The following is a 71,740-nucleotide window of genomic DNA, read 5'->3' on the forward strand; positions in this document are numbered from 1 at the left end:
TATTATTAAATTTATAAAGAACTATATTCAGAAAAGTAATTATAAAATAAATAATTTTTATAATTTTATAACTATTATTTATTATAAATAGTTAATTAAATTTAAAAAGCAATTATAGAATATAACAAATAAAATAATAAAATGAATTATATTAATAAAAATAAAAATAAAAATAATAGTGAATTACGTATACTAACAATGCATAATATCTTTATTAATAGTTATAAATATACAGTATATTCTACTTAATACAAACTGAGATAGTTTGTTTAAATAAATAAAAAAGTATATTAAAATAAAATTCTTGGGATAAGTTGAACCCTGTATTTTTTAAGGTCACCCTTTGGTCTTTGTGTTCTGTCACTGAATTTGATTCCGTTCTCCAAACAATGAACAGACATCAACGGGGTTTCACGGCGGCGGAGAAGGGTCCTTCTCCGGCGACCGCCAGCCAAATAAATAAACGGCGCCAAACTCCGACCAACATACTGTCTCTGGACCCCGACATCGTGTGCACCATCTTCGCTTTCCTCGACATGTTCGACCTCGTTCGCTGCTCCCTCGTTTGCAAACTCTGGTACCTCACTCACTTCCACTCTCTTCCTTTTTTATGGCACGTGCTTTTCTGAAACTCGCGCGTGCGTATTTGTGAAGGAACGCCATCTTCGAGTCCCGGTCGCTGCGAGAGTTTTGTGAGAGGACCATGAAGAGTTCTTCGTCTGAATTTACCGAAAAGCCCTTGAGGGAGATTTTAGGAGAGGTGGCTATGAAGCAGCATAGATTGGCTCTTCAGTGTGGTCGCTTTTACGTTGATCAGTGGAAGGGTCATTCAACTACGTACCTAAATCTTCCCTTTACGCTTTAGTAATGTTTTCAATCTGTTTATTTTGCATAACAATTCATTCCGTGAACGTTAGCACGAAAATGTGAAGAGATGCAAGTAACACCTAATCGAAGTTGCCAAAGATCATATATCTCAAAGAATAATAAGAAAGGACTTTCATACAATAAACTGTTGTGTAGTTGCTTGATTTGAAAATATACTATGAGAGTATGTAAACTTTCTTTATGTATAGAGCTAAAAATTTTCTAACAGACATAGTTGTACAAGTTTACATTTACACATTGTTTACATAAAGTGAGCAAGTCGAGACATTATGATGTGTGTCATTTCAGCATTATGAAACTTTCTAGAATCTTCCATTGGGGTAATATTTGTAACATTGGGTTCAATATTCATTTGGGAGGCATTACTCTTTAAATGGTGCTTTTTCACTTGATAGTAAATGGTTGAATCGAATGTGGGTGATTTGGTATTTGGGAATTGGTGGTGTATCAGTGTGGATCTGTGTATTGTCCGAGTCCAAATGAGGCCCTAGTTTGTGGCCATAAGTGCCTGGCTTTCATTTAGTAATCCTTAAATAGAACATTAACATTCTGTTGACTATTATTCATGTTTTTGAAAATAGAAAACTTGAAGCACTTTTTGAAATTTTATTGAAGTGAATGTTAATGCTGGGATATTATTTGGCATGATTGTTCTGAGTTTCTTGGTAAGTAAAGAATTTTACTCCCATAGTTTTTGCTTACATTTATGTAGTAGCATTAGTTCCATGCTTTCAATACATCTGCTGCAACCATCATGGCTTCTCATAAAAATTGATGAATCTTTGGCCGTAATGTTGACTAATCCATATTCAGTGCATTCTTGCATGTTCTTTTGTGTGCATCTGTGTTATAAGTTCTCATCAAGTCAACATGCAAGATTTGTACTGATTTTCAATACTTACCTTTCAATTTAGGGTTGCTCAGTGCCGAATGAAAATGGGCCTGCTAGTTACTGGCGTGGGTGATAAGGTATGGGTCGTATTTTATCTCCTACTTTTCCAATTTCTGATTCTTAAAAAGGTTCCTTCCCTAAGCTGCTGGCATAGCACAAGTTGTTTACTGTCTGTTCAAGAGATTATCAACTTCTGAACGTAGATTATAATTTATAACTGTTTGTCTTCCCTTGAGACTTGCATGTCTCATACAAAGTACAAATTTACAATTATTAAGTTGATCACTTGGTTGTTATGAATAGCAGTACATCAATATACATCTCCACCTCTTTACAAGACAAATATATGAAGATCTCACATTGATTTAAGAACTTGTATTTTATTATATGTAGCAACAAATTGACAATGTTATAAAGGGATAGGGACTTGGTTATTTTGGGGTGCCTAAGTCTCACACTAAAAAGTATGGGATCCTCTGTAGAGTATTTAAGTGTTTGGTTCTTCCCCAAGGGCTTGGGTGCATATAAATTGGTATCAGAATTGGTTGTTAGGGTCTTTAAAAGGGCTACGTTACGGAGGGTTCTGACTATTGAGAAAGTTGAGTGAAGTGTTACCAAGTGAAGTGTTCTACAGTACGAGACATCAACTATTTGGGGTTGTGCTATGATAGGGACTTAGGTATTATAGGATTCTAAGTCCCACATTGAGTAGTATATGGGATTCTCAATGGAGTATGTAGGTTCCTGGTTCTTCTCCTTAATAGCTAGATTTTGAGGGTGACTTCTCTAAGTGCTTGGGTACATATCACAAGGCAATCAACTAGCAATTGTTCCTCAATTTGACATCATCATCTGATAATTTCTGAGGTAACAATTTAGTTCTGTTAAGCATCAAAAAAGAAAATACATGATTGGAATTTGAATTTATTTGCAGTATTGTAATTGTTTCTACTTATTATATTTGAGATATCATTATTCATAGTTAAAATGATAAAAATTCATTGTAGCACAGGAGTAAAAGACTATGGCTTCTTATTATTTGAAGCTTCATTGGGCAGTATTATGATCTCATGTGTCAAGCCCTAATGGTTTAGAATATGATGGAAGGTCAGGTAGCTGGAAGGAAGCTTCTTATTTACTGATGGTATCACTCTGGTTTAGGCTTTTTTTTCTTGTATCCAAATGGCTTCTTTCCTCCTTTATGATTATTATATGAATGATTGATCAATGTTGGAAGATCACTGGGAATTTACTCTGGTTGAGGTTTGGAGCAGCTAAGAGGGATCATTTCCCTTGGGTAGATAGACTAACTTCTATATTAGATTGGAAGGGGTGGCTGTCCTAGGAATTTGGGGCATAAAAACCTTTGCTTTGTTGGCCATTGCTTGTATTGTTTAATGTGGACCTTAAGATAATGCTTCTAAATCTGTTCTTGGTAGATGCTCATAATAAATAAGTTATTAACAAGGAGACGCCTGAAGATGGAATGTTAAGTAGTACTTTTATGGTTTGCATATCAAATTTACGTAGATTTTTTTACAGTTTTCAACCAATGGAAGTAGGATTAATCTGGCATTAATTAGGGTGCTGGAGAAAGATGGTTATTTAAAAAATGAAAAATTCGGTATACATACTATACTTCTTTCTTGATACAGACCACGGGTTCTGTTTATGGAAGTTGGATGATAACACACTAAACACCTTGTTCTCTCATTTTTTTTTTGGGTGGGGGCAGGGGAGGGTTATTGGTCTAAAAGAATTTAAAGGCTTAAATCTGACGGGATTATTCCAGTGATTTTGGTTAAACATTAGAAAACTCAAATGTTTCTAGGTGCAAAACCTCTTCGCCAAAACTTCCTTGAAGTTATTGTTTCTATTACCTATTCTTAGGAGGATGGAGAAAACTTTATCAATAGACTCGTTAAACTTCAAAAATGGTTTTTATTTTTTTTTCTGGAAGTTTATGCTTCTAATGCACTTGACTGTATTAATTGTTATAAAAAGGCATTTTTTTTCGTGAAAGCAGTGTAGATTCATGTCAGTTTTTATCTGCTTTTTCTTACTGTTTATTTTAGCAGATCTGTGAATTTTGGGTTATGTTATATTTGTTCCTTTCATCTTATCTTTTGGTTGGAAGTGCATAGCAGCAATAATCTGTAGAGGGCTAGCTCACAGAATGAATCTTTGTATTCTATAAATATAAGTGATTTTTCTGCTTAGTCCGAGTCCTTTTATAAATAGTGTGATATAGTTTCTGACTACATTACGCCTTGTACTAATGGTTTCCGTGGCATTATGATAGGTTATTCGTCTCTGGTCATTAGACAGCTACAAATGCATAGAAGAACACTCAATGCCAAATACATTCCCTTTAATCGACTTTGATTTTGATGAGAGCAAGGTGAATTAATTGAATGTATGCTTTATCGATTTAACTTTCCAGAGTGCACATATAAGAAATTGCATTGTATCAGTAAATCATATGACACCACCTGTTTAAAATATTGTTCTTTATTGGGAATGAAAATCGTTACTATGAAATTTAATAAACTCATTTCATTAGTTATCATACCCTTCATATGTAAGACTTCAGTGATGTACAAGGAGAAGGAAGAATAGGTGTGATGCACCTAATTAGAACTTGGGAGGAAAATAGGCAACTAACTGCCTAGCTGGCTGTGGAGTGTGGCATGGTGACACTTATGATCTAGTTGGGAGGAAGTGTAGACAATGAAGTTTGGTAGAGGAAGATAAGCAGAAATTGGCTTGAACTCTTGATCTGGGAGATGAGCACTTTCAAATTGCTCAGATTTGTTTTCCTTAAATAGAGTCCAATATGCATAGAGAAGGGGGAGAGAGTGACAAGATGAAGTTTCTTGTTTAACTAAATTTATACAAGAGAGATGAAGCTATTTATAGTACAGTAATACTTGCACTGCAAGCTACTAAGTCTAACTAACTTCTCACTCTGCAGGTAACAAACCAACAGAATCTCTAACTGAAGTAAATGTGTACTACTGAAACTATAACAGAGAAGTAACTATACCACAATAATTACTTCAGTACTCTATTATCTTTTATTTTTATTGATCTAAGCATTGTTTTAGGCTTTGTTAAGTATATATGAGTCTATAAACTTTATACAAATACAGATTTTCATAATTTCTTCAACTTTAATACCCTGATACCAATCATCTAATTCATAATAATCTTGAGAGAATTGCTCTACAAAAGCTTGCTATGTAGTGGGAGAGACCAGGTCCTTATAATCTCCACACCAAAGTCCTATACTTCCAACATGGGACTTCTTGCAAATGGATACTGACATCCCTGTACCCTGTATTTGTTTGAAATTTTGTATGTCATTTATTTGTGCTGCAAATCATCTGAAGGCCAGTGTTATTTATTTTGCTGCATCTTTTCATTTATACTGTCAATTTGTCTAAAAAGTGCTGGGTTCAATTCTATTTTCTTGAAGTTGCTGGCTTGCGTAAGATTTGTATCCTTTATGGTTTCTGAACTCCGAAAATTTATTTTCAGATTGTTGGTCTAGTTGGTAGTCATTTATGCATATGGAGGCGGAATGGGAAAAGAAGCATATTTCCTTCACTTGAAGGCAAATTTGTAAAAGGTTCATGCATGCGGTAAACTAATCAACACTCTTTTTCTCTTCCTATTTTGAGTTGCATAAGGACATGTAGATTGATGTAAAATGTCATGTGAAGATAAGAAGGATGACAATTCGAGGACAAGAATTCTTTGGCATTATCACTCCAAAATGTTTTAATTGTTTCCCAAACTAGTTCTTGATCTTATTGAAGAAAGACATAAAAATGGACAAAAGTTTAGATCTATATTTTATTAAGTATACCCAAGTACATTTGTGAATATTCTTCAATAAAAGAAACAAAATATTTGGAACTAAACCATGTAACATGACTTGGACTCCATATATTTGAATGAATGGTAGCAAAGGTTCATTTACATCTTTTTCAGTTTGTTTTGCAAAGACTTAATATATTTACCCAACTGACATGATTCACCATCTAACATTTCCAATTTCTGGAGACTTGGAAAAATTCTTAACTTTGACAAATTGGGGTGATCCAATCAATCATGGAAAAGTTTAGGAGGCAAAACAGCAACACAAGATACAAATGGTTGTGCTTCAAAATAATATACACCTTGAGATTCATGTCCTATGCTAATCATTTGACCTGTGGTGCTCACGTTCTTGAAAGACAGAAGAATTGAATCAAATGTCACATAACAATTTAAGGAGTTTGTTAATTGATTTTAGAGATTAGATTAAAAGGACAGTCAGGGATAATTAGAACAAAGTTTAAATTATGTGAATGAGAAAGAGAAACTTGATCAATTCCTTTGGAAGCAATTTGGGACCCATAAGCTGAAGTGATAAGGTTAGAAATTTTAAGGGGTGACGTGGAAGAAAATAAAGCAGCATTAGCAGTTGTGTGAAGTACCTGAGTCAATGATCCATGGATTTTGATTAGTAATTGATTAAGAAATATATGTTGTTGAATATTGGGAGTAGAATAAGATTGGACTTTCTCTAGGTGGTCATGGTATCCTTGACCAAGGAACCAAAGTTCCATAGAGGCAGATCATGATAAATGATTTTGACCACTGAGTTTCTTTGTGGTGATGGTGGGTGTCCTAGAAATAAAGAAAATAAGACCTAGAACATACCCAACACAACCAAGTGTGGCCATTTACAAAACCAGCAAGAAAGAAAGACAAGGGTTCAAAAGCAGCTTTATAAAAGTTGTACAACAGAAGATAATCAGTATTCAACAGAAGTAAGACAAAAAGCTATTTATATATGATATCTGAAAGTTTTTTTCTGTTCTGTGCTTTCAGATACTTTGATCCAGCAGCTGTGGTTGGATGTGATGATGGAGCTGTTCGTGTTTTTGACATGTACAGTAGGAGATGTTCTCAAATAATAAGGTATTTTGTAGATTTTCTTATGTTGATTTCTGTCCAAAAGTGGTCAGCTACATTTTAAGTTTACCAAGAAAATATTTTTGAACTATAATTGCATATTTGATATGTATCCATGCACTTGGGAAACTCACCCTCGAAAGGTAGCTATTAAAGGGGAGAATCACAAACTTAAATACTTCAGTGAGTATTTCATACTACTTGATGTGGAACTTCGGCACCGCTTAATACCCAAGTTCCTATCAACATTGGTTGAAAAGGAATGCTGCAGTAATATTTTGTGACTTGAAACAAATAATCCCATTAATAAACTAAATTAATAATCTCATTCTTGTAAGTTGGTTCTTATATATTTCTTGATTAATATCTTAAAGATGTCATGTAGCATTCATGATGTGCACAACTTGGTATCTGCAGAATGCACCATGTACCGATAACATGCTTATGTTTAAACGAAGATAAGTTTATAGTAAGTGGCTCCACTTCTGGGAGTATAACAATAGCAGATCCATCCTCTGTTCAGCAGGTAGCAACACTTAGATCAAGTGATGGCAGAGGTAACAATTTATCCCTTTCAATTGGAATTTCTTGGTTAATGTCGAGGGAAGAGAAAAACGAGAGACAATGGATGAGTTCTGTGTTTAAATTATACTAGTTGTTATATTCTCGGACTGGCAAATTCGGCCAGCTCGGCCTGTTTTGGCCTGGTCCACCAAAAATGGGGTAAGTTGGCCTGCCATAGTTATCTGGACTGAAAATCTTGGCCACCCCCTCATTTTTTTTTAAATTTTTAAATTTTAATGTATTTATGTGTGTGTGTGTGTGTGTGTGTGTATATATATATATATATATATATATATATATATTGAAAGCACATTTTATGTAAATATTTTCCAAGTCTTTATTTGGTTAATTAATGTCTCTAATGTGATAAATTAAAAGGATTATTACTTGTACATGTTAAATTATTCTATTATAATTAATAATTGGAACTTAATTTATAAGTGTTGATGATTTAAGTTATAATATTATTGTATATTGGTATCCTTCAAATAATATAATACTAAAAAGTTAAACTACTTTTTTATTTAAGTTTTAATTAAAAAAGGGTTGGCGAGGCTGGTCAAAGCAAGCTGATGGGCTAAAAATACCACAAATTGTGATGGGCCAGTGGACCAGCTCGCCAGGCCTTGCCCACTTTGCCACCTTATTATATAAACAAAAAGATAATAAATATACATGTTACAATTGCCAAAATTACTGTAGTTACATTATTTGTTAGCCCATATTCTCCAACACCCCACCTCAAGGTCGAGCAAATAGGTAATATACAGCATGTTTGTTGTATATCTAATTCATCTGAGGACCTTTGCCAAAGATTTGGTGAAAACATCTGCTAACTGGTTATTTGTTTTACTAGATAAGATCCCCCTAATGAAATGATAATCTATTTCGATGTGTTGGTCCCTTGCAAGGAGCTTGATTATCACACTTGAATGTCTTTTGTGATTCGTGTAATCTTCCCAAATTTGAGTTCTTTGAGCAACTGTTTGAACCAAATGATTTCACACATAGTCAATCCCATGGTGTTTTTTTTCTTCAGCATTTAATCTTGCAAAAAAACTTTTCCTTACTTTTTCAGGTGCATGGTTAGCACTTCTCCTCTAACATGGTTCTATTGGTACACTCCAGTACTTACGGACCTGTGGTACTTTAGTTGAAGTTTATATGTGCTCTTTTTTTGGTGGACCAGTTGTATTTGGTGAAATATTTTGTTGATCCTTATATGTTGAGGATATTATTTTTGTATGATATGGAGTGCCATGATTAGTTTTAACCAATATTTTAAAAGCACTACACATTTCTGGTGCAGAAAGTGAATCTGATTCAATTTTTGTCTCAGGCATAAGGACCATGTGTTTCAATCCCTCCTCTCAGCTACTGTTCGCAGGATCCGCTGTTGGATATGCATATTGTTGGGACCTTAGGTAAATGCCTCAATAGTGTAATGAAGGTTGCTCCTTAAGTGCATTCGTGCATTAAAGGTGTTACACACTGCTACATAGGCAATTGCTACAATAAAATAACACATTATTATTTCCTTTAATTTGATTTAGAATAGCTTTAATCTTCTTTATAGAGGGAATCATATGGACAGAAGTAATGACTTAATTAAAAAAAATCATCTGAAGCTGATATAATGTTTATGAACATCCTAAAAGTTAGGAAACTCCTAAACAAATCAAGTTTGCTGTAATGAAGCACGTTATATGCTCTCTGGCTAGTTTCATTCCCAGAAATTTGGAAATTGTCCTATTTCCATTACACTATTGTTTTTGTGCTGGAACCTTTATGTCTCTTAGACAAGGTAAGAACTGGAAAAATAAAACGTATCTTCCTGGGAAGTTAACCACAACACGAACATAGTTGAGGGCAGTGTGAGTAAGTCATTTTTTTATTTGGAACAGTAATGATCCGTTTTCTGTTTAATCACAACAAAATATTATCTATTTTGTTTTATCATTTGCTCAACCATGTTTGTTCATTTCATGCAGAACAAGGAAGCTGTTGTGGAGCCACCGAGTGAGTCCAAATGTTATATACTCCATACAGCACATGCAGAGTGACTCATCAACATTGGCCGTTGGTGGAATAGATGGTATCTTAAGATTTCTAAATCAAAACGATGGCAGAACTGTTTCTTGTGTTCTGGGGGAGAAATTGTTATCAACATTTCAAAGTCCTTCTGGTCTCATTCAAAGAAGAAAAGGGACGAGGTTGCCCGAAGATGACTTAATAAATATCTATGATCTGGTTGCTGTGACTGATCGACCATCTATTACATGCCTCGCTGTTGGAATGAAGAAGATTGTTACCACACACAATACCAATGATATCAGATTATGGAAATTCAAAAGCCACATTTCTTTGTAAAATTAAGTATTTAATTTTCTCTATACTGTTTGTGAACCTTGTTGAATAGCTAACTATTGTATAATCCATGAAGTTTATTCAGCTATAATGGCTTTCTGTACATCTATAAAGCACTGGGTCATGATTTCGGGTAGTTTCAGCCTCTGGTCTCAAAATAGAATTCTACCATACAAGAGTTTTATAAGAAAATCAATGAATTTTATTCTACTTTAAATGAGTTTCACCACCACATCTTTTTAAATAATTAACCTATATACTATATTTTTAGATGTTTTTTGGCAAATGCTCCCTGCACCCACAACACTTTTGAATTTGCACCACATAATTTCAAAAATTCCAAAAATACCCTTTATTCTGGAAATAAAAATCCGGAATTGAAAATAATGCATTCTAGAAAAATATAGAATAAATCTGGAAGAGATTTTTGTGTTTTGGATATAAAAATTCGAAAAAAAAAAAATCAAAATCTCATTCTGAATAAAAAAATCAAGAACTGAAAATAATACGTTTTGGAAAAAATTATCCAAAAGAGATTATTGTGTTGTGGAAAAGGAGGAAAAATTATTCAAAAGAGATTATTATGTTGTGAAAAAGGAGGGAAAATTATTCAAAAGAGATTATTGTGTTGTGAAAAAGGGGTCTGGAATGTAATTTTATATATACCCATTTTTTTAAGGGTATTTTCGATTTTTCTCCTGTAATTGGTGCAATGATATGGTGCAGGAAGCAATTGCCATGTTTTTTTAGTCTTTTTTTCTTCACAAATTAAGTTCCTACAATTTTAATTACATAATTATATAATTTTGATATATTATTATTAACTTGAAATTTATCATCATCTAATAAAAATACTGGCCCAATCGGATAATAAAGTGTTATTTCAGTTTTTTCATGAAAACTTAAATATCAAATTATTGAATAAAAAATCAAATTATTAAAACATTAATAGTTAAACAAACAAAATTACACAATAGAAAATAAAGAAAAACTAAATTTTAAAAATATCTCTCTCTCTCTCTCTCTATATATATATATATTTATATATATTGTTTTAGTACATACATTCATATGTTCTATTTTATCTATGTGGCTACTAATATTAGTTTTTTATCCTACACTGTAGTTATATTTTTTTAAATATATAAAAAATATATTATTTTGGTACATACAATTTGTATGTTTTATTTTTCTAGTGTATCTATAATTACAATTTTTCTTCCACACTTTTATTTATACATTTCAAATAACTAAATCCTATAATACCACAACAAATCATAAAACTTAATTATTTATCATGTAATTATCATTATATTTTTATTATTTTTTTAACAAAATTATAGAGTTAACAACACTAATAATATTATTTGAGAAACTTAGCTGAACAATATAATGCTTTAGAAGTATCAAGTAACAAGATAAAATAGAAAATAAAATAAATTTATACATAAGTAAAATATAAAATAAAATTGAAGGAAAAAAAAAGGAGAATTAATCGTTTTATTTATTGGGTGCAGTGAGGGGGAGTGAAAGAGAAGTGTTGGTTAGGGAAAGGGGAAAATGGTGTGCATAAGGAAGGCGACGGTGAAGGACCTTCTGGCGATGCAGGCGTGCAACCTCTTCTGCCTCCCTGAGAACTACCAGATGAAGTACTATTTCTATCACATCCTCTCATGGCCTCAGCTTCTCCATGTCGCCGAAGACTACAACGGTCGCATCGTCGGCTACGTCCTCGCCAAGATGGAGGAGGAGACCACCGACTGCCACGGCCACATCACCTCCCTCGCCGTCCTCCGCACCCACCGCAAACTCGGTCTCGCCACCAAACTCATGACCGCCTCCCAGAACGCCATGGAACAGGTCCGATAGATCAATTATATTGCCTCAGAAAAATTCAGGAACTGAAATTACTGATAATTGAAAATTGAGAGAATGAAATTGAGGATTTAGGGTTCGATTTGTGGATTTTCTTATAGAACCAAAATTAAATCAGGCCTGGTGTATTTATATATATATTTGTTTTCTCGGTCTTGTATTGGATTCTCCCACACAGGTTTTTGGTGCCGAGTACGTGTCCCTGCACGTGCGCAAGAGCAACCGCGCTGCCTACAATTTGTACACCGAGACCTTGGGGTACAAGATTCATGATGTGGAAGCTAAGTATTATGCGGACGGAGAGGATGCTTATGACATGAGGAAGCAGCTCAAGGGGAAGCAGCCGCAGCAACAGCAGCACCATCATCACCATCACCACCACCACCACCATCACGAACATGGAGGCATGTGTTGTTCCGGGGGGAATGCCAAAGCCACCTGATTGAATGGTTAACAGGTCGCGGAAAGAAATGAGACTTTTAGTTTCGAAATAGTAGGCTTTGGTTGAATTGTGTTGTGCAAACTTGTTGTAGATTTATTGGGCTGTGTTGCCTCATTTAGATATAAATTTTTGCTTTGCTGTCTTGGTTTCGGCTTCGCGATGCTTGAATGAATAACAGGATTGTTGCGTTTTGGTGTCTTTGTTGTTTTTTTGTCATGGGAATTTATTTTATTTTCACTTGAGGACTTGCTGTGAGCAGGGTTGTTAATTGCAGGCACTATAGATTGGTGTCGTGCTATGTGGAGCGGTATCGATCTTCTACTGGACTCCCTTTGTGTTGCACCATGGTGCCAGCATAGCTGTAGCTGTTGTGGCCACTACTGTCTATAGTTTTGCTGGGAAAAAAAGGTTTGTTGGTTGTTCTACTGCTTTCTTCATAGTAGCTGTTGTTACTTTATCTTTTATGCCACTGTAGCTGCATGTTTTGAATTGGCGATTCGTGCTACTGCTTGTAGTTAATCACTAGGGATGAGAGAAAATGAGGATGAATATTTGCGGTACCAAACTACCTATTAATGGACTTTGGATTAACTGAGATTGAGTTTTTTTCATTTCTGATGCAAATCGGGTGAAAGAATTTGGTGATTGTGGAGTCAGTATAACAAGGATCTTGACAAAGAAAGATACTTCTATTTTTTATTAGTGTGTATTAGCATCCTATACTCATTTTATTTTCGAGTATCACCAACACCTACAAAGAATGAGAATTTGCTGCTAGATCATTGATTTTTTGTACGGGAAGTATGAATGCAGTTGGTGCAATACTAATCATATGCAGTGTAGTAAATATTGAGGTTTCAGGGCAGATAATTTGCTGCATTATTACTTATTTCCTAATTTAGGTCAAGAGTTTGAATTTCTTCTTTGAAGATTGTACCTCTTATGGGCAAAAGTAGAACTGTGTAGACATCCAGTTTCTTCATAGTTTTTTTTTTTTTACTTTATTTTTCTGATTGGTTTGCATACATTTTGATTTCCAAATTTATAATTATACTTATATTAGCAGCTAATCTGCATCGTAATTTCAATTTTATGAAACATTCTTCGACCTGGGGCATACTTGTATTGTTGGACCAATATTAGTTAAGACCTTTGTTTTCAATGATTAAATATACAAAATAAACATGTTTTAAGGCATTGGACATGTGTTGAAATGTCAATGTCGTCTTCACAGGTTTAGTGAAGAAATCTAGGAAATGTTAAAACAGGATTTTGAATCAAGAACAAAGTACGTTCTAACAAGAAAGTGTATATTGTCTGTTATATTTCAATATGCTATACAAAGTTAGAGATGATCCATCGAATAAAGTTAGATAAGCAAATTATGTTATTTTATCAATGAAGTTTTGGTAAAATGTATTAAATATAATTTATATAGAATAGTGTTCTTTTTTATCCTTATCATATGTAAAGGATAATAAACAATATTACCTGAAGACACCCTTAGTGTCTTGCAACAACTTTGCTTTAAAAAATTTCAGAATATTGTGAAGACATGACAACAATCCATCTACGATTTCTAACTTTTCTAAAATTGTATTTCTCTCTTTGAATGTTTTGCTCAGTAACCTCAATTTAATCTTTACATTTCTCTATTTAATTTGCTTGGTGTGTAATACCTTTTTTTCATATTTATTTGAGGGAATATACAAAATTTGAAGAGGTTAAAAGAAGCTATTGTACATAGTCTTTAGAAGCTATTGTAAAAAAGTACTTTGAAAGTTGCTTCGAGAAATAAGTTAAAAGAATAATTGGGTAGAGGTTAGAAGTGGCTAAGAATATTACTTGTAATCTTTAGTGGCTAGGTGATTAAGAAGAACTAATATAAAATATACGTGATATATTGTGCTCGCTAAACAATCTAACAAATTAAAAATGAATTTTTGTCTTGTATGTTAAAGCGCATCTGAAGTGTTACATATTTGACAGATAAACTTTTTTATGTAGCATCGTTTGAAGCTTGTTTGAAGTGTACATTTTTTATGCTTGATAGTTTGATGACTACATGATAGTTGAATGATTTGTTCATTTATTATATCATTTGATGTGTCTTGGGTTTGAATGGATCTTCTTGACAAACAAAGGTAATATACATTCCCTATAACATTGAATAAGCATATAAATATTTGTGAAGTACAAGATTATATTAAAATTATGTTTGTATCGTTTAAGCATATCCATCTTTTATCAAACATAAAAGAAGATATCATTGTTATATTGTTTGACAGATGAAACACTTATGTACTCATCTTATCTTATGTACTTATGTCTTATATGATCTATTGTTCAATGAATACTATCATCTTCCAGGGCAAACATGATTACGCTTATAGATGTTAGACTAGAGCATAAAAATTGTCAGAGCATATGACAAAGCAATTTCAGTACAAGGTACTTAAACAAAATAAAGCCTATTGTTTTGCTCAAACAAATACAATAGACTTTATTTATTTTTATTTTTATTTTTTTTTATCAGCAATACATTAGACTTTATAACATAGTCTCTTACAACTTAGTATAAGAGTAGTACCAACAGCTCTAAAGACTGAAAGCTCCCCCTGAGCTTGTGAACTCTTCTATTCTTGTTCTTGCTTTTCTCATATCTTCTTTTCTCCCCTTTAGTGTGAGCTCTCATAATCTTCATATAATTGCTCTTCCTTAACTTATATCTCCCTTTTATAAAGTAATTCTCCTCCATAAGCTTTCTTTTCTATGCTAGTTCTTCATATAAACTTCTCCCTCTCTTTAAGTGACAACAATAAGGTTAGACCATACATCAATCATCATGTTCCTCATCTTCATCATTAGATGAAAGGACCATTAAAGTTGAAGAGGGTGTTGGTAATAGTTGTTTGGGTTTGAGTTATAGCAGAAATGTGGTCGTAGTTCTGCACTTGTCAACTTCCATAACAACTTAAGATATCCCTTCAAGATGAAGTATAAATCAACATCAAAATATCTTGAAACACAAGTTAATTGAGTTAATTCAATCAATGTAATAACTAATTATTTTGTCTTTAAAATTATTTTTTTAATAATTTTTTTTCGTAGTGTAATGATTATCTTCAATTTTATATTCTTAAAAACCAAAAGGTGTACAAATAATCAAATTATTTATAATACAAGTATAATAATAATTTATTTAAATTCAAATATTTAAGCAATCTCGAAGTATTAATTTAAGGGCACTTGAAACAAATAATCATAAATTATTGAAACTTTTATAATCGGGTTAAGAATTCCCTTTTCATTTTTTCCATTAATAATGTTCGATGTGGTAATTGGTTCTTCCCAGTTTTTTCCCTGCATATTTGTTTACTTTATTTACAATACATCTTAAATAATAAATAAGAGATTTAAAATATACTATTTTTTTTGTATACCTTTATAAATAATTAAAGAAACTAGTATTTTTTTACTGCTCTTATATAGATATATAAATATTTTTATTCTTATAAATATAATTAATTTTATTACTTAATGTAATAACACATAACAAATATTATAAAAATTAATAAAATATAACTAATTTATTTATATACTTTTTTTTATAATTTTACTTTTTTATTAATAGTTATTATAATTTTTAACTTTTTAAGTACATACTTTATTTTATCATGTGATTTTCATATTCATGAATGTCGGCACATTTCATGCTGCTTTTGTTATTATACTGCGCTTTGGAGCCAACATCATCATCAAGTAAAAAAATTATTTAAAAAATAAATTAAAATTAAACACATATTATCGTATCAAAATTCATCTTAATAATATTTTAAATTAATTGTATTATTTATTATTGAACCATCTATAAATATTTTCTTTAAATTAAAATAATTCAATTTGGTAATTTCTTATAATATTTTAATATACTAAATTCATGTTACTAATATACTATTAAATTGTCATTATTTTTAAACTATCAATTATGTCCTTGTTATGTTAAAAGCATGAATATATAGTTTTTTAAAACATTATATTTTATATTATTATTGATTTTAAGTTGTTAGTAACTAATAAATAGTTATTTATATTTTATATTATTATTGATTTTAAGTTGTTATTAACTAATAAATAGTTATTAGTAATTGATAAATACATTAAGGATATAGAGTTTTGTTGGATTTTATTTATTGTAACAAAGTAACAACTTATTTGAATTGTAGAAGTTAACAATGGTTATAGGTGCATAAAATTATTAAAATAATAAATAAATTAACTTTCTATATTTTAGAATGATATGTTTTAGAATCTTTGAAATAATCACTAAAACCATGAAATAAAATAGATAAATTTTCTACATAAAGTAAAATTGCTGTAACCATATTGCATCCTTAAATTCTTAATAATGGCCTTATAATAGACTATTACTATTATTAAATTTATGTAACAATATTTAATTCATATTCCATGTATGTATTTATATACTAGTTGACAAGTGACAGCTACTTGATGATTTATATAGTAGATGTCGTTTTGGGAATAGCAATCCTATTTTATAAAAAACCTTACAATTTTTTTTATAATAATTTATTAACTGAAAATTTAACATTTACCTTACTTACCTTAAAGAGAAAACATTACATTCTTAAAAAAAAAACAAAATACTAATGTCTCAAGCGAACCTAATTGCATTATTTTTTACCTTATCCTTTTCTTAGAAATTTTATTTATAAAATTTTAATTTTTAATAAATTTTATTTTTAAAAAGTGGAGTCATTCGGAGTCCATTGATATCATGATCATTTAAAATTTATAGATATTTTGTTGTATTTATCATGTTATCAAACATGTATAAATCTATCTATAATATATAATCTCACATACAAATTAACAATTTTGATATGATAAATGGGTTGGACATTTCACATTTCATAAAATAAAGATATTTTATAATATATAATTACATGAAACTTCATCTTATAAACCAATTTTATAATTTCAATTAAACTTAAATTTCAGATATTTACCCTAATTTTTATGTCAAACTAAAATTAAATTTAAATGAATTTTTTTTACAAAATAATAACTCTACAGAGACGTCAAATGTTGTGTCGTGTCATTGCTTGATTTGGGTCTATAAAAATGGTTAACTAAAAGCAGAAAAATCGTTAGAATCAGTGAACTGAAGAAGACCGTGCTGAGAGAGCGAGTTGATAATGGTGAAGAAGGAGGAGTTCCTGAGAGAAAATGAAATCAACGAAAACGCTTCTGTCTCGCGCAACGACTTTCCTCCTAACTTCGTCTTCGGAGTTGCCACTTCTGCATACCAGGTTCCTGCCACTGCGCATTCATTCCTCCATTTTCTTACGTCAATTTCAACAATAGCATTTCGTTGCCAAATGTGAATGTCTTCATTCTTCGTTTTACCTTTTTACTTCTATCAAATTTATCCTGTTCGTCTATGTTTTTAGCAAAAGAAGAAAGATGAAAGAGAAAACAATTGTGTTGTTGTTATTGAACTTTTTCCATCTAATGAATCTAAATCATGGTGTTCTAAGGAAGACTATACCAAGTATAAGGAAGAGTATACAAGACTGTTAGATCGTCGCTTAATATTAAATTTATTTAGACCGTCTACTCTTTATTATCTGATGATATTTTGTCTTCTCTGTTTTAGAGGTTTTTTTGTTATGTTGATGCGTATTTTGTGTATAGAACCTGATGTAGTTAAGTTGTTTCCTTTTATTCTTATTTTTGTGGTTTCTCTTGTGATTCTTCAGAACCCAACAACTCTTATTATTATTTAAATTGTTTGCTTCAATATCTCTGTTTTGGCTTTCTTTGGATAAGTGTTGGTGTTTGTTGCAGTTTATTTTGTTTGATTATACTTTTTTTTATTGTTTTTCTTTTCTATAGATCTAGCTCTAAGGTTTCAGTGCTTGGACACAATTTTTGGTGGAGAATACTTGGATTTGTGTACTGTCAGTGTTTAACTTTGATGTGTTTTAACAAAAAATTTACATAGCATCACTTAATTTGGATTTGCAACATTGACTGCGCCTCATCTAATTCTTTTTGTCATTTGAACTTAGAAATTCGGTTGCGGATACACTGCAGTGTTTAGTTTGTTCAATCTCTTTTACTCCTTTTTCTTAAACATAGGCTTCCTCTAATTTGCGATAGGCATATCCTAATTTGGCTTTGATCAAGTGGAATTTCATGATAGCTATAGAGCCAAACTAGGTAACCATATTTATTCAAATAGCTTGTAATGTGTAATTAATTATCATGAAAGACAAGGTAATTAAGATATAAAAATTCTATGATAGGGAGATCTTGGATCAATGTCTTTTGGCCAATTACTAGGAGAATGGAGTATATTAAGATAAGTAATTTCATATTTATAACTGATGGAAAAGTTGTTCAATTATACATTAAACTAGTTATTAATTTCTAGATAGAAGGTGGTTGCAAGGAGGGTGGTAGAGGTCCTAGCATATGGGATGCCTTTTCACACACTGACGGTATGAGAACTTTTTCCTTAATCTTAATAGATTGTAAAACTCTTCATTGTCATTTTAGTTAATGGCACTCCTTCATGCTTTCTTACTTGTTTGTCTTTATTGTTTTATTAGGAAAAATTCTTGACAAAAGCAATGGCGATGTTGCAGTTGATCATTATAATCGGTACATGGTCAGTAACATAATTTTTTTAATGTTTGACATTCATTTATTTCTGTTTATATATTACTGTTGTCGATTTATTTTTGGCTGAACTTCATTGCGCAAGCAATGTTTCTTCCTTGGAGACTGGCTTTTTCTCATATGAATGCATCTGTTTTTCTTTGTACCACTTCATTAATAATTTTGCACCTGTTTTCTCTTCGAAGCTAAATACTTTTAGATGGAAAATCGTTGACTCTATTTTTGCTTGAGTATGGAGGATATATGAAATTTTGATTTAGGATATCTTATAATTACTTCTATGAAGTATTATCTGCTGGCTCGCCTTATGCACAAATTTTCAAATCTTAACATTCTGAATGTAATAATCGTAACAGGAAGATATTGATCTAATAGCCAAGTTGGGATTTGAAGCTTATAGATTTTCAATTTCGTGGTCTCGTATTTTCCCTGGTATGTTTTACTACTTATGAATTTTAAACGTGCTTTCTATATGGTTAGTGGTTTCATAAATCATTTTCCATGTCCCTGACATCATGAATCCTGAAAGTTTATATGCTTAAATTTTACATAGTCAGTAGGTGATATATTCTTTTTTACTCCAAATATATGTTCATTGTTCACAAATGGTGACCAAAGGATTATTTACAGATTGAGAGGGAAAGGACTGGTTAGGAAAGATAATGTTATGTGTGCCCTTTCATAAGACCGAGTCACAGGTCAAGGAACTAAAGGCTCCTTGCGATCTATAGTGGAAGCAAAGAGCAAACTTTTCCTTGATTGAAACCCTCCTAAACTAACACAAACAACATTTTATGAGGAAAAGGAAATAATATTTTATGATTATTATTCCAGTGTGCCTTTTAAAAGCTACTATATCAATTAAAGATCCTAACTTAAAAAACTAACTTCACATGATGAGTATGTTCAGTCCATGTTTTGCTGTATTAGATGTCATCAAAAGCATAAATGAACTCATGAAAGTGCGGGTAGAAGACATCATTCATCTGACTTTGGGCATTGGTGACCCCATATGGCATGACAAGAAGTCCAGAGTCTCCATGGTTAGTTCAAAATGCACTTTTTCTCTATGTCTGGTGCTTCACTTAGTCACTCAAGACTATGAGTTTCTTCATCTCCAAGACCAAAGGATTTGTGGGAAAACTCATCTATTTATCCCACACTAGACTATAGTTTGCTTATGCTGTGACTGTGTTTAGTTAATTTATGCATGATCCATGAGAGAGACATTGTATACAGTGAATCAAATTCTTCAGTATCTGAAGGAAAGTTATATAATTATAGAAATAAGGAATGATCCTGTATAATCCAGAATATATAAATTATATATGTATTATTACGAACGTTTTTAATTTATTCCTGTATCATATCTTTGTTAATAGAGGATATCAAATCTCTTCTCTTTATTGTATTGATTCATTTTTCTCAGAGTAAATAAAACATTATTGTTGTCTTAGAAACACATGGTTTTAGCTCAATGTTACTCTTTCTTTCTTAGAGTTTAACAACAAGTATGGGATGAGGATTGTTATTTAGAAGAAAAGGTATTATCCATAGAAGTGTCTACAAATCTAGACTATGCAAGGTCATTTGTTGATAGAAGGTCCACCCAGGGTATTGCATGGTTTTGGGAGAAAATTGGGTGATACAGAGAAGTCAAAAAATTGAGAAGGAACTGATTTTACTAAATGGGTCAGAAGAATTTTATTTTCTAAAAATCCTCTTCTATTACAGGAACAACTATCCTTAAACAAGGAAACTGTGAAGTACAGTTAAAAGGAAAAAAAATATTAAAGAAAATGTCAACTAAGATTATCTTTTCAACCCATAAACTTCAAATATTTCTGTTATTTACAATACTCCTGCTCAAGTTGGGAAATGAATATCAATCATTTCATACTTGCCTATAAACTCTTGTAATCTATTAATAAGAAGTCCAATAGTGAAGACCTTAGCCACTTAGAATCTTGTAGAAACATGAGCAGCAACTATAAGGTCACACTGTCCTGCTTTTCTTTGATGAGATGCTTCTCATTCTAAAAATGATATTTGACTTGTCTTTTTAGTGCACATAGAAGCTAAGGATTCTTTGGATTTATCATTTTATTCTATTGTGATGATTATTTTGGTGTAGATGGCTTAGGAACCAAAATCAATGACGAAGGGATAACTTTTTACAACAACATTATAAATGCTCTTCTTGAAAGAGGTATAATCTGCGTGCAGCTACTTTACCTTATCTTTTTAACTTTTAAGAAAATTATATTAAGTTACTATTTTCCAACAGGTATACAACCTTATGCAACATTGTACCATTGGGATCTTCCTCTGCATCTTCATGAGTCAATGGGAGGATGGTTAAATAAACAAATCATGTAGGCTTCATGTAACTGATTTTTTATTTTACAGTTTGTTTCTTTTCAAATAATCATAAAATTGATTTGTTTTGTGGTTGAAATTAGTGAATTTTATGAGATAGTAACCTATTTACGCAATTTACGTAGATCTGGAATGATTATGGTGATTGTATATATTTTATGACTATAAAATGATGATAAGAATGAAAATGGATGCACTGGCGAGCATGCCAGATGAAACTTTTGTGATTTGTTCTCACTTAAGCTAAAAATGCAAAATCAAGTAGTCTCTATCTAGAAGTGGTGATGGAGTGGTGATGGAGAATGCAAAATCAATTGAATGTCAATAGGATGCAAAATCAATTGAATGTCAATAGGATGCAAAATCAATTGATAGAGACTAAGAGGATGCAAAATCAATTGAATGCCAGTAGGCTTAGCTGAAGTGGTGATGGAATCTAGTGGTGATGAAGGAAGATTGATAGATATAGGAAAATGACTGCATATGTCTTGATTAGGAGGAACATATGCAAAATATGAAACAAACTAAAAAAAAAGTGACATTAGCAAAAACAAAATATCAGTTAAGATTAGGAGAGAAGCCACGATATCTAATTTGAGAGCATGATATCCCATGAAAACATTTGGAAAACCAAGGAGAAAGATTGTCTCAACAATAAAGTTATGTACAAAACATGTAGAACTAAATACATGTGGGGTAAGGCTGTATAGAGGGGAATGAGGAAAAAACACAACGTGAGTTACCTAATCATTAGGGAAGGATGATGACATTTGATTAATGAAATAACATGTTGTTAGAACAACATCCTAAAAGGTGATGCAGAACATGACTGTGAAGAAGAAAGCAGTAGGAGTAATAGTACAAGAAAGACCCCAAATAATGTTGTGAACTTAGGAGAAAGGATATGAAACTTGTTTATTAATTTTATTAGAAAAAGACTAAAAAATGTTTTTACCTAATTGACACAACTACTCACAATTCAAATTAGATAGTTGTTTAAAACTTGACATTGTCTTCTGCAATTTGGTCAACAAAGATGTTCTAATTGTGCATGAATCACCATTAAATAAATAGCAGACGCACAAACATGTTTTGATAGTGAGAGATAGTAGAGACCATACAACTTACATATGATGCCAATTGTCCGCTGTAATATCTGATCCTGCAAGGTAATAGTGTTTTTAGTGAAAGTGAAGATAATGTCATGGGATTTGGTGAGGCAAGGTGATAAATAGTAAATTAAATGGGAAGTTAGGTACATAAAGAACACAATAGTAAGATATGAAAGGGAATGGGTAGTGCCAATGTCGTAAGCTTGTGTTTAGAGAACAAATTTTTAGTATTAAGGGAAGAGAAAAGAGAATGATTACCAGATATATAATTGATTGGACCAGAGTCAATGACCTAAGACCTAAGGTAGGAGATTGAATGTGATGATTGACTCTAAATTATTACATTACCAAGCCTTAACTTCAAGAACCCGGTTAGAGTAAACTAGTTTACACTCGGTGGGATATATTTATTCTAGTGGCCTTGAACACCTAATGCTGTTTTTGACCCATTATGCTCTCATAACGCCCAGCTTTTCTCATCTCTTTGCGTGGTCCTAGGTGCTCCCTTTTAAAAAAAATTCCTCGTACCTTTATTGAGAATAGTGTATAAAATCATCTTAAGGATTGATTTTCAATATTCTATTATTGAATGGTGTGGTTCTGATGTGGCTTTTGCCAGAGAGTACTTTGCTGTTTATGCAGACACTTGCTTTGCAAGTTTTGGTGATAGAGTGAAGAACTGGATGACTATTAACGAGCCACTTCAAACTGCGATCAATGGGTATGATACTGCAATTTTTGCTCCAGGAAATAGTGAAAATGCTCGTATAGAGCCATATTTGGCAGCACATCATCAGATTTTAGCCCATGCAACAGCTGTTTCCATATACCGAAACAAGTACAAGGTGCAGGGCTGTACTCATTTATTTCTACTCAAAATTGTATTTGACAAGTTGGATTACTTTTATTTTGATGCTTTCCCCACTCCTCCCGTCTATTTTGTTGATTTCCATTTATTTGCTTATCTTTCTAGTTTGCCAAATTGATTTTCGGGTATTTAAATTATCTGTATATGGCCTGATCTAATAAAGCATTAGTAGAAACCATAGAAAAAATGGACTGAAAAGGTGGATTTTGATGCTGATTCTGGAGTTGATTGATCTATATATCCAAATTATCCGTGAATTTTGTTCATCAATATTTTCTCATGCTCTGACCATATTAAAAAAATGTTTCGAAGGTAAAATTTTACTCTTTCTAATGTCCCGATGATCTAGGAGAAACAAGGGGGACAAGTGGGCTTCGTGGTAGACTGTGAATGGGCAGAGGCTAATTCTGATAAGATTGAAGATAAATCTGCTGCTGCAAGGCGCCTGGAATTTCAGATTGGCTGGTAGTTCCTTGTGCATTTGTTTCCATATTATTATATGGTTTAATTACGTTTTAGTTCCTTAAATTTAGGTTGAATCCGATTTTGATCCCTCAAATTAAAAAATTTCAGTTTAGTCCCTTATATTTGAAAATAAAAAGTGATTTTAGTTCCTGAATACTAAATTTGAAGTGTTAAATCATATCTAACCTTGGTATGAGATGCATGCTTTGCTAAAATATGATTTTAACCCAGGTTCTTGGATCCACTATACTTCGGAGACTATCCTGAGTCTATGCGTGAACGACTTGGAGACCAGCTTCCCAAGTTCTCTGAGGAGGATAAGAAAATTCTCTTGAATAAATTGGACTTTATTGGTCTAAATCATTATACGTCAAGGTTTATTTCTCACGTGACAGAATCCACTGAAGTAAACTACTACTACATGGTGCAGGGGACAACGAGGAGTGGTAATAATTGGAACATTTTCTCATTTTCTAAAATATCTTCCAAAATGAATTCTCCTTGACATGTGTGCTTCCTGTCATTAGTGGAATGGGAAGCTGGCGAGGCAATAGGTGAAAAGGTGCGTGTATTCTCCCTCATTCAATGTGCTTGTTGTAAGACTAAAATAGATAACATCCAATAACAAAATAATGTATATGAATTTAAAACACTGATAAATACTAACTTGTTGAACACACAATCAACATCGATGAAAATTTTTGAGTTTTTAAAACACTGAAGATACTAACTTTTTGAAGATGTAATCAACATCGATGAAAATTAGTTTTCAATTGGCAATGAATGTGTGACGGGGAGGGGGTCTGGCCTCGCTATTTATTAACCTGAGACACCCCTCGTTAGGGGCCTATTGGTTAGGCTCAGACTCTTTCTCCAACTAATAAGAACTAGATGTCTAAAACTTGTGAACAATTAATCACATTGTTGGTGGGCTTAATTATCATCAAATGGATAATACTATTAGCCTGTATTTAGCAAAACAAAATATTGCAATTAATTGTTGCCCACAAAAGTAGAGTTGACAACACGATTAGGTAAGCGTGTGCTTGATTTCATTCATGGTGGATAACAGTATGAAATTTGTATTTTATATGAGAATAGAAACTGGGTGGATATATACATACTCCCATTAACAATGGAACAGGTTTGAACAATACCACATATGCAAGTTTTTTTTGCCACTTCATAGGAAAATTCTAACTCTTGTATACACATGACATGAGTATATAAGCCCAAACATGCAAGCTTTTTACTGTGTGTGAATGTAACAGGCAGCATCAGAGTGGCTTTATGTTGTTCCCTGGGGTCTTCGGAAAGTTCTCAATTACGTATCACAAAAGTATGCTACTCCGATATTTGTCACAGAGAACGGTACGTAACTAAACTTATCCTTCCTATAAATTTGGCAAGAAAATAGGTATATAAACAAAAAACTAATGAAAAAATGCCAAGAAGGAATCAGATGTGAATTGAAAGGCATCAATGGCCTTGTTTGGCTAAATTCCTGTACTGAATCTTTGACTGCACAGCGGCAATTAAGAATTGTTTGAAGCACACAAATATACATGTGTGCGAGTACATTATGAAATGGCTCTCTTGTATCTGAGGCAGGATTTGTCTTTGGCAGGTATGGATGACGAAGAAAGTGATAACTTGCCGCTACATGAGATGCTAGATGACAAACTTAGAGTCCGCTATTTCAAGGGATATCTTGCATCAGTTGCTCAGGCTATAAAGTGAGTTTGCCACTTTCTACATACAGACCATACTTATATCCTAAAGTTTAGGATGTAGAGAGAATGAGATTTTGAGTTGAGTGTAAGTTTTGTGTGTGATTTGAATGGACAGGGATGGAGTAGATGTGAGGGGCTACTTTGCATGGTCTTTATTGGACAACTTTGAATGGGCTCAAGGTTATACAAAACGGTTTGGATTGGTGTATGTTGACTATAAAAATGGACTCAGCAGACACCCCAAGTCATCTGCATATTGGTTTTCACGTTTTCTCAAAGCTGCTGAAAACAAGAATGGTAAGGAAGACTAGTTCATCACTTTCTTCACTGCCTCTTACTCTACTACCTCTAAATAAGGAATTGAAGCTTTCTGTGTGCTCTGTAATGTCATTTCTCTGCATTTTCATTGTCTCTCACTATCCAACTTCATTCTCAACTGTGTCACAACATTCTTATTTTCATATTTAATTCTCTTGCTTTTAATGTGACTGTCGCAAATAGAGATCTTATCATAAAACTGAACTAAATTTTAAAAGTAAACTGAGAAAATTGAATTGTATAAGAATTAAACTGAAGTACTTTAAATTGTTTGAGTTATTACTCAGATATTTTATTTTAAAATGTAGTTTACAATCTCATATATTGTTACTCCTCTCACAAATTTATAATCAACCGTGGTAGACATATTAGGTTTTCCTCTCGCATATAACTCATAAGCAATACAATAATATGGATCAATTTTGAAGTGTGAAACCGCAATCAAAAGAATCCAACAGTCTTTAATTTTAATTGATTATCAATTTTTTAGATCGATTTTTTTTTATTTTTCTTTGTATCGATTTAATTCTTAACACCCCTAGATTAAACCTTTAAATTATAATTTCAATTCAGCATTATTATACATATTAAATTTTATCAAATGTAACATTGTGGAACTCATAATTATTATTCATATAATATTTAAATATAAGTTATATTAATCATCATTTTTTCCACATAAAACTCATTTGTTTTAATGTCCACTCTATATTTCAACCATTATCCCTATAATCAAGTTCATTAATAATACTAAACTTAAGCAAGAAAATAACATGTTGATTAACATGAAAGCTTTTTTAATAAAAAAATGAAAATAAATGAAAGCTTTTATAAAAAAAATAAAAAAAATAAAATTTCATGTGAATAGGATGTCTCAAATATATATATATATATATATATATATATATATATATATATATATATATATATATATATATACTCATTTGTGTTCCAATACCCGATTTGAAAAATTGGATACTACCTATATTTATACGTGTCAAAAGTTAATGTTGAGAGTTTATGTTAAAATCGAAATGAGTTAGAACAATACCTACAAGTACATATTTATTTTTCATTTTTAATAAAAAATTTAAAAGTAATAAAATGAATTGAAAAAACATTATAAAATGCAACAAAGTAAAAATTAAAATTTAATTAAATAATCTTGAAGAAATATCTAAATATTTTACGATATTAATCACCCAAAATAATTAAGAAGTAAAACCCTTGCATTTTTTCTTTTCTCCCTTTATTGTAATATCCGAATTAACTAATATTTTTATTCTCTTTTCTTCATCCTTTTTTTTCTAACAAAAGAAACCATATTTAGATTTTTCAAAAAAAAAAAATCTCCTTTAATGTAACACTTAATTTAGAGTGTTTTTCTCTCTCTCTTTTCCCCAAACAATTGTATTTTCAATGCTATTAAAGTATATATATATATATATATATATATATATATATGATTACATATTTTGATGGACATTTATACTTACAATTTTTTAAGTCTTTCCTAGAAGAAGAAAAAATATATTATTAAGGTGTTTTGTTATCCGGCTTCGAGACGACTGAAAATGAAGGAGAGAAGATATTGAGAAAAGATAGTTGTTTGAGTTGAATACACTAACAAGAGAGAGTCAAAAGTTTGAACAAAAATTATTCAAAATAATCAATTTTATTCAAAATAATACATTAGAAGGAGAATATAAATATGAGATTACTAAATAGGGTGTTATTGAGTATTGAAATTTTTTTTGAAAAAAAGGATAATTAGTTTAGACAATTAAAATTAAGATTTTATACTCAAATAATTAAGCATAAGTTAATTTATATGTGAGCAAGGTTACAATTTTCGATAAGATACCCGAGATTTTACTTAATTATAAAGTTAGAAGAATTAAATATTTAACCAAAAAGTTGCAGCTTGTGTGGAAAGCGCTTGGATCATGGAAAATTATACCTCTTTGGCAAGGGCTTTTATGAGTTTGAGTTTTCTTCTTTAGAAGACATGAGGTGGGTTTTTGGGGTTGACTCCTAAGAGTTATCTTCTGGTTTCTTGAGATTGTTTGCATGGAAAAAGAATTTTGTTCCATCTACTATGAAAAACACTAAAATCCTGACCTAGGTTAGAATTTACCATTTGCCTTTAGAATATTGGAGATCACAGGCTATATTTTCTATTACTAGAGGTATGGGTACTCGTTTTTCTTTGGATGATCATACTATGAAGAAACTTAGGGTTTTTTGTTGGGTGCTTGTGGATATTGATCTTTTGTTCCCTCTTCCTAATCAACTATTGGTTGAACATTCATGTGGAATATGAGTGGCTCCCTCCATTTATAGTGGAGGTTTGCATATATGTTTTATGTGTACGTTCTGTGAAAAGTAGGAGGAATCTATTCACCATTTATTTTTTAAATGTCCTAATGCTATGCATATTTGGAGTTAGTTCGAAAATTTTTCCTTACTTCTCATTTCTCTAATGTGGATGATCTCCTTTATTTTATTAAGAGTGATGGTAGTCCTTTGGTTAATTTGATTAAACTTTTTATGATAACTTTTTCTATTTGAATGATATGACGTTTGGGAATTATGCTAGATTTCAGGTTAAAATTGATGTTTTTAGGGTCATTTCGATCATTAAAGATCTCACTTGTCTAGTGGGTAATTCATCTGAAAACTTTATGCGAAATAATATGTTTGATTTCAACGTGCTTAAGTTTTTTGGTATTAATACTTGTCGTGGTAAAGTTCTATCTCCTTTTCGTGTTCAATTGGAGTTTTCTTCTCCAAGTTGGGTTAAAATAAACACTGATGGTGCTGTTATGGGTTCTCCTGTCTTGCTACCTGTGGTAGTATTTGCTGTGGGAGTATGGAAGAATTTATTGGGGGTTTCTTTACTTTCCTTGATGTTCAGACTGCTTTGGTTGTTGAGTTATGGAGTTATACGTGCTATTGAACAAACTCAAAAGATGGATCTTACTAGTTTATGGCTTGAATGTGATTATGTCTTGGTTTGTGTTGCATTTACTGTTGGGAAAAACGGGTAATTTTCCCACTAAAACAAAACCCTAACAGAGCTACCCGACAAATAATATTGAATAAATAAAGCGGAAAAATAAAAGAGATAAAGAGGAAAAACACACCCGAAAATTGTTAACGGAGTTCGGCCTGTTTAGCCTAATCTCCGAGCACAACAAAAACAACTCCCTTTTATTATTATGAGAGAAGATATTACAAATTGGGATATATAACAGTGAAGGAGGAGAGTTTAATTTATAATCCTCAAACCCCATTCCCAAACAATGAACCCATCGATGTGGGACTTGGGATTAAGCCAAAATCAACAAATCTCCACCTTGGCTTAATTTCAAGTCCCACCTAAAACAAATCTTCTCAAAACATAACAAAAACAAATTTTATAGTGCTTCAAATTTGCGCCTCCGGGCGCCAACTTCAAATGTGCAAAATATTAACCAAGTCTAAACAATGTTCAAACTTGGCCCTTGTAACCACCTTGCCTTGTAGCGAACATCTTCTTTATTAGAAAATTCTTCTTTCTTTGCAAATACCCATTTGCACCCAATTGCCTTCTTACCTTTTGGTAATTGTGCCAACTTCCACGTCTTGTTCTTCTTCAAAGACTGCATCTCCTCTCCCATCGCACCCGCCCAATTACCACTCTCTGAACTCATAATGGCTTATGGGTAAGTGGATGGAATGTCATCAACAACTGGAAGTGCATAGGCAACCATATCCATGAAACGAGCAGGCTTCTGAATATCTCGTCTCTGTCTTCTAACTGCAATTGGCGCTGATTGTTGTTGAGATTCTTGGGTAGGAACCTCTTCCTCATCTGACTCTTCTTCTGCCATAGGAGAGTCACTTGTGGTATTTCGTGTTGGGATCACCACTGTCGGCTCAAACTCCACCTGCTTCCGGGCACACTCCACCTGTTGCGGAGTACTATCAGCTCCTTCTGGATTTACCTTCTTTAACATGGTAGATTCATCAAAGGTAACATCCCTGCTGATAATCGTCTTCTTTGCCTCTAGACACCACAAACGGTATCCCTTCACTCCAAGACTAAAGCCCATGAAAAGAGCCTTCTTTGCCCGTGGATCCAACTTTGATTCAATCACATGATAATATGCAATAGAACCAAAAACATGCAAAGAATCATAATCAGTTGCAGGTTTTCCAGACCATACCTCTAACGGGGTTTTGCCATCTATAGCAGATGATGGCAAACGATTAATGAGATGTTGAGCGTATGTCACAGCCTCAGCCCAAAACTCTCTGCGTAACTCAGCATTAGACAACATACAACGAACTTTCTCCACAAGTGTCTTGTTCATACGCTCCAAAACCCCATTCTGCTGTGGTGTTTTTCTAACAGTGAAGTGCCGAACTATGCCACAATCTTGGCATACCTTCAGGAACGGATCACTCTTGTATTCTCCTCCATTGTCTGTTCGGAGAACCTTAATCTTCCTTCCTGTCTAGTTTTCAACTTCAGCTTTCCACTTAAGGAAAATTTCAAGCACATCATTTTTGTTCTTCATAGTAAACACCCAAACTCTCCTGGAAAAATCATCAACAAAAGTGACAAAATAATGCCTACCTCCGATTGACGGAGTCTTGGCAGGTCCCCACACATCTGAATGCACATAATCCAGAATACCCTTGGTATTGTGAATTGCAGTGCCAAACTTCACTCTTCGTTGTTTTCCCATAACACAATGCTCACAAAATTCAAGTTTGCAAGCCTTCGTACCTTTCAACAATCCCTGCTTGGTAAGAATTTGCAAGGATTTCTCTCCAGCATGTCCCAACCTCATATGCCACAACTTCGTTGCCTCAGCATCCTTCTTAGAGCTAGAAGTTGTTGCCGCTACTGCCCCCACCACTGTACTACCTTGGTAGTAATACAAATTGTTCTTCCTCACGCCTTTCAACATCACCAGTGCTCCTGAAGTTGCTTTAAGAATTCCATCTCGCATCGTCACAACTAGGCCTTTAGATTCTAAACCCCCCAATGAGATGAGATTCTTCTTCAACTTTGGCACGTACTGTACATCCCGCAAAATTCTGGTGGATCCATCATGATTCCGCAACTTGATTGAACCTATCCCAGTTGTCTTACATGGATTATCATTACCCATGTAAACAACCCCGCCATCGAGTTCTTGAAATTCAAAGAACCATTCCCGAATGGGACACATATGATAGGTACAACTTGAATCCAATATCCACTCATCTGGATACGATGATGCTGAAAGCGAGACAATTAAAGAGATATCTGATTCCACATCACTTTTGCATTCTGCAACATTTGCATCTTGCGGAACCTTCCCTTTCTTCTGCAGTTTTGGACAGTCTTTCTTCCAGTGTCCTTTCTCATGACAGAAAGCACACTCATCTTTGGCAACGGCTCGACCTTTAGACTTAGACATCCCTCTTCTCTCCTTTGTTTGGCTTTGTTGACGACCTCTTGCCACCAATGCTTATTCTGATGTCGTTGATTTGGTTTTCATCTTATCCTGCTTTCTCAATTCATGACTATATAAAGCAGAACAAACAACATCTAACGACACATTCTCCTTCCCGTGAAGGAGCGTAGTCTCCAAATGTTCAAATTCATCAGGAAGAGATGATAACAACATCAAAGCCAAATCCTCATCCTCAAACTTCACATCTAAATTCAACAGGTCTGCTACTAATTGATTAAACATAGTGATGTGTGCATTCATAGTAGTACCTTGTTGGTAGTCAAATCGGAACAACCTTTTCTTCATTAGGAGCTTGTTCTGACCACTCTTCTTCAGAAACTTGTCCTCCAATGCCTTCCACAGTTTGTGTGCAGAAGTCTCGTTTTTTACAGCGTACTTCTGCTCTCTGGACAGGCAGGATCGAATAGTTCCGCATGCCAACCGGTTGATGATGCTCCAATCTTTCTCCTCTACCTCTTTTGGTTTCTCTCCTTCAATAGCAATATCAAGACCTTGCTAAAAAAAAGAGTCCAAGACCTCTCCTTGCCACATGCCAAAATGTCCAGTGCCATCAAATATTTCCACCGCCAATTTCAAGGTGGACACCGGGAACCTCGACCATGATGAAGAGGAGCCCGACACTCTGGATACATCCTTGGCTTCTTCTTCTTGATTTGCCATTACAAACTCAAAATATAATATTCAATATTACAAATAATTTCAAACAACCCAAGGCGAACCTTCGGCTCTTGATACCACTTGTTGGAAAAAACGGGCAATTTTCCCACTAAAACAAAACCCTAACAGAGCTACCCGACAAATAATATTGAATAAATAAAGCGGAATAATAAAAGAGATAAAGAGGAAAAACACACCCGAAAATTGTTAACGGAGTTCGGCCTGTTTAGCCTAATCTCCGAGCACAGCAAAAACAACTCCCTTTTATTATTATGAGAGAAGATATTACAAATTGGGATATATAACAGTGAAGGAGGAGAGTTTAATTTATAACCCTCAAACCCCATTCCCAAACAATAAACCCATCGATGTGGGACTTGGGATTAAGCCAAAATCAACATTTACTACTAGGACTATTGTTCCTTGGACGCTTTGTAATAGGTGAGATACTTGTTTTAACTATTGTGGAAAAATCAGATTTAGGATTTCTCTCATTTTTTCGTGAGAGAATACATATGTATAAACTTGCTAACTTAGACTTTATTCATAGAGAATATTTTCATTGATATCATAGGTTTTAATCTAATTTTTTCTTAAAATTTTTATAAATAGATATAAATTACCTATGTATAATTTCCGTTAATATATGAGTTTTGATATAATCTTTCATATTTTCCTTATTTTTTTTAATAATATTTTTTATGTTGTAGTAGATGAATGTTGTTCCTTAAAATATAAGTCTATTTGAGATATAAAGTATCCTAATAATGCTAATACGAGTGTTTCATAAAAAAAAACCTATAAAATAAAAATAAGTAAAACTAATTTTATTTAATTATAGAATTTTGACGGTGAAAAATATTAGATTATGATGTGACAGTGATGATGATAAAAATAGTATAATAATGGTAGTTTAATAATGAGATGACAAAATGATAACAATTAAGATATATAATATAATATACAAATAATTATGATAATAACTATACATAATAATAACTGTTAAAACAACAACAATAGTGCATATTTGCTATAATAAAAAGAAAGAGACAATATACACGATAATATTATTAAAAAAGACAACAATAAAATTTTAAAGATACATGTATATTTTCCTTCGTCTACATAAACTTGTAATAATATATCTTTTTTAAGACTCATTTTTCAATTTAAATTGATGTAAAGTAAAAAATGTGAACTTTATTTTCTTTCATTACCCAATAACATTAAAATGAGAATGGTTGGTTACACTACATTTTTATTTATTTTATTTTAGTTTTTCAATAAAAATATGAATAGTTTGGTTTGGATTCTTTTTACAAAATTAGTTCTGCAAGAAAACATAAAAAGAGTAATGGAATTGGATTTTTAAAGAAAAAAACATTTTTTTTCAGCCATGCCAAATTATAATTAATCAATTCACAAACCATTTTTATCTATTTAAACCAAAATTAGTGTCAGAACATTCTAGATTGAAGTTGCACACGCGAAACAGCTTGACCCGGAAATTAGTAACCGGGCGTAAGTAAATGGTTCGGGTCAGATTGACCCGGAAATCCATTGAAACAGGTTTTGATATTTTTTAACGGCCGAAAAAAATTAAAATCACACTCTCCACCACCGCGTGATCTGAAACCCTACCACCGCATCATCAGAAACCCTAGATGGATCTTCTGAAGCAAGAGCTTCTCAAGAAGCGTCAATCTCTGGTGCAAGCCACCGGCGGCAAGAAATTCTTCAAGCGCTCCGAGATCCAACAAAAGGAAATCCAGAAACTCCGCGAGCAAGAGAAGCGCGAATTGGAAGCCAAGTCGCAAAAGCGCCAGGCAACGTCCTCCGACGCTGCCACCGCCGCCCCCACCTCCTCGACTACCGCCTCCGCCTCATCCTCCTCCGCCGTCGCCGCCGCCTCCACCTCCCTCACCAACGAACAAAACATCGACAATCTCGTCCTCCCGAAACCCGAGGTCATCCGTCGCCTCCGCTTCCTCAAGCAGCCGGTCACGCTCTTCGGGGAGGACGACGATGCCAGGCTGGACCGCCTGAAGCACGTTCTGAAAGCTGGCGCGTTTGAGGTGGACAGCGACATGACCGAGGGGCAGACCAACGACTTCCTGCGCGACATCGCTGAGCTCCGGAAGCGCCAGAAGACCGGGATCATTGGCGAGAGGAAGCGCCAGAAGCCCGACGACGGCGCCGCCGAGGACCGCGAGGGTGGAGGTGGCGACGACGACTTGAGCGAGGGAGGCTCCAGTGGCGCCGATGCCGATAAAGATTTGAAGCGTATGAAGGCGAATTTTGAAGATCTGTGCGACGAGGATAAGATTCTGGTGTTTTTTAAGAAACTCTTGAACGAGTGGAAGCAGGAGTTGCACGAGAAGGCTGAGTCGGAGAAGCGCACGGCTAAGGGGAAGTCCATGGTTGCTACCTTTAAGCAGTGCGCGCGGTACTTGAATCCGCTGTTCAAGTTTTGTAGGAAGAAGGTTCTTCCTGATGACATTCGACAGGCGCTGTTGGTGGTGGTTGAATGCTGTATGAAGCGAGATTATCTGGCTGCAATGGACCAGTATATCAAGATGGCCATCGGGAATGCACCCTGGCCTATTGGAGTCACTATGGTTGGTATTCATGAAAGATCTGCCCGTGAAAAGATCTACACTAACAGTGTTGCTCACATCATGAATGACGAAACCACTCGCAAGTACTTGCAATCCATTAAGAGGTTAATGACATTTTGCCAACGGCGTTATCCGACATTGCCGTCTAAAGCAGTCGAGTTTAACAGTTTGGCAAATGGCAGTGATTTACAGTCACTTCTTGCAGAAGAGAGATTTAGTGGGGTCAACCAGACAACATCTGAGGAGAGGTTTAGGATAATGCCTGCTCCAAGAGACAGCTAGTTCGTCCATCTTTGCTGAAACGATGTCATCATATGATGTATACTATCTATGTCAAATTGCTACTATCCTTCCTAAGATCGGTTTGTTATGGCGAAAACATGTAAAATATTCTGATGTTGTTTTAATGTTTTCTTAATTCAGCGTCCATGGTTTTTTTACTGTAGAAGTGTTTACAAATCTAGACTATGCAAAGTCATTTGTTGATAGAAGGTCCACCCAGGGTATTGCATGGTTTTGTGAGTAAATTGAGTGATACAGAGAAGTCAAAAAGTTGAAAAGGAACTGATTTTACTAAATGAGTCCGAAGAATTGTATTTTCTAACAATCCTCTTCTATTACAGGGGAACAACTATCCTTAAACAAGGAAACTGTGCGCAGTACAGATAAAAGAAAAAAATTATGAAAGAAAAGATCCATTAAGATTATCTTTATAACCCATCAACTTAAAATATTTCTGTTATTTACAATACTCCTGCTCAAGTTGGTAATGAGTATCAATCATTCCATACTTGCCTATAAATTCTTGGAATCTATTAGTAAGAAGCTCAATAGTGAAGACATTAGCCACTTGGAATCTTGTAGGAACTTGAGCAGCAACTATAAGGTCACTGTCCTGCTTTTCTTTGATGAGATGCTTCTCATTCTAAAAATGATATTTGACTTCTTTTTAGTGCATATAGAAGCTAAGGATTCTTTGGATTTATCATTTTATTCTATTGTAATGATTGTTTTGGTGTAGATGGCTTAGAAACCAAAATCAATGACGAAGGGATAACATTTTACAACAACATTATAAATGCTCTTCTTGAAAGAGGTATAATCTGCGTGCAGCTACTTTACCTTATTTTTTATCTTTTAAGAAAATTATATTAAGTTACTATTTTCCAACAGGTAATACAACCTTATGCAACATTGTACCATTGGGATCTTCCTCTGCATCTTCATGAGTCAATGGGAGGATGGTTAAATAAACAAATCATGTAGGTTTCATCTAACTGATTTTTTATTTTACAGTTTGTTTCTTTTCAAATAGTCATAAAATTGATTTGTATTGTGCTTGAAATTAGTGAATTTTATGAGATAGTAACCTATTTACGTAGATCTGGAATGATTATGGTGATTGTATATATTTTATGACTATAAAGTGAGAAGAATGAAAATGGATGCACTGGCGAGCGTGCCAGATGAAACTTTTGTGATTTGTTCTCACTTAAGATAAAAATGCAAAATCAAGTAGTCTCTATCTAGAACTTTTTTGTTGACTCCTTTGGGCAATAAATCTAAGAGGATGCAAACTCAATTGATTGTCAATAGGCTTAGCTGAAGAGGTGATGGAGAAGTATGTCGAGGCATGACAGTCATCTAGTGGTGATGAAGGAAGATTGATAGAGATAAGAAAATGACTGCATATGTCTTGATTAGGAGGAACATATGCAAAATATGAAACAAACTAAAAAAAGTGACATTAGCAAAAACAAAATATCAGTTAAGATTATGAGAGAAGCCATGATATCTAATTTGCAAAATATGAAACAAACTAAAAAAAGTGACATTAGCAAAAAAAAAATATCAGTTAAGATTAGGAGAGAAGCCATGATATCTAATTTGAGAGCAATGATATCCCATGAAAACATTTGGAAAACCAAGGAGAAAGATTCTCTCAACAAGGTGTGAAGTTATGTACAAAACATGTAGAACTAAATACATGTGGGTGGGGGAAGACTGTATAGAGGGGTATGAGGGAAAAACACAATGTGAGGTACCTAATCATTAGGGAAGGATGATGACATTTGATTAATGAAATAACATGTCAGACCAACATCCTAAAAGGTGATAGGAACATGACCATGAAGAAGAAACCAGTAGGAGTAATAGTACAAGAAAGTCCCCAAATATTGTTGTGAACTTAGGAGAAAGGATACGAAACTTGTTTATTAATTTTATTAGAAAAAGACTAAAAAAATGTTTTTACCTAATTGACACAAACTACTCACAATTCAAATTAGATAGTTGTTTAAAACTTGCCATTGTCTTCTGCAATTTGGTCAACAAAGATGTTCTAATTGTGCATGAATCACCATTAAATAAATAGCAGACGCACAAACATGTTTTGATAGGGAGAGATAGTAGAGGTCATACAACTTACATCTGATGCCAATTGTCCGCTATGATATCTGATCCTGCAAGGTAATAGTATTTTTAGTGAAAGTGAAGATAATGTCCTGGGATTTGGTCAGACAAGGTGATAGATAGTAATTTAAATGGGAAGTTAGGTACATAAAGAACACAATCGACAGTAAGATATGAAAGGGAATGGGTAGTTCCAATGTCCATATATCTTTGAGAAGTTAATGATTGATAGAAAGGTTAGCACACAAAAGTACATAATATCTAGAAGTAGTTTTCTTGTATATTACCATACTTATATCCTAAAGTTGAGGTTGTAGAGAGAAAGAGATATTGAGTTGAGTGTAAGTTTTGTGTATGATTTGAATGGACAGGGATGGAGTAGATGTGATGTGAGGGGCTACTTTGCATGGTCTTTATTGGACAACTTTGAATGGGCTCAAGGTTATACAAAACGGTTTGGATTGGTGTATGTTGACTATAAAAATGGTCTCAGCAGACACCCCAAGTCATCTGCCTATTGGTTTTCACGCTTTCTCAGAGCTGCCGAAAACAAGAATGGTAAGGAAGACTAGTTCATCACTTTCTTCACTGCCTCTTTCTGTGCTCTGTAATGTCATTTCTCTGCATTTTCATTTTCATATTTATTTCTCTTGCTTTATGCCAAAAAATTCCATTATTGTATGACCAACTTTAGTTAAACCCATTGTGCGACTCCCAAAAATAAAATAAATATTTATTATTAAATTGAGCTAGACACGTAAGAAAAAACCTCACTCCTATCTTAGACATATTATAATATATTATGCTACTCCTCTAACAAATTTATAATCATCAACCGTGGTTAACATATTAGGTTTCCTCTAGTTTGAAGTGTGAAACCGCAATCAAAAGGATCCAAAAGTCTTTAATTTTAATTGATTATCAATTTTTTAGATTGATTTTTTATTTTTCTTTGGATCGATTTAATTCTTAACACCCCTAGATTAAACCTTCAAATTATAATTTCAATTCATCATTATTATCCATATCAACTTTTATTAAAGGTAACATTGTGGAACGTTATGTTAATCATCATTTTTCCCCCATAAAGCTCATTTGTTTTTAATGTCCACTCTATATTTCAACCATTATTGCCTAGAATGAAGTGCATTAATCATACTAAACGTAAATAAGAAAATTACATGTGATTAAGGATGTGATACATATGTATATACTCATTTGTGTCCGAATACCCAATTTAGAAAATTGGATACTATCTACATATACATATTGACACTCATGTACATATTCATACTCACGCTCATGTCAAGTTAATATTGAGTTTATGTTAAAATCGAAATGAGTTAGAATAATGCCACAATATCTACATATACATATTTATTTGTCATTTTATTTGTCATTCTTAGTAAAAAAAATTGAGTAATAAAATTAATTAAAAAAACATTAGAAAATGCAACAAAGTAAACATTAAAATTTAATTAAATAATCTTGAAGAAACATCTAAATGTTTTACAATACTAATCACTCAAAAATAATTAAGAAGTAACACCCTTGCATTTTTTCTTTTCACCCTTTATTCTAATATCCGGATTAACTAATATTTTTATTCTCTTTTCTTCATCATTATTTAGATTTTTCAAAATAAAATCTCCTTTCCTGTAACACTTAATTTAGGGTATTTTCTCTCTCTTTTTTTTCCGAAACAATTGAATTAAAATACAATGCTATTAAAGTATATATATACATGATTACTTTGATGCACATTTATACTTAAATTTTTTAGAGTCTTTTTCTGGAAGATAAAAAAAAGATATTATTAAGGTGTTTTGTTATCCGGCATAATAGGAGTTTATTCGTTTTGGATTTTCCTATGTGGGTCTTTGGACCGTTTTCTCTCTTAACCCAATTATTGGGCTTGTATTCTTATTTAAGTGTTTTGTTTCATAACTGTAAAGACACTTTGAATAATACGTAAAATTCTGTTTTTCAGAATATCACCGCTTTCAGTTTTTCTCAGTACTTCAATCTCTTTGCTTTCATTCTTTTCTTCTTAGTCAATTCAATCCCCATGGTTTCATTATGGTATTAGAGCGGGACTTGCTCTGCTTCATCGCACTCTGATCTTCTTTCTTTTCCTTGTATTTTTTTTTTCTACATCTTGTTTTCGGTTTCTTTTTTATCAATGGATTTGTCTTCGAATCCATCAAGTGCATACTATCTGCATATGGGAGAAAACCCAGGAACGATGCTCATCAAAATGCAACTTGACGGAAACAATTATCACACTTGGACTAGGACCATGAAGAGAGCTCTCCTCTCCATGAAGAAATTAAAGTTTGTGAATGGAGATCTCTTTGAACCAACACAAGATGATGAGTTGCATGAAGCAAGGGAACGCTGTAATGTCATGGTCATATCGTGGATTATGCGAACCTTGAGTGCTCAAATCGCTCAAGCACCGTCTACATAGATAATGCCAAATGTCTACATAGATAATGCCAAAGATCTATGGGAAGAATTGATAGAAAGATTCTCCAAGAGTAACCATTTTTCATATCCCATCTTCTACCGGAAGTGAATTCAATCAAACAGGTCTTGTGGGAAGAACTAGATTCTTTGTGGCTCATACCTGTTTGCACATGCAATAACAAATATTTTTTCAAACTTTCCAGAGTCATTCTTGAATGGAGAGAATTAGAAAGAGTCATGTGTTTTCTGAAGGATCTTGGTGAAGTGTATAACAATGTAAAGACACATATTCTTCTTCTTGATAGATGGACAAGTTTGCAATGCCATACATCAACTTGAACAGGTTCTTGGTCTGCATGGATAGAACAAAATTTTCCTTTGTTGCACATTGAATCTCGTACAAACCATTATGAATCTTAGCTTGTCCAATCATCCTGAATGTACTCATTTCTTGTATATCACATGTATCACGAGAGAAAGTGAGCTTGTAGTTTAAAGAAGATGCAAGACTATGTACATAAAGAATGTTTAGAGTAAATTCTAGTATATACAAAACATTGTGTATCATGAATTCTCTTGACAAAAAGAAAATTCTTGCACATCTTCCTATAACATAAGTATTATTAGGTAATCGTATTCTTATTGACTTTATCTTATGTTGACTTGGGAAAAGAGTAAGATCACATGAAACATGGTTTGTGGCACTAGTGTCCAATCCAAAATTTTGTGCATACTTTACCTTTCTCATAAGTTTGAACAAATGATTCATTACCTTTCTCAAAAGTTTGAATAGAGGATTCACCATTTGATTTTTCTTTGTCGTTGAGAATTGAAAAATATCAACTATTTTCTGCAATTGTTTAGTGCTCAACAAATTCACAGTTTGATCATTAGTATACTTATCTTGAGGTGATTTCTTTTTAGCAACTTCTTCCACCCTTCCCACTACATTGGCGGCATAATTGTTCCTCTGTTGTTTCATCCACGGGAGATAATCCATGCTTGGAATATCATTCATCTGTTGTATGATTCATTTTATTGCATTATGAACATTGCTTACCATAGTTTTTACCTCTTTCTCTTCCATAATTCTTTCATCCAGTATTACCACCATTTCGATGTTTGGACTTTTGTGTTTGTTGGCTTGCGTTATTGATCAAAACCTTTGTTTCTAAAACCGATGCTTCATGGAACTGTTTCTCTTGTCTTTCTTGCTGTAAAATTAAAGAGAAAAGTCTATCATTGCTCTTTTTATTTATGTTGACAATATTGTTTTAGTTGGAACAACATTAATGACATTATCACTGTAAATGAATCTTTAAATGCAACTTTTTGTATTAAAGACCTAGGAAAGTTGAAGTATTTTCTAGGACTAGAGATTGCTCGTTCACAGAAAGGAATCCATATTTGTCAAAGGAAATATGCTTTCAACATTTTGAAAGATACTGACATGCTTGGAGCTAAACCAATCGTGACACCCATGCAAAAACAAAGTTATAGGTTGTTCAACCAAGAAGATGAAATACATGATATCACTACCTATAGAAAGACAATTGGACGCTTGTTATATCTAGTTAACACGCAAGCAGATATATATGCTTTACCGTGCAGTTCCTCAGTTAGTATGTTCAGAGGCCATCTACGTATCATCATCAAGCCATGCAACGAGTTCTTCGATACATCAAAACATCTCTTGCTCAGGGTATCTTTTATCCCAAGTCTTCTACTTTACATTTTGAAGGCTTTCAATGACTCAGACTGACCCTCATGCTCCATGACTAGATGATCCACGACTAGGTTCTGCATATTTTTGGGAGAATCGTTGATCTCTTGAAAAACCAAAAAATAAGACACTCTCTAAATCTTCTTCAAAGGCAGAGTATTGTGCTCTTGCTTCTACATTATGTGAAATACAATGGATTTCCTATTTGCTAGAAGATTTTGAAATCACCACCACAAGTGTTGCTAACCTATCCTGTGATAACCAGTCAACAACACATTGCACACAATATCAGTTTTTACGATCGAATGAAACACATTGATATTGAATGCCACATGGTTCGTGAAAGATTGCAACAAGGTCTCTTCCATCTTCTACCCATTAGATCTTTTGAGCATACTGCAAATCTGTTTACCAAGGCTCTCGACAAAGAAGTTTTTAACTTGAGGGAGGATTTTGGATTTTCTTTTGTGGACCTTTAGGTCGTTTTCTCTCTTGACTCAATTATTGGATATGTATTCTTATTTAAGTGTTATGTTTCATAACTGTAAAGGCACTTTAAATAATACATAAAATTCTGTTTTCCAGAATATCACACCGCTTCATATGTATTAATTATTTTTTTCTTAATCAATCCAATCCCATTGATTCATTAATTCAAGACGATCGAAAATAAAGAAGAAAAGATTTTGAGAAAAGCTAGTTGTTTGAGTTGAATGCACTCATAACAAGAGTGAGTCAAAAGTTTGAAAAAAACTATTAAAAAAAAATCAATTTTATTCAAAAGAATACATTAGAAGAATATAAATAATATGATATTACAAAATAGGGTGTTAGTGAATATTGAAAAACTTCTTTTTGAAAACGTTTTTCCGAAGATAATCAGTTTAGACAATTAAAATTAAGATTTTATACTCAAACAATTGAACATAAGTTAATTTATATATGAGCAACAAAGTTAAAATTTTCGATAAGGAAGAAATTTGTGAATCCATCCTTTCAAGATTTTACTCAATTAGAGATTAAAGTTATAAGAATTAAACAAATAAAATTAAAAAATATTAAAAATCTGATAGATAAGTGAAAAAATAACATTTAAATATCTGGATTAATAATAGTGAGACGGATATAAATATTGTAGAAATTAAAACATGATTTCTTGATATGTTCAAAATTGTTACATATAAAAATAACAATAAATATACATTAAACTTCATATATACTTTTACCGTCTGTTATCAGCTGGATGATTAAATCTTTCCCATCTGTTTTCCATCCTCTTTATGTACAAAATTCTTCAACTTTCAAGTGAATATTCAATATTTAATTGTGATTAATATAATAATAAAGATATACATTATTTTCATATAACATGTTTATTTATAAATTTTATAATAAATTTTATTATTAATACACCGTATTTAATATATATCATAATAAAAATATATTAACCGATTAGACGAAATCTATTACTTAATATTAGTTGAAAATAAAAAATGATTTAACTAAAAGAAAATATGAAATACAGGGATGAAGTAATTACTTCTAGGATTTATTGATGTCTTATTTTATTTATTAAAAATACACTTTACGGCCATTCAGTAAATTTAAAATTATGGGGGGATCTCTAAGATTACGAGTCGTGTCACTAAAAATATATAATAAAATCTTATATCATTGGTTTGAATATAAAAACAACTTTTTTATATGGGGGCATGAAACAGCATGCAATAACTTGGTTTTATTTTTTGTAGTGAAAAGCTTGCAAGAATAATTAAATAAATAAAAAAGTAAGTTGCTTCTACGCACATCATACACTAAAATAACTTCACCAAACGAATATCCTAAAAGTATATATACACATGAGTACAGAGATGGGGCCACAAATCACTTTCTGTAGTGCCAAGTTGATAACTTTTCAATAATGACTCAACCCCTTTAAGCCAACCAGATCATTCTCACCAAAAACCATCACCAAGGTTTGGTATTTCACTCCAATTTCAACCCTTTTGAACAACATGGTCTCATGAACCATGTCTGAAAAATGAATGAAAATAGAGAAGCAAATTTACCACTTTGATTAGGTCCTTGTATACCTCCTGAATCCCCTTGGTGTTGGAACCACATCACGCCCAGTTTTTAACAAGTCTTGGCGATCCTTAATTGTTTTATCAAACAATCTTTTGTCAGAAGCCTCAGCATAGCATACATAGTAACAGCTCACACAGGCATGAGGCACTGCCATGGCAATCCTTGTCTGCAGAGTCAAAAAGTTGAATATGTTAATTAATAACACCACTTTCTCACATGTTAATTATTCATTTGTGAACACTACTACCAATAATCATATAATAATAAGAGTAATAGGAAAGTGGTAAGATAAGGGGTACCAACCAAAAGGTATCCAATGAAGAATGTGAGGAGGGATAAGGTAGCTGTGAAAGTTTGGTGTACTTTATGGGTCCAAGCAGCTACAACAATGACACAAATAGAGCCGCTGCAAACTCCTGTGAGGAAGCAAATTGAGCTGGTTATATCAGAGTCTACAATTGCCACCATGTCTTCCTTCTCAAAGAGGGCCCAAGTGTCTCTGGATGCCCTCACAAACCCTTTTCCATATGCTGCTATCTGTTAAGATTAATTAAAATAAGTTAAACCACTTTGTTAAATATCTGGTCTTGAACTATGCATTAATCCTGCTGATTGTACAGTCAAATAAAGTTGGAGCAAGGACCACTCTGAGAAGCAGAAGCAGTCAGATGGTGATTGCTCAGTAATAACTTCAGAACAAGAGAAGTGGGCACTATACAAATTTTAAACTTGGTAGGGACCATATGATGATAAAAGAATCCAAAGGGTATCAGACAAACACATAAAAGTTATCAAGCTTACAGATAAATCTTACTTTGAAACAACTAACCAATAAAATATAATAAAGGCCTATTTGTTAGAGAGCCTGAAAGAGAGAAAAATAAGAAAAAGAAATGAAATGAGTTTTCTATTGTAGAAGTTCTTATTGAGAAGCATGTCCAAGCAAATCCTTGACTTTTAACCATAAAAACATGTTGATTGAAGGCTAAATAGGGAAAACTCAATTTTAACAAAACTAGAAGACTGAATTTCATAAGATGCAGTTGCAATGTTACCTGTACATATGCCCAGCTATTGCCATTTCTGAAAATGGAGTCCATGACTCTTAAACAACAACGAGCACAGCAGAACATGAATTCATCTTCTCCCTCGAGCAGATTCAGTCCCCGAGCAACAATTCGCAGGGCTTCAATTGCAGGCACAAAGAGAGACCCCAAACAAGCACTTCCAAGATTCCGTGTCAGAGCTCTCAGAAAACAAAATTGGGTGCTAGATTGCATTCCTCTGAGGTAATACAAGGCAATAACCCTACTAACAGTGATGTTAACCACATTCCTCATGACCTCAGTAGTCCAAGCCAAACTCAGCACCAATGCAATGATGGTTAAAGGAGGAAAATAGAAGTTCAATGCTCCAATCACTGCTAAAATCCAGAGAGAGATCCACAAGAATCCAACCCCAAGCACATGATACGTGGGTTTGTTCAGATCAGGGAATTTGGACACAGGTTGAAGAGACAGACTCAAGACCTTGCAACAAAACTTAATTCTGTGACTAACCCAACAAGCATATAAGCCATTGCCAATTGCAAAAGCAATGAAACACACTCCAACACCATCCGTGGCAGGCTTTTGGAAGCAAATGAGGAGAACCCCAGCAGCCAGAGAGATCACAAAAGTAAACCAAAGAATGAAATGAAGCATCAAAGTGGGCCATTTCCTGATCGACCCTTGCCAAATAAATGCAAGGATTATGCTCATAAAAGCTGAAGCCTCCACTTGGGGAAGAAAATACTTCAACACGTCTTTCTCTTTCCTCCTGGTAGATTCCGATTCTTGGATAAGCCCTTGAACTCCCCTGAACACAAGAAAACACACCAGCGCAACGGCTAAAAACATGTGGAGAACAAAGAGAAACAAGGATATTCTGTTGGTATATTTTCTCGAATTCAGACTCGCTGCTGGTTGGGGTTGCTGTTAAAAAAGGTAATAGAATAATACCCATTAAGATTGTAACATTCAAAACTTCACAGAAATAACAACAAACACAAGACATACAAAATACTGCAAATTCAAGGAACCCATCACAATCTTTAGCAAAAAAACTGCAAATTGACTTGAACAAGGCATTCCATTCCTCTACACAGAAAGAAAAAGAAAAGTACCTGTAGTGGGGTTGGAGTGGAGCGCGTGTGAGTGTGAGGATGTTGAGATTGAGCAGGAGAAGGAGTTGCAACTCTGGTGGCACTATTGATCACAATTCTCAAAGGGTTAGTGGGGTTCAACCTGTGGAAACCTGAGAGATGAGATTCCTCATGATCATCCACAACATCATTGCTCTGAACCTTTCTCTCTTCTTCAACACCCACTTCCCCTTTCTCCAAGTCTTCCTCCTTCTTTGCTCCACCTATAGTTTCATTCTCTTTCTCAACCACCACCTACCACGCCAAAAACAAAAGAAAGATCAAAACTTGACACAAAAATAGCAACCCCTTTGAACACATAGAGCTGAAACCATCAACTTACAGGGTCTCCGGCACCCATTGGTGGCGGCGGCGACGGCGGTGTTCCGGTGTCTCTGCTGAGTTCAGAAACGAATGTTGGTAGAGAGATGACGTTAGTGGCTTGAACTGTTATATTTTATTTTGATTTGGACTTTTTTTACCATGCCTTTGCCTTCCTTAGAAAGTATCTTTGATGTTGGAACCACGACTTGCCTTGCGAACTCACTCAAACATGCGACAACAGCGCGTGGCGCTCACGCCGCCGTCACGTGTCAGAAGAAAACACAGCACGTGGAAATGGGTTCCTGAAACTCGAATATTTTATCAGACATGAAAGGAAAATGTAAATCTTTGTGTATCATCATGCTTCTTCCTCAATAGTATATTGGTCCATCAACATTTTTTTTAAACCATAGTTTTCTTAATATTTTTTCTTTTGTCACTAAAAAATAATTTTAAATCTATTTTAATTTTATAAAATTAACTTATAAATTAAATTTTATATATTATAAAATATTTTTATCTATAATTAAATTATGTGAATCTTTAATACATATTTTCACATTAAATTATTTCAAAAAATAGATTTTAAAATTTTATAATGAATCAGAAAATTCTTAAATTTAAGTTGAATAATTCGTATTTGAAATTATATATTTATAAATATGATATAATAAAATATACTTCAAATTTAATTTAATTTATAAAATAAAATTTACATCAATAATATCCTATAATATCTTATAACACATCTGAAACATTTGTAACTCCGTTTTTCTCGTGCTTGACACATTTTTATATCAAAGCACGTGGGCCTTTCTCGTGCACAATAAAATTAAACTAAAAGTGAAAAAAAAAATGTTATTCTCCAATGATGGTATTATTGTTCTTGTTGGAAAATATCAGTAACCTTATATTTATTTTAGTCGTAAGAAAAATAAAATAAAAATAATAAAGAAAGAATCATTGGTAGAATGATATAGAAAAATGTTTCATATCTAATGAGAGAGAATTAGTAAGAAAAAAAATATTATTTATATTCTGTGGGTGTTGGGATGCATCGTTTTCTAAGTATCTATGTTACATATATTTACTTTTAACTTGTTCAGCATTAATGAACTTCGAAGGGTTAACTCTTTTAGAATATAACTTTAATTGTCTCATTATGTATAACATATAATAATAAATAATTTATAGTTATTAAAGAAAAATATATTTTTTTTAAAAATTTCTTACTTTTTTTCTCTTGGTATTTTGGGTTTGGGGTTTCAAAGGATAAGTAGACAATATATTCTCAAAGTTTTTAATCTTGTTTTGTATTTTACAATTCTTTAAAAATATAAATTCCTAGACCTTGGTATTTTAATCTTGTAGTGAAAAAAAATTCCTAGCATTTTAAAAATATTTCAAACCCTCATTTAATATGTCCTAATTGACCAACTCTATACCTTTGTCCATTGGGACTACCTAACAAAAGGCCTCCCCAAATTTCTTTTTCAACCGCACCTCAAAAACCAAGTCTTAGTTTACCATCCCCTCTTTTCCCCTTACATTTATCTAAACACAACCTATGATTGTTCCTCTTTTACTATCTCTAGACCTTAGTTTACTCTCCCCTCTCTTCTCATCATATTGATCCAAACACAACCTTTTAGTGTTATCTAAACATGATTGCTCCTCTTCGATTATCTCTAGACCTTAGTCTTGAAAAATTCATTCTCGAAGAACATCACATAATGTTAGTCCTAACCAGATAATTTATCACCAACCTGCCTATTGATTGACGTTATATCTTTGATGGACAACACTTCATGAGGACAATGACCAACATTGAAGAAACGATTTATTAGTAGCCAGGAGTATATTCCTTAACTCTAATGGAGTTTAATCATCTAACACAAAATATGTGGCATTTCTTGAAAATTGGAATTTATTTTTGAGTTGAGATTGGGCATATAATGGATGATAATTTCATTGTTTTAATGGAATCTAAAGTTTTGATAGTAAAATTTTCATTGTTTTGATAGAACCTAATATTTTGGTTGAGCTATTTAAAATTACAATGTGATCCAATCAAAACCCAACACAAATAATAAGACAAAATCAAGTAAACTATGCAATACAATATATTGATTTTACCAATTTATTAGTTAAAATGTGTAATAAAAGAAAAATGAAATTTGAATTAAGTTATATTTCATAAATAAATATTCAAAATTTTAAAAGTTTATTATAAATACAATATCATGTTATACAGAATGTTTTTAATTAGATTGTTAATGATACCATACATCCTTTATTACGTAACCATCTTCTCTTTTGTATAAATATCTTTTTTGTATGATATAATATTCACATAATAAAGATATATCTCTTTCTTTAGTTTCTCTCTTGCCCTTTCTCTCTCTATCCACTCATATCTCTCACATAGTATCACGAGTTTGTGAAAATTTTCTTTCACAATGTCTTTTTCTTCCTCCTTTGCCTCTGCCCAAACCACCTCTTCTTCATCCACTTTCAACTCTTCCACACAACCCCACACTTTCTCTACTCCTTTGACTTTCAAACTTAATTGTGAGAACTTTCTTCTGTGGCACCAACAAATTCTTGTCCAAGTTAAAGGCCTTGATCTTCTTCGGTTCTTGGAATCCTCTTCTACGCCTCCACAATATCTCTCCACTAACTCTGCCACTATCAATCCTGCATATTTTATGCACAAGCAACAAATAATCCTTTTGTTGCTTGGCTTCTTGTGTCAATGTATAACTCTATGCTCACCTAGATGGTCGACCTGCACACTACACATCTCATATGGGATAAGTTGAACTTTTACTATGCCTCACACACTTGTGCCAAAGTTCGTCAATTCAAGCTTCATCTTAAATCCCATAAATGTGATCGTTCAATCTTAACATACATTCTAGACATCAAAAGAGTGGTAGATTCTCTTGCTGCAACTAGTTCTCCAATCTCCTCTGAAGATCATATTGACGCCATCCTCGATGGTTTTTCGGAGGAATACGACAACTTCATCACCTCTATCACTTTGCAGCTCGATCCATATACCGTTGAAGATATTGAGTCTCTTCTTTTGGTTCAAGAAGATCGTTCAAAAAACATGTTTCTTGATCCTTCTCCTGCACAAACCAATCTTGCCTCTACCAATTGGTTTCATTCATCGTCATAAAAAATGTATTACATGCAAAAGACAAAATTTCTCTCGCCCTTCCAATAACAATTCTTGGAGTGCTTTTGTCTCTTCTTCATCTCAACAATCATGTGTTTAGTGTCAATTGTGCTTCAAGTTTGGACATACTGCGTTAACCTACTGGCCAAGGTCTGATCTTGGACTTTCTTCTACTAACACTTCATTTTTTTAGCCCACTCCTAATGACCCTGAACCATCCATTTTGGGCATTCCTTCCACGGTTAGCGATCCTCTTGGGTACCCGGATACTGGCGTTACTCATCACATAACACACAATTTTGTTGTTTTCTCTAAGAAACGAAATTACAGTGGTACTGATAATGTCCAACTTGGTAATGACTAAGGTATGTCTATTCACAATGTTGGTTATGGTTCTCTTTGCAATATTTCTTCCAATCATTTCTTCATTCTTAATAATCTTTTACATGTTTCATCAATTAACAAAAATCTTTTGAGTGTTTCTCAGTTTGCTCGCGACAATGAGGTTTTCTTTGAATTCTTCCCTAACCATGGCTATGTAAAAAATCAGGTTACAAAGGAGATCATACTCCAAGGATGAATACATGATGGTCTTTATGTGTTTTCCCACTTTAGAACGTACTTTATATCTGTATGTTTATACTATTGTAAATACTTATGAACTTTGAAATATACGCCTTGAACATGCGTTTAAATTGTGTCTTTTATAATTCAAATTATTCTTTTTGTGATTCTTGTGTTATAGTTAAGGTTCATTAACTTCCTTTTACACACTCACACACTGATTATTTTGCTCCGCTACAATTGGTATTTGTTGATATTTGTAGTATTTCCCATGTTGCATCCACACATCTTTGTAATATGTTGCCTTTGTTGACGCTTTTTCTAGGTATACGTGGTTATATGTCATCTCGCACAAATCGCAAGCTACCTCTATATTCTTACAATTCAAAACGCTTGCAGAAAACCAAACATGCCATTTGTTCAAAACTCTTCAAAGTAATAATGCAAAAGATTTTTTGTCTTTGTCCGAAGTTTTAAACACGTAAGATATTTCTCATAGACTCACTTGTCCACACACTCACAAGTAGAATGACTCCATTGAACACAAACATCACCACATTGTAGACACTAGTTTGGCCTTTCTCACTACCTTTTCTTTTCCTCTTAAGTTTAGGGGTGAACCTTTTTCTTGTGCAATTTATATTATCAACATCTTACCTACTCCATTTTTAAAAAATCTTAGTCCCTATGAAAAGCTATTCTCTCATAAACCTGATTGTAATTTTATAAAGATTTTCTATGTGGTTGTTATCCTTTTCTTCACCCATATAATCAACATAAGTTTGATTTTAGATCTTCAATATGCTTGTTTCTTGGTTATGATCCTCATCGCAAAGGTTATCTTTGTTTAACTGCTTCTGGTAAGAGTGTTTTCTCTCGTCATGTTATTTGTAATGAGTTTATTTTTCCTTACTCTATGCCTAACAATCCTTTCAAGTTTTCTGATAATACAGATATTGTGCCTAACCTTTCATCATCACCCCTTATTATTGTCTCCTTTTCTCTTGCATCATTTTCTTATGACAACTCTACTAAGTCATTGCTCTTATTTCCAACTGCATCACCACCCTCTACTTCAACAATAATAGAAACTCAAGATCTTAATATTGATCCTACGATAACCCTCACTAAGGACAAAAATTATAAACCCAAAGTTTTTCACTCTTTTTTTTACCAACAACACTTTTGAACCCTCCACTTACAGGCAAACTATGGCTCATCCTCATTGGCTTCATGCAATGCAAGTTGAGTATGACGCACTTATGCACAACAATACCTGAACTTTAAGTTCACTGCCTTTTGACGCTAATGTTGTAGGGTGTACATGGGTCTTCAAATAGAAGTATAATGCAAATGGCTTGCTTTAAAGATACAAGCCAAAATTTGTAGCTAAAGGGTTTCATCAATGTGAGGGACATGATTTTACATATACTTTCAGTCATGTTATCAAACCAACTACCATTCGCTTAGTGCTCACCATTGTTTTGTCTTCTCGCTGGCTTATCCATCAGATAGACATCAACAACACATTCCTTCATGGTGATCTGGATTCACCTATCTATATGCAACAACCTTCAGGGTTTACAAACTCTGATACCTCTCTTATTTGTCATCTAAACAAAGCAATACATGTCTTCAAGCAAGTTCCTCGCTCCTGGTTTCATAAATTCTTCAACACTCTTCTTCAAATGGGATTCTCCTATTCTAAAAGTGATATCTCTTTGTTTACTCGATTCACTGCTACTAACACTCTTTTTAACTTAAATTTATATTGATGATATTTTAGTCACTAGTAGCTCACAAAGTTTAGTGTAAGGTTTTCTCAAACATCTAAGAACTATTTTTTTTTCCTGAAGGATCTCAAACAATTACATTATTTTTTAGGAGTTAAAGTTATTTGGCTTAACAATAACTCTCTTCATCTTATGCAATTCAAATATATTCAAGATCTTTTCCAATGTACAAACATGTTTGATTCTAAGCCTCAGCCAACTCCCATGGTTTCCTCGCTACGTTTCACTATTGATGACTTTGTTTCGATTGATGATCTTACTCTTTATTGCTCCATCGTTGGAGCTTTATAATAAGTTACTCTCATTCGGCTTGAATTCTCCTTCTCCATCAATAAAGTATGCCAATACATGCATAAACCACATGTGACTCATTAGAAGACTGTTAAGAGAATTCTTCGCTATCTTGCAGGCATCTCGACACAAGGTTTACGTCTTTACTCTTCTCCAAGCTACTTGATTATTGGTTTCAGTGATTCAGACTAGGCCATCTGACTTGGACGATCGAAAATCAATCTCGGGTTACTGCATCTTTTAATGTAATTTGATTTTAGGATTTCACATTTTTATGGGTTACTGTTTTGTTTATGATTTTTGGATTAGCAATTATAGTGATAAGCTCAAAGAAAATTGTCATTGGACATGAACTTAACCAAGTTGTTAAGTAAGTGTGAATGTTCTCTTCTAGAGAGCAAAAAAGAAAATACAATATAAGGTGATAATGATATGAGGGTGGAATTAAAGAACATGGAAGATAGAATGAAGCAAGATGAAACTGAAATAAAGGAATAGATAAAGAACACCAATGAACATAGAATAATGGATAGGTGTAATTGAAGAAAAGGAAAAGATGAAGAGAAAGGAAAACTTATGGAAATGGAGCAAGGAATCACGCCACTTGGAATAGTGGGAGGTTCCAAGATGAGTGGTGAGGAGCCACCACTTGAGGTGCACTACTCTCAAGGTAAGACCCAAGAACAATTTAGGAGACAAAGCTTACTAATCACTCAAACGGGGTTTATCTTCTTAATTTAAATTCAAGTTTTAAATACATGAGGCAAAACACTTTATTTATAGGAAGAGCAAGATAGAGGGATAGAGATGTCATTTGTGAGAAACCTTCTAGAAGGTAAGTCAAAGTGGAGTACCTCCCAAGACAGCCTACATCTTCTAGAAACTTTTAAAGGGCGATTTTTTAAATGGTTTCTATAAACTAGGTTTTTTTTTGGTGGGTTTGGCACAAACCCAATATTATACTAAGTACACCCTAATTTAGTTTATTATTTTATTCGGCACCCCTAAGGTGAGCCCAATTTATTTTACATAAACTTGTCTTGTGAAAAGACTAGAAGGAAGAACAACTAATATTCTGGTCCATGTTTGGTTCTTCTTCTGCCGAGGCTTTTATGAGGTCTGGTGGGGTCTGGTCTTGTATGCTGAGATGACTAACCTAGTTGTGTCCTTAGTTATGTACTTGTTAAATTTGGTTGTATCGTCTTTGTTGGTCAAAATCTAGTTTAATGGTCCTCTGAGAACCAAAAGGTTGTCTCCCACAACAATACATAAATAAAAGGTTGTTGTTGCCCCTGCTGATATTATTTGGATCACTTCTCTGATGAATGAGCTTCCCATTCCCACTTCAACACCACGGCTTTATTCAGACAACATGGGGTTGTTCAACTTGTTGCCAATCCCATCATGCATTCACGTTCAAATCATTTCGAGCTTGACTTACATTTTGTTTGGACTATGTGCATGATAAACACCTCACGCTTCTGCACTTACTAGCTCAATTTCAAGTAGCAAATATATTAACAAAACATGTATCTGATTATTTATTTCACAATTTTAAACATAAACTTAGGGTGTTTGATTCACCTATCCTAAGTTTAAGAGAGGTTGGTAATGATACCCATGCATCATTTATTACGCAATCATCTTCTTTTCTGTATAAATACCTTCTCTGAATGATATAATATTCACATAATAAAGATATATCTCTTTCTTTTGTTTCTCTCTTACCCTTTCTCTCTCTACCCACTCACATCTCTCACATAAATACAAACTATATGAAAAATAGTACAAAGCCTTATATTTAAAAAAAATCAGGTTGTAACATCCAAAGCACAACCTGAACCTATCTAAATAAAATTAAAATTCATCTAAACTAACTCTGGATCAGAATTAGCATATTGGATACCTTGTTAACTTTCTCCATCATATGACATTGTCTTTGACTTTTGAGTTAGCTACAAACACTGTGACGCCTCACCTCCACGCAACCTATAGAGAATCCTTTTACGGTAAGTTATCTTTGTTTTCTTGTACACCCCTCCATGTTTCTCCTCCACACACTCACATCTTCCTTATTCCTTCTTACTATTAAAAACAAAATTGTTTTATTGGTTGGCATAGTACCATTACTATTTTGGTCTAACATCTGCAAAATCTATCCTTCACATCAAATTATCTCATCCATAAATATTATCTATAGTTTACAAAATCTTTTTATAGTTACAATGTGATCAAATGAGATAAACACATGAATATGGTAAAACCCAAAGAATAAAAACAAGTAAAAATTAATCTTATTTAATGATAGAATTTTGACTGAAAAAGATTAGATTATGATATGTGACCGTGATGATGATAAAAATAGTAATTTTAATAATGAGATGGCAAAATGATAACAATTAAGATATATAATATAATATAATATACAAATAATTATGGTAATAACTATAACATAATAATAATTTTTAAAACAACAATAATAATAGTATTGTATATTTGCTATAATAAAAGAACTAGACAATATATATTATTAAAAAACAATAAACTCATTTTAAAGATACATATATATTTTCCTTCGTCTACATAAAGTTGTAATAATATATCTTTTTAAGAGTCATTTTTCAATTTAAATTGATGTAAAGTAAAAATGTGAACTATATTTTCTTTATTTACCCGATAACATTACATTTTTATTTATTTTATTTTAGTTTTTTAATAAAAATATGAATAGTTTGGTTTGAATTCTTTTTACAAAATTAGTTCTGCAAGAAAACATGAAAAGGGTTTATGGAATTGGATTTTTAAACAAAAAATATATTTTTTCAGCCATGCCAAATTATAATTAAAATCAATTCAGAAACCAGTTTTATCTATTTAAACCAAAACTAGTGTCACATTGTACTATTTGGACACGTGGCTGGCGGATGGTTTACTGGGTAGGCAGAACATTCTGGATTGAAGTTGAAACGTACAAAACAAACCAGTAACCGGGCGTAAGTAAGTGGGTCGGGTCAGCTTGACCCGGAAATCCATTGGAACAGGTTTAGATATTTTTAGTTTTCAATGTTCGGAATAAGATGGAATGGTTTGCTAACTCGACTGTTTTAAAAATAAAAATATAGTTTAAAAGTTTATTTTTTATTATATTATTTACAATATACAAAGAAATAATATGATACTTATAAAGTTTTAACTATTTATTTACAAAAATTAAACAATTAAGTGACTTCTTAAATATATATATATATATATGTATGTATATTTTAAATTTAAAATAAAATAATAAATATTGATATGTTTTATTTTTAATATAATAAAAAATATAATTTTATTTATTTATCTTAAAAGTGGCACCAAAATCGATAGTTCGAAAATATATATATATATATATATATTATCAATATTTAGGTATATATTTATTAATTAAGTGTTAAATTTTATAAAAATAAGAAATGGGGGAATTATTTATATTTTAGTATTTTAGAAATATATAATAATATTAATTTATATAAAGGAGGCACTAAGTAAATTTAAAAATATATAATATGTCAGTTCTAAATATTGACAATAAATTTTAATAAAATTAACAAATGATGTAATAGTTGGGTAATATGAACGAGATCTAATACATAAAATCATACCAATGTGATGTGATAAAAAGGAAAGAGAATCTTTCAAGCAAGTCGAAACATATCTAGGATCTAGCAACATGTCTCAGTCTACAACTCTTGTTCTAAACTCTGAAACCTGAAGAACCAACACATTTTCATGTTCTCTCTTTCATTAAATTAAAGGTATTTTTTCCCTAAACAAGTCAAGGTTTCATGATTTTGATTGTTTTTAAGCTCGAATTGCTATGTTTCCTCTTCTGTTCCGGCTAGTGGCTAAATAATCATTGTACATGCTTATTGTAAACGCAGTTCATGATGTATTACATGCTTTGTTTGCTCAGTGAAAAAAAAAATCAATTTTTTTTAATTTGGCTCTTCTTGTCAATTATCACAGAGGAAATCGAGTTGAGTTTGCAGTGAAAAATTTTCATTTTTTGCTGTTAGAGTAGAAGACAGTTTCTGGGTATGGAAACTCTTTCTTATGGGTCAGCACCATGCTGTCAAGTTGTGAACTCAAAGTGGAAATTGGCTGAGAACAGATTGAATTCACGTCAATCAATGGTTTCTTCTATAGGAAAACTTAGAGTTTATTGCACCAACACTAGTTCTGCATGTGGGTCTGTGAGATTTTGTGATTCGGGTAGGGTGCAGCTAAGAGACTCTAAAAGACTCAATAATTTCAAAGTTTGTAGTGGAAGTTATGATGGTTATGTGATTGAAGAGGGAGCAAGGGATATTTCAGGAGTAGAGGAGCTTGCAACAAAGGTTCTGATTCCAGGTTTACCTGATGGTTCAAATGGTGAATCTGGTGCACCAATAAGTAGTTGCTTTTGGAGATGGAAGCCTAAACTCAACGTGCACTATGAGAAAGCAGGGTGCGAAAACGTGGATTCTCCTAATCTTCTCTTTCTGCCAGGTTTTGGTGTTGGCTCTTTCCATTATGAGAAGCAGCTTAAGGATTTGGGGCGTGACTACAGAGTTTTTGCTCTGGATTTTCTAGGCCAAGGGATGTCTTTGCCTTTTGAAGACCCTGCCCCTCTGTCTAAGGAAGAGGTTGCATCGAATGAAAGCATTTCTTCATGGGGTTTTGGAGATGAAACTGAACCTTGGGCGGCTAAGCTTGTTTACTCAGTTGATCTGTGGCAAGATCAAGTTCGTTGCTTTGTAGAAGAGGTAAGGGACATGAATTGTTTGTTCTTAGCATCCTGTTTTTTAACTATCTAAGTCCAGTTTGTTTTGCTCTTAGCTTCAAACTACATGATAAAACTGTTCTAGGTGAATTTGTATCTGAGTTTGCATCTTTCACTCGGTAGTTTTAGATTTCTTATTGTAGGATGCGATAATATCTCCACATCTTACAATTTAAGCTTTTGGACTAGTTGGTTTGTTTCATGGTACCAGAGACTCTATGATCAAGATGTCTTTACTACTGAGTTTGATACTTCTAATTCTTTCTACAGCTGTATTATATGTTGCTTAAGATTTATAAAACAAGTATTACTTTCTGATTGTATTCATTTTTTTCAGTTACACAAACAGCCATAGCTTTATTTGATGTGGTTATTAAGAAGTGGACTGATAAGCCAACAAAATAGACTTTATATGACTCTGATATTATATTAAGAAGTGAATTTTAAGTATAACTCAAACTTATAAAATCGGTTATTAAGATAAGGTTTGCACCTACTTATATAATATGAAATGATTGGATCAGGAAGTGTGATCATTTGGTTCAAATGACCTATTTTAGTATCTGAGATGCTAAGAAAACCTCAAGACAATTAATTCATAATTTTTCCATTACAGTTTAGATAGTGTTTAACAGCAGCCAAGTCATTTTTTGCTCAGACTATATACTGAAAATTTATGCAGGCAAATTTTCTTCTGGATTTTTTCTAATATTTTCTTAAGCTGCAATATTAGTTTCTTAACTATCAGGAGAAGGATTATATATGAACTGCGTCTATAATGTCATACAGCTATGTGCAACACCATAGCATGAAATTTATGGTATTACCTAATTAGCTGGTTTGCGAATATTCATGGTAGGATATACTTGGAACAATAGGTGAAGTTATTTGATTCACATAACATTTTTTATTGTGGTACTAAGAAAGACTTCAGAACGATTCAAAAGTGTGATTTATATTGCATTGATGGCATTTACCAAGACAATCTTTGCTTGATTATTATTGTGATATTTCTTGTGCCCCTTTTGTTCTGAGGAAGCACCACTTGTCCCTCCTCCAATATCTAGTGTTGTTGACTGTCAAACCATTACTGCCATGACATAAAAATATTGCCACTGCCATTAAATTATTCTATGCTGCAAAAATTTGGTTCATATGCTAGATTGCTACTAAGAGAGCTGTGAACAATAGTTGGTATTTTAGTGTTTCATATATTTGTGATGTTTAATCAAATCTCTAATGGAAGTCTAAACAACAGCATAAACCTGCTGTATTAGAAATACTTTTACATGAAAGATTTCATCTTTCTAAGATCTTTGTAGCCTTCTGCAATCTTTTGCTCTAAATGTTATTATAACCACATTGGCCAACCTGAAATATAGTTGACAAAGGATTTTGATATTCCATAATTTGAAGGCTCAGTAGGATTAGTTTGAAAATGAAGCTAATTTGCTTTTGGAAATTAATCATTGAAGAAATTATCCAAGTTAATTATTTGTTACAACAGGTCATTGGTGAACCAGTCTATCTCGTCGGCAACTCACTAGGAGGATTGGTTGCATTGTATTTTGCAGCTTGCAACCCTCACTTGGTGAAAGGTGTCACGTTGCTTAATGCAACACCTTTTTGGGGTTTTCTTCCTAATCCAATAAAAAATCCAAGACTAGCAAAAATATTTCCATGGTCTGGAACATTCCCCCTACCTTCAAGTATAAAGAGACTTACAGAGTTGTTGTAAGTATAGAGTTATTTTTGTTTATTGCTTCATTTCTATCTTTTTGCTGACATGACATGATTTTGATATTTTACAATTCATGCATGTTACGTACTTATCCATTAATATGTGAGTGATGAATAAGAAACTCTGCTTAATGAACCTAGTGTTCTATTTTGAAGAACAAACTTTACAATACCATTAACAAGAACATCATTCCATTAACTGAAGAAACTCTCATGCACACAAAGCCACTGAAATTTATTACCCTTTAACCCTAAAATATGTACTCCAATGAGTAAGATTTTTCTAGATGGTTTATTTTTTCTCCTTGATGTGCATGATGAGTGTGTGAGGCATCATTCCATTGTGTTCATAATTGGTGAGAGTGAGAGTGCAACTTCAGGTGTACTCAATTGTATATTTTCCATTAACCTGACATGTTATAATCTTTTATCTTTCAGGTGGGAGAAAATTTCTGATCCTAGAAGTATTGCTGAGGTACTTAATCAGGTTTATGCAGATCACTCAACAAACGTAGATAACGTTTTCTCACGCATAGTTGAAACCACAAGGCATCCAGCTGCTGCTGCTTCATTTGCCTCAATAATGTTTGCTCCTCAGGGAGAACTATCCTTCAGTGAAACATTATCCAGGTAGAAATTACAAGCTCTTTTCAGTGAAACACTATCCTTCAGTGAAACTGGTATTAGACATGCATGAATTCACAAGTTAAGGATTTTGATGGTTTCTGCATTTTAGATGTCGAGGAAACAATGTGCCAATCTGCCTTATGTATGGAAAAGAAGATCCCTGGGTGGGGCCAGTTTGGGGATTCCAGGTTAAAAGGCAGGTGCCTGATGCTCCATATTATCTAATAAGTCCTGCTGGTCACTGCCCTCATGATGAAGTTCCTGAGGTATGAAAAATCCTCTCATATCAGATTCAAAATTGCCTCTGCTCTTTTTCACTGCAATCTGAGACCATGAAGATATAATAGTTTATCAATTTTATGTGATAAAAAGCATGCATACAAAATTGGATTATGGTACTACTGTAATGAATAAAAGGAATATTATTAAGAAACGAAGTTTAAAACTAACTTAACCTTATAAAATCGGTTTATAAGATGAAATTTGCATTCACTTATATACTGGAAAATGTCTTTATCATTAGTCGATGTGAGATCTTCAACGAACAAGTGTGTTTGTGTTTGGTTTATCAGTTCTTTTAAGTCATTTCTTCCTTGTGATTGCCATGATCATGATCTCAATAATTAATACTAGAAGTTTGTATGTAGATCATAAATTTCTTACTTCGCGGATGGATCAGAAACCTAGAGTCTCAAGGTTCTGTTTCATTACCACTGCTTGAAGATCTAGACAGTATGAAGCACACTGTTATTGACAGGGAATTAGAATTTCCCAGAGAAGATTCAAGAAGGTCAGTGATGGTCAAATTTTTCGCTTCCAATGTCTCAGTTTGGGACAGGATAAGATCTTTGATCAAATTTCAACCAAAGTTCAGTAATATTCTGGCAGCCAAATCTCAATGATTTGGTGAACCTCATGTCATATTCAAATGTAAATCAACTTTGTATGATAATTAATTAAAAAAAAAGTAGGTTAGTTTATTACTCTCACTCTTAAAAAATATATATATTATATAATTCAGAACCATCCCATATTTGTAACTTTAATCGACTGTTTTTTAATATCAGATTAATTATTGAATTGATTAAGAACAGTGGATGAATTATAATTGAATCGGTAAAAAAAAAAAAAAAAAAACATAACATATAATATTACAATAAGAATTGAAGTCTCAGAATTTCGTATTACTTGTTATTTTTTTAAGATAAAAAAAAGCTCTTTATATTTGAAGTCTTAAACTGCTGCAATTATTGTTATTTTTTTTTTCTCAAAAATATTTGATATAAGTATTAAAACTTCATATTTTCTATTTAGGTTCTAAGAACGAATAATTGAAATTTATATAAGAAATTAAGATAATTTTTTTCAATTCAAAATCTTAAAATAATAATTTTATGATTTTTTTAATATATTTACCTGTTCATTTTTGCTAAATGAATTCGTAATATGTTCATTGCTAATAAATGATTCATAATATAATCTACTCTTAATATTATAGAAAAAAAAAACACTATAATTTAAGTTGAGACCTCAAATGTATGTAAGTACAAGTAGCTTCATTAACAAATGTTAATATAATATAACAAAATTAAAATAACTATCTATAAAAATTAATTATAGGATATAAAAAGCAAATAGAGACCAGCAATTGATGCGCAAGGGTGTCAAAGTATCAAAATATAGTTTAAATGATATTTTGAGGTAAATTAGTAGCAATTTAATTGTTGAAAAATATAATTTCTTTTTCAAATGTATAAAAAAGTTATAAATGATCTATAAATTTTAAAATTTAATATAAAATTAGCCCCTAAAAATAAATTTAATATCAAATTGATCATTAAATATTAAATCCTAATAATAAAATGGTCTCACGAAATAAAATCTTCTATTCTCTAAAAATTAAATGGATACTTATACTTTCATCGACCTAAATAATCATTTACCATCTTTCAACTTTTTGCCCTTTTTTTCTTCATTACCTACATGATAAAAATAATTAAAAATTAAAAGAATATTCCAAATACTGAATAACATTAATTCTTCATTACAAACTCAAAGTAAAAGGAATAACACTAATTCTTCATTACAAACTCAAAGTAAAAGAATACTGAATAACATTAATTCTTCATTACAAACTCCAAGTAAAAGGTATCAAAATATCTTGGTGTCTACCTTCGTTGGAATAGGGAGAGAATTTAAGGGAATAGATAAAAATTAATTCGAGAGTGTGGAAAAAGTGAGATTATTTTAAATAAAGTAAATAAATTAAAAAATAAAAAAATAATTATGGAAATTTATAGTGATATGCAATTGAAATTGTTTTAATTAATAAAAAGTAAGATTATAAATTTGTTTTTATATTTAAAATTAATTTAAAAATAAATATGCTTTATTTATTTATAAATTTTTGTTATTTTTAATTAAAGTATTGCTCCTAACATGTGTAAAAACAGACTCGGAAAAAAATATGACACTGTCTAAGAACATTGAAAAATTGTCAAAAAATATATTTATTTCAATTAAAAAAAAATTAAAACTTTTAATTATAAAATATGTATGCAAAAGTTTGAAAATACGGTAAATTTTACTGAGTTAAAAGCAAAATTTATCGATAAAGTGTGTGCAGAATGAATATTAAACAAAATGATATTACAATAGGAAAATAATAACAATGATAAAATCAAATATTTACCATTTCAAAGAGTTGTGAAAGTCATTAAGCTATGTTACACCTCTTTAATTCTTTTATAAATCCTATCAAACTATTTGTTGATATCTAGGTTTATAGTCCTGATACTGTTTTGCAACTCTTGAATGTTGTTCCAAATTTGTGATATCATATGAGAATGACCGAAATTAAGGATTGAAGTGCATTGCCATGAATATGGTCGTGTGGTATGATTGGGTCTTATTCATCTTCATCATCGTCATTTTAATCTTTTGTGAAACACCATTTATATGATATATACTCAACTTATTCAATTTTTTTTTTAAATCGTGGGACTATTCTAGCTCAGTAATTGCATTGATGTACAAATTCACTTCACACACACTCGTGATTTGTGTGATGAGAATGACATGAAGAAGATACATGTTGTTGTCCCAGCATCATGTGTTGCATAATATATTGAAACTAGTTAATCATTATATTATTTTTTATGACTTATAACATAAAAATATTTACATGTAACAATTGCAAAAAATTATTTTCTTAAAGACTCAAGATGTGCACAAAAGTGTAATGAAATAGTCTATCATTCATATTCAAACTTACTTGAAAAATGCTCAAATTTAGATATAAAACAGGTTCAACTTGTTTGTATATATCACAGTACATGAACACTACGACACCACCAAATACAGAATAAAACCACCTACAAAATCATAATAAACACATTCATGCAACATATAAACCTAGATCTACTGAACTGTAAACTTTCATAACAACTTTTACACAACAAACCAACCAAATAAACTCAAAATATAAATCAAAATCAAAGAAATCACAAAAGAACGTCCATAATCGATTATACCAAAACATAATCAATTAACTTTTAAAATCACACACATAATCGATTATATCATTCATATAATTGCTGATAAAAAAATTCATATAATTAATTATCCATAAAAAATTAAAACGCATTATCAATTATAGTTCATATATAATTAATTATCATTGAAAAATAATTATAATTGATTATGATTCAAGAATAGTCAATTGTCCTTTGAATTAACTCATTAAATTGATTATGGAATATGATTGCTTTGTATATCTTACCTAATCGATTGTGATTGTTTTGTATATATTGTATAATTGATTGTGAACCTATTTTACTTAAGGTATTGATTTAGGATTTCAAAACATCTTCATGCAAAATGAAATTTTACCTACTTTACTTAAAAACACAAATACACGAGCACAAGACAACCACTCAACCACTAAATGTCTACTCATAAGCTCACACAGCAAACATGATCTCACCAACAACAAAAGCAACGTGAAAACATGATACGCACTCTATTTATTTCAATTTTTTTAAACTCCATCTATTCCAACTATCCATGGTTTAGGAATCACTATGCCTTGCTCAATAATCTTTGTACATGAGAATCTTTAAGCTCAAAAGTAAAACCAAGTTGTCATGCACAATATTCCAGTTATCCATGGTTTAGGAATCACTATGCCTTGTTCAATAATCTTTGTAAATGAGAATCTTTAAGCTCAATAGTAAAACCAACTTGTCATGCACAAATAAAGCAAAAATAAAACAAGTCAAATTAATCTAAACCTTAAACCTTAAACATTGTTCCATTTTTTTTTCAGTCATCTGAAACAAACGAGTATACATCCCACATTTCCATTTATTAAGTAGAAACAAACACAACAACATAGATCACAACGTATAAAATATTTTTAAGTTCAAATTTGAGAACCATCTTTAGTAAGATGATTAATTTATAAATATGATTTTTTTATAAAATCAGTAAAATTAAATAAAATAAGCTAACATTTTTAATTAATATAAAATTGGATACTCTGTTTTATATAAAAATCATTACATCAACTTATATCAGACATAAAAAAAAATAATATGTCAATTTATCGATGGGAACTTTTTAGTTTATGAAAAAGTGAATTTTAATTTTTGTTCTAAAAAAATCTTCTTAGAACATAATTAATAAAAGCAGTTAAAAGTTAGTTTCTTCTTCTTCTTCTTATAATTGAATTGAGAGGAAGTATTCTCAAGGCTGGAAGAAACCCTAGCAAGAACAAAAATCCCAGACATCATGAAGCATATATAATTTGACATAGTACGTGGCATATTATAATTTAACCATATTTATGTCAAACAAATATTTAATTGTTAAAAGAAAAGCACAAAATGAGTATTCATATTGAGTAGTTACAAATTAAGCTGGTTTTACCCAAAAACACGTTTTTAAAAAACAGCAAACACTATATTCCTAGCCTCAATTTCGTTCATTAAGGTCAGCTGCAGTGGCCATGGATGCTGCCACACCGACAGATTCAGCAACCACTTCTGCTGCCTCCCTCCGCCGTGGAAACTGCACCTCCGCCGCATGCACAGCCTCAGCATCTTCTTTCGTCACTGCCTTGTCCACTGGGAGCTTCTCCGTCGCATCCTTTGAAGATGCCATCGTCATCCCATTCAAAATCATTAAATTTAAATAGTGTTAGAGAAAAAAAAGCTTAAATAGTGTTTAGTTCCACTTAATATTCATACCTGTCCTTAAAATTACATATTTTAAATATTAAAATATGATGGAATTTAAAATTAAAATTAACTAGAAATTAGAATTCTCAATTTTATTTCAATTCTATTCGTACATTTTAGTTAATTAAAAAAGTTTAGATACTTTAATTGAATTATGAACTAAAACTTATGACTTTCTAAAGAGTAGTAGAACCAAATTTTTCATTTAATATAAAAGGACTAAACTAAAAATATATTTAAATTTAAAATAAATAAATAAATAAATCATATTTTTAAAAGCTTAACTTCTATTTAGTATATGAAATCACTTAAATATTGAAGTTAAGATGTTTATTGAAATAAATTAAATATTATTTATAAAGTATATAAAATTTTAAAAACATTAAACGCAATTTAACTTATATCTCTCTATGTTTTTAATCTATGTGGTAAAATCTGAGTGATCATATCTTCTGATGTAATTTTTCTATCCAAACTTTTTTTTTCTGTCACTATTATTTATTTTTAATTGTTTATTTTATTAAAAAAAAAGTGAATGACGTGGCTTCGGTAATGTTCTTACCGTTAAGATATCGGAAAGTTTCTTCATGTCTTGTGCTCGCATGACGTGACTGTTGAAGGTGGCCGCCGCTTGCGCCGTTTCACCGACGCCGCCGGACCTCAGGATGGTCCCTCCGGAAGCCCTGATCTCAGCCGCGCTGATCGCAGCGGCGTCGGTTTGGTCCACCGCTTTATCCCCCACCGATATGGCGACCGATTCCAGAGCTTCTCCGATGGTTATGGGGTCGCCATCTATGGCGGCGGAACCGAGGCCAGTGGGAACCACAGGCGAGTGAAGCTCGAAGCTCTTCTCCCGGACGTTGCCGTCGTTGAGGGCGCAGGAGACACCGAGAACTTCGCCGTAATTGGAGATCTCATGTTCTGGTTGTGGTTTCTTGGGTTGGCCATGACTCATTTTTAGGTTGAGATGAGAATGTTTGATGTTAATGCTATTTTTTCTCAATATAAGCTTGCGAATATTTTGGAATTGTGCATGTGGAACACGTGTTAGTTTGCACAGAGACATGCTCCTACGTGTGGCTCTCTTGTGGTGCTTGTACAAAGATGGTGAATTCACTTGTTAGAAAGTTTGCATGTAACTCTTTTTTATTGTTTTAATTTGTTTTTGAAAGAATTTAATAGTATTATATCTTTTTGGTAGATTAATTATTTTATCAGTAGTTTAGTTAAGTTATAAAATGGTTTATGCTAACGCATTTTTCTTGCCCCTTATTAATATAATTGTCATTTGAGTTAAAAATATAAAAAAAATAAAATTATTGAAATTAGCATATTTATTTAATATAAGTATTAACAACTATATTGGGGAAAGAAAAATTCAAGCCATTGAATCTATAATTTATTGTAATTAGTTTTTTTTCATTATTAACTTTTTAAGAGTGATAACTTTAAATATATTATTTAAGCTCAGGGGAAGCAAGCTAAAAGGGAGCAAGTTGAAGAGAAGGGATTATAGTGTTTGCATTTATTGTTTTTTCTTATGCTTAATTTGTAATAAACTGATATATAAAGTCTGATTTTTTTTTTATAAGTAAAACACGAGCTTTAGTTTTCTTAGAAACTTTGTATCTTGATCTGTATTGATTTTGTAACCAAATGGATGAAGGATTATATCTCCTTGATATAATCAGACTAATGAAAATACAATATTAGATTCAACAATTTGTTAATCAATTACACTTGCATTTTAACCTATAATATATGAAAGTTTGTATGGAGTAAAAATTGTTTGTGAAAACTTGATCTCTGGAATGTTTTTTTTTATAGATTCATGTTTTAATTTAGTGTTTTACACGGAGATTGTTAAGACAAAAGTTTAATACTCTAAGATTTAAATTATTGCTTAAAAATAGTTAAGTATAGGACATGATCACTTATTAAAGTAAACATGAATACACATTAGTCAAGTGATTAAGTTGAGTTGAAAATTTACTTTTGGCATGATCATTTGGTCTGAAAGAGCTAAGGATAAAATAATCATTCAAACATGTTCGTTTATTCATTTGTGTTATTAAGTTTTCATTGATAAAAGTTCTTTATGCTTCGTTAGACGAAACATATAGAAAAGTGTTTATTAAAAGATATATCTTGAAGTCTGCATTTCTTAAACGAACCTTCTTAGGTCAAATAGGCATCGTGTTAAACACTAGATGATTTGATAACCTCTAGATAGTCTAATATCCCATTAAACGGTCCTCTGTGAATAAGAAAATTTATAAGATTTTGATAATAACAAAAATTATAAACATGTTAAGTTTTATAATAAAGTCATATTTAAGTAGCAGATAAACATATTAATCAATTTATAGTATTAACTTGTTAGATGACCTCACAATGTTAGACAATTATGCTAGAATGTGTTAGACAATCTCACAAATTTAAACATTTTAGACCGTCTTACTAAGTTAAAATTGTTAGACTATCACACAAGTGCAAAATGTGTTAGAGGCTCTCATCCTCATTTTTACTTTATACGGTTACGTCTTTGTTTTGTAGTATATGATCTAACCTATCAAGACCTTTTAAAACTTAACTCATTTGTTCTGCAAATGATCTCTAGTGGCTATTCTACATTTGTGAAACTCGCACGTGACTTTAATTAATCCTTAAAATAAATATTTTCTCAACATTTTGATTAAATCAAATATGGAAAGTTTTTGAAATACAACATTAACAAGGTTTTTGGAAAATAAAAGTTCTTCGTATTCATGATTCTATCTTAATCAAATTAAATCTTACTTAATGATTGATATGCATCAACGTTTTAATTTTATACAAGGATAGAATTTTTTTGAAAAATAATATTACCAAAAATTGTTCTGATATAAAAGTTTTTCAAATTACTAATTCTATATTATTATATTTGATATGTACTCATCACAGTTTATTATAAACATATTTGAATTGTTTCTTTTTAGAGCGTCCACTACCAAAACTATGAAACTATGAAGTTGTAGAGCGGAATTTGCAAATATACCAAATGTTTCAGTTTTGAGCTCCAATGTTCATCTTTGTTGTGAAAATTTTATAAAGGACTCAAAAGTCAAAGAAGATGAAGATAATAACTATCAAAATATCCTTTGTATAGAAAAGTTCAACATACACAAAGTTCTTATCAACTATATTAGAAGGTCTAGCTAGTCATTTTGGGTTGTGTATAAAACATTAGAAATTCTTCACTTTGTAAAGTATACCCATTGAGCTTAGATTGTACACTTTATAAGAGTGTTTTTATTGTATCTTGAGAGGTCTTAGTCTTAGGGAAAAATTATGATTGGTATAAGTTGGAGATGTTTGTGTACTCGTATAACCTAGAGAGGTTTGTGCACTTATTGCAATCACTTGTTGATTAGTGGAACCTATTAAGCAGATTACTCGAGAGAGAATTGGACGTAGTCCAAGGTTTAGGGTGAACTAGTGTAAAAACCTGATGTGTTGTTGTCTTTGTTTTGTTGTTAGACGATGTGCTTGTTTATTTTGTATCATCTACAATTTGTGTGATAGCAACATTCAACCTCTTCTAGAACCAGTTGTTATACATATTAGGTGTTGTATGCTAGAAATAAGAATCACACTTTGATCTTTAGTCAAAATAAACAACAAAATATCCAAACAAATGATTTAGAAAAATTGACAAACGAGGTGACACATCAGATAAACAATATAAATTTTAAAATAATAAAGATTTTAACAAAATGTTTGATAATCCTTCTTAATATTATTATATAAATTCATACTTGGATATGATGAAATTTAACAAACTAATACAAATTTTAAACATGAAGATGTTAACATCATGATGCTTGATAATTTCTTTATAATAATCTTAGGTTGATGTTTATATTTGATGAAATTAGATCATTAAACATTGAATGCAAATTTAAATGTAACAATGGTGAAATTAATCATTAGTAATATATTATTTTCTTTTATAATAATTTTATTCTTATTTTTTATATTTTGAACTAAAATTATGTAATCTGAGATCATTTTTCTTGTTTCAAATTAGTGTCATCTTATTTATTTGTGTACATGAACTATTGTCATTGATAAAAGCGAAAGAAAGAATATAACACATAAAAATAAAGAAAAATATGTTTATAATATTAACCTAATAAATAAAAAATAGAAAACATAACAAAAATATGAATATTAAATTAGCCTTTAAGTAATATATAACTCTTCGTTGACAAACATTACGTAGACCATTCAATACAATAAATAAAGTGGTGTGGGAACTGTGGTGTGAGAACCGACAAGCGCGCAAGCTCCACGCTCCCTGTATACACTGAAAACTTAGTAGTATTTAAGGATTGTTCGGTCTCGTCACAGTTTCTTACTATAACTGATGTTTTGGTTTGGTTAAGATAAGAATGTTTGATGTTACTGTAACTTTTTCTTAATAAGTGTGCAAGTATTGAAAACTTTGGATGGTGCATGTAGAACACGTGTTTGTTTTACATAGAAAAAAGGTTGAATGTGGACACCCTGCTTTTACGGTTCTTGGATGAAAATTAATTTTAAGATAAAATAAATAAATTCAATTGATTCAATTTTAAAATTCAAAAATATGGTTAAACATTAATCTGAATTGAATTGTTAGTTCTTCTTTAATTTTTTTTATCGGATCTCTTCTTTTGAATTTCAGTATCATATCTCATAAAATCTTTAATTTTAATGGTTAAATGATTCATTTATACCGAATGAGTTGAAAATGTGATGATTAAAAATTAAATAAACAATAACAAATTAGAAAGGAAATGATGGTTAGTACTCTAATTTAATCTTTATAAATTATGGATAAAGTACTTACATGTAATCTATCATTTTAAAAACAATTTATAATTAAATAATAATATAAAAATTGTTTCGTGCATATATGTTCAATTTGTATTTTTTTCTTATTTTATTTTTTTAATTCTTGTAATCTTGAATTAATATTTCTAACACTTTTAAAAATAAAAAAATATTATTTTCGTTATAAAACTTATTATTACTATTATGGTTGTACGTGTTAATATATGTTATTGTAGATCTAATTAAATTTAGATATGTGTGGAGAGTTATACTAGCTTGAGATAAGTATATTTTGCATATTTCAGTACTTAGGTTGGTCTTATATACTTTATTTTTTTTTTCTTTTACTGAATATTTAACATTTTATCTATTTAGAATAATGTATAGAAAAAAAAATTATTTTTAATAATTACCTAATATAAGATGTTAATCATATTTTTAATGGTTTCTATGATGTTAAATATGCTTACCATTAAAATGCATTTGATTCATATAATTTAGAGAAATAGAATAATAGATGAAGATAAATTTTACTGTCAAAATATATATATATATATATATTTTAAAAATTATGATTTAAAATTTTATAAATACTTTCAAATTCAAACTGAAATTATAATTATAAAATTTAAAAATATTTTAAAAATTTTATTACATTCTTACAAAAATATCTTTTAAAATAATTTTGATGAAAAAGTATTTTGAAATTCTAATTGGTCTCGGATTTACTATCGTCAACACTCGATCGACACCTAGAAGAAGAAGATTCAAAAGAAGTCATAACTAACATTTCAAAAGGAAGGGAAAACACCTCGTCACAATTAACAGCTCAGAAGTCAGAGGAAAACAAAAGTAATTTTTGAAGAATGAGGGATTAGGGGTGGCAAAGCAGGGAAGGCCTGCCCGCGACCCGTGGTAAAAAATACGGGACGGGCGAAACTGGGCGAACAGACCCGCATTAGCCCGTCCCGCATAACCCGCAACCCGCACGGGCTAACAACGGGACGGGGTGGGCTGACCCGCTAATCCGCAAAAATAATAAATAAATAAAAATTGACTTGACAGTAATGGTCCAGTGGAAGAGTCGCAACTTTGAGTGAAACAAAATTAGATTTTCACTCAAAACACAACACAGTTATGCAGTTCCAAAAAACTCATACAACACAACACACGATGCACTCTCTGTTGCAGTGTCGTCACTCGCTTCGCCTGCAACTGTTGCTCCGTTGTTGCCGCTTCGCTACTGCACCGCTGCTGTCTCCACTCCTCCTCCACGTTTAAAAAAAATGTGGGTCAGCCTGCAAGCCCGTGGGCCAACCCGCATACGGGGCGGGTCGACCCGCTTTGCCATCCCTATGAGGGATCACCTATTTATCGAAGTCCAACCTAAGAATACGATGAGTCACATGCCTTAAAGGTTTTTCATTTAAAATGCATAGATTCAAGAGATAATTCAAAATTTTCGCCAAAATTACTTTTTGAAAAGCGCCCACAATAGCATAGATGGTAGGGCAATGACAGTATTGTCCAGTCCCATCATGACATTACTTCTACGAACCTTAACAAAGATGTCAAACCCGATCGAATAACAAAAGTTGTATTAACCTGACACCTTTACTATCTCAACCCGTATACAAAAACACTAATAAAATACATTCTTCTTATGCAAAAATGAATAGAAATAACAAATTTGAAGCAAAATAACCTAATTAAAAAATATTGATAAATCATTTTGACTTTAAAATATCATTAGTCCTTTCATTTCAATGATATTAGATGTACCTTAGAAGAACATCCTCATTCATTTTGTATTTTGTGATCTTAGTCATTGTCATTTACATACATTTAAATAATGACAAGAAATTTAAATAAATGTTACAATAAAATAATATCAAATAAATTAATTTTATGTTTATAATTAAAATTACAAATAATTACTTCTACATTTCTATACAAGAGACAATTTCTATACTTGTCAAAAATACGAGAATTAATGATAAATGCATATTTTGATGCAAATATTGTTATATAGATCTTGAACAAATCAATCCCTTGACAGTAAAGAAGAATTTGAAAAGTAAATTTTGAAAAATTAGGATCACCTATTTATAGAAGTCCAGCCTCACAATACTACAGGTCACGTGGTTCTTCGTTTAAAATGCATGGATTCAAGGGATAATTCAAATTTTCATACCAAAATTACCTTCTGAAAAGCGCGCCCAATAGCAAAGATGGCATGGCAATGACAGTATTGTCCAGTCACATCATGACATCACTTTTACCGACCTTAACAGAGCTGGTCATACCCAATCGAATCACGAAAGTTGTATTAACCCGAGACCTTTACTTCTAATAAAATACATTCTTGTTATGCAAAAATGAATGGAAATAACAAATTTGAAGCAAAATAACCTAATTAAAAAAGATTGATAAATCATTTTGACTTTAAAATATCATTGGTTCTTTCATTTCAATGATATTAGATGTACTTAGAAGAACATCTTCCTTCATTCTGTATATTGTGATCTTAGTCATTTTCATTTACATACATTTAAACAACGACAAGAAATTTAAATAAAGATGTTAAACAGTAAAATAAAATCAAATAAATTAATTGACTTAGCGTACAATTTTACGTTTACAACTAGAATTATAAATAATTCCTTCTATATTTCTAGACGAGAGGCAATTTCTATACTCGTAAAAAATACGAGAATTAGTGATAAATGCATATTTTGATGCATAGAAATGTTGAACAAATCAATCCTTACTGGTAAGGAAGATTTTGAAAAGTAATTTTTGAAAAATGAGGAATCACCTATTTATAGAAGTCCAGCTTCAGAATATGACTGATCACGTAACTACTGTCCTTTATTTAAAATGCACGGATTCAAGAGATAATTCAAATTTTCCCACCAAAATTACCTTTTGAAAAGCGCCATAATCGTAAAGATGGTATGCAATGACAGTGTTATCCAGCCCATCATGACATCACTTCTACAAACCTTTGTAGAGATGGTTATACCCGATCGAATCACGCAAGTATTATTAACCCGAGACCTTTATTGGGTCAGCCCGTAT

At 32.2% G+C, this 71,740-nt stretch overlaps 7 protein-coding genes across 10 annotated transcripts; 5 read left to right on the forward strand and 2 right to left on the reverse strand.

Moving 5' to 3' along the window:
* Positions 1-321: 321 nt before the first annotated feature.
* On the forward strand, positions 322-9,767 carry LOC137834867 (F-box/WD-40 repeat-containing protein At3g52030). 3 transcript variants are annotated; one of them, XR_011084976.1, is made up of 10 exons: positions 322-577; positions 655-837; positions 1,803-1,857; positions 4,083-4,181; positions 5,321-5,424; positions 6,662-6,751; positions 7,163-7,302; positions 8,388-8,453; positions 8,649-8,733; positions 9,301-9,767. XR_011084976.1 is itself a non-coding variant. In XM_068643091.1 (9 exons), the coding sequence occupies exons 1-9, from the start codon at positions 390-392 to the stop codon at positions 9,677-9,679; spliced, it is 1,323 nt and encodes a 440-aa protein (XP_068499192.1). In that variant the 5' UTR covers positions 322-389; the 3' UTR covers positions 9,680-9,767. The 3 variants fall into 3 exon arrangements, 1 of the variants encoding a protein (XP_068499192.1); XR_011084977.1 differs by having other exon boundaries at positions 8,388-8,426; XM_068643091.1 differs by lacking the exon at positions 8,388-8,453.
* Positions 9,768-11,158: 1,391 nt separating this feature from the next.
* On the forward strand, positions 11,159-12,191 carry LOC137834869 (N-terminal acetyltransferase A complex catalytic subunit NAA10-like). Its single transcript, XM_068643093.1, has 2 exons — positions 11,159-11,536; positions 11,730-12,191. The coding sequence occupies exons 1-2, from the start codon at positions 11,237-11,239 to the stop codon at positions 11,991-11,993; spliced, it is 564 nt and encodes a 187-aa protein (XP_068499194.1). The 5' UTR covers positions 11,159-11,236; the 3' UTR covers positions 11,994-12,191.
* A 4,923-nt stretch (positions 12,192-17,114) lies between these two features.
* Positions 17,115-25,741, forward strand: LOC137834868 (beta-glucosidase 42). Its single transcript, XM_068643092.1, has 13 exons — positions 17,115-17,326; positions 18,454-18,520; positions 18,632-18,690; positions 19,058-19,133; positions 20,836-20,910; positions 20,989-21,076; positions 22,812-23,037; positions 23,410-23,525; positions 23,757-23,971; positions 24,053-24,087; positions 24,797-24,896; positions 25,153-25,261; positions 25,374-25,741. Exons 1-13 carry the CDS (start codon positions 17,213-17,215, stop codon positions 25,567-25,569), a joined length of 1,476 nt encoding a protein of 491 aa, XP_068499193.1. The 5' UTR covers positions 17,115-17,212; the 3' UTR covers positions 25,570-25,741.
* A 7,554-nt stretch (positions 25,742-33,295) lies between these two features.
* On the forward strand, positions 33,296-37,520 carry LOC137834870 (uncharacterized). The gene is made up of 4 exons (XM_068643094.1): positions 33,296-34,683; positions 35,386-35,460; positions 35,538-35,626; positions 37,148-37,520. Exon 1 carries the CDS (start codon positions 33,411-33,413, stop codon positions 34,644-34,646), a length of 1,236 nt encoding a protein of 411 aa, XP_068499195.1. The 5' UTR covers positions 33,296-33,410; the 3' UTR covers positions 34,647-34,683; positions 35,386-35,460; positions 35,538-35,626; positions 37,148-37,520.
* A 5,258-nt stretch (positions 37,521-42,778) lies between these two features.
* Positions 42,779-45,912, reverse strand: LOC137834871 (protein PNS1). The gene is made up of 5 exons (XM_068643095.1): positions 45,582-45,912; positions 45,221-45,493; positions 44,112-45,029; positions 43,360-43,593; positions 42,779-43,222 (listed from the first exon to the last, which is right to left on the reverse strand). The coding sequence occupies exons 1-5, from the start codon at positions 45,597-45,599 to the stop codon at positions 43,046-43,048; spliced, it is 1,620 nt and encodes a 539-aa protein (XP_068499196.1). The 5' UTR covers positions 45,600-45,912; the 3' UTR covers positions 42,779-43,045.
* A 9,067-nt stretch (positions 45,913-54,979) lies between these two features.
* On the forward strand, positions 54,980-59,545 carry LOC137834872 (pheophytinase, chloroplastic). 2 transcript variants are annotated; one of them, XM_068643096.1, is made up of 6 exons: positions 54,980-55,188; positions 55,400-56,178; positions 57,703-57,929; positions 58,374-58,565; positions 58,672-58,828; positions 59,210-59,545. In XM_068643096.1, the coding sequence occupies exons 2-6, from the start codon at positions 55,471-55,473 to the stop codon at positions 59,462-59,464; spliced, it is 1,539 nt and encodes a 512-aa protein (XP_068499197.1). In that variant the 5' UTR covers positions 54,980-55,188; positions 55,400-55,470; the 3' UTR covers positions 59,465-59,545. The 2 variants fall into 2 exon arrangements, with proteins under 2 accessions (XP_068499197.1, XP_068499198.1); XM_068643097.1 differs by lacking the exon at positions 59,210-59,545 and having other exon boundaries at positions 55,032-55,188; positions 58,672-58,834.
* A 3,860-nt stretch (positions 59,546-63,405) lies between these two features.
* Positions 63,406-64,787, reverse strand: LOC137836215 (late embryogenesis abundant protein 3-like). The gene is made up of 2 exons (XM_068645059.1): positions 64,365-64,787; positions 63,406-63,710 (listed from the first exon to the last, which is right to left on the reverse strand). The coding sequence occupies exons 1-2, from the start codon at positions 64,755-64,757 to the stop codon at positions 63,537-63,539; spliced, it is 567 nt and encodes a 188-aa protein (XP_068501160.1). The 5' UTR covers positions 64,758-64,787; the 3' UTR covers positions 63,406-63,536.
* Between the last annotated feature and the right edge of the window lie 6,953 nt (positions 64,788-71,740).

This window comes from Phaseolus vulgaris, chromosome 5 (genome assembly GCF_000499845.2).
Source record: "Phaseolus vulgaris cultivar G19833 chromosome 5, P. vulgaris v2.0, whole genome shotgun sequence".
Taxonomy (NCBI): Eukaryota; Viridiplantae; Streptophyta; class Magnoliopsida; order Fabales; family Fabaceae; genus Phaseolus; species Phaseolus vulgaris.

Bases quoted from the DNA above. Each gene is read 5' to 3' on its own strand.
- LOC137834867 (XM_068643091.1), top strand. From the start codon at position 390: ATGAACAGACATCAACGGGGTTTCACGGCGGCGGAGAAGGGTCCTTCT. The intron at 1,858-4,082 runs GTATGGGTCGTA...GCATTATGATAG, and splicing joins TTACTGGCGTGGGTGATAAG to GTTATTCGTCTCTGGTCATT. The intron at 7,303-8,648 runs GTAACAATTTAT...TTTTTGTCTCAG, and splicing joins TAGATCAAGTGATGGCAGAG to GCATAAGGACCATGTGTTTC.
- LOC137834869 (XM_068643093.1), top strand. From the start codon at position 11,237: ATGGTGTGCATAAGGAAGGCGACGGTGAAGGACCTTCTGGCGATGCAG. The intron at 11,537-11,729 runs GTCCGATAGATC...TCTCCCACACAG, and splicing joins CCCAGAACGCCATGGAACAG to GTTTTTGGTGCCGAGTACGT.
- LOC137834868 (XM_068643092.1), top strand. From the start codon at position 17,213: ATGGTGAAGAAGGAGGAGTTCCTGAGAGAAAATGAAATCAACGAAAAC. The intron at 21,077-22,811 runs GTAGGCTTCATG...GGCTTTTGCCAG, and splicing joins TGGTTAAATAAACAAATCAT to AGAGTACTTTGCTGTTTATG. The intron at 23,526-23,756 runs GTAGTTCCTTGT...ATTTTAACCCAG, and splicing joins CTGGAATTTCAGATTGGCTG to GTTCTTGGATCCACTATACT.
- LOC137834870 (XM_068643094.1), top strand. From the start codon at position 33,411: ATGGATCTTCTGAAGCAAGAGCTTCTCAAGAAGCGTCAATCTCTGGTG.
- LOC137834871 (XM_068643095.1), bottom strand. The intron at 45,030-45,220 runs GTACTTTTCTTT...CTTTTTTAACAG, and splicing joins CCACTCCAACCCCACTACAG to CAACCCCAACCAGCAGCGAG. The intron at 43,594-44,111 runs GTAACATTGCAA...TAATCTTAACAG, and splicing joins ATAGCTGGGCATATGTACAG to ATAGCAGCATATGGAAAAGG.
- LOC137834872 (XM_068643096.1), top strand. From the start codon at position 55,471: ATGGAAACTCTTTCTTATGGGTCAGCACCATGCTGTCAAGTTGTGAAC. The intron at 57,930-58,373 runs GTAAGTATAGAG...TTTATCTTTCAG, and splicing joins AAGAGACTTACAGAGTTGTT to GTGGGAGAAAATTTCTGATC. The intron at 58,566-58,671 runs GTAGAAATTACA...TCTGCATTTTAG, and splicing joins TTCAGTGAAACATTATCCAG to ATGTCGAGGAAACAATGTGC.
- LOC137836215 (XM_068645059.1), bottom strand. From the start codon at position 64,757: ATGAGTCATGGCCAACCCAAGAAACCACAACCAGAACATGAGATCTCC. The intron at 63,711-64,364 runs GTAAGAACATTA...GCATCTTCAAAG, and splicing joins AACTTTCCGATATCTTAACG to GATGCGACGGAGAAGCTCCC.